We start from the raw sequence: 72,089 nt of genomic DNA, 5'->3' as shown, positions 1-72,089 counted from the left end.
ATTATACTAGACATTTTTCCATGCATTGTACAAAATAGTCGTACATTGTTTGATAATTACATATTGTATTAAACATTAAATTACTTTTACTCATTATTACTTTGAATATGAATACAAAATAAAACTTGATTGTAAATTTATTATATAAATCATAATTAGATTAAAAATAACTTTAACTAATTACAAAGGCAAAAAAGTTAGTTAAAAAGAAAAAAAAAGACTTAATTAATAATAATAATTATACTCAATTAACAACAACAACAACAACAACAATAATAATAATAATAATAATAATAATAATAATAATAATAATAATAATAATAACTAGAAGAAAAATGCCAGAAACTAATAATAATAATAATAATAATAATAATTAGAAGAAAAAATGCAAGGAACTAATAATAATAATAATAATAATAATAATAATAATAATAATAATAATAATAATAATAATAATAATAATAATAAGAAGAAGAAGAAGAAAATAGTAATAATAATCAAAATTAAATATTTACCATTATTAAATTATTAATGGTAAGTCTTAACTTCTTTTTTATCATCAAATCACTTGTAAATATTATATCATCACTTAAATCAGGATTCTAGTTTTAAATTAAAAAATATAAATATTTAAAATCAAATGAAGATTGGAGATTGAATAAAAATTATAATAAAAAAATTCACCACTCTTTCCTTTTTTCAATTTTCATGAAAGGCATTATAAAATAAATAGAAACACAAAAGTTTTGGACGAAACATCTTATTATTATTATTATTACATTACATAATTACATGTAGCTTGTGGTAGAAGATAGAAAAATTATATTAATTTTACATCACATAATCACATGTAAATTCCGCTTGTGAATGAAGATAACAACTTTCTAACCAAATATTTGAAAAGATATCAATTGTAAAAGAAAAAAAATTATAGATTAGAGGGGACATTCAATAACATAACTTTATGATATAATGAATTTTATTGATCACGGTTGAAGTTATAATTTTTCTTCCTTAAAGTAGTCATAATAAACAAAAGTTAAATCTAAAAGAAGATAGAGAATATGAGATCTAACATTAATAAACTAAGTAGATTGTGAATTTTTCATATAATGAAAAGAAAAGTTTAAAAAAGAGAGATATCAAAATGTAACCTTAAGCATAGTCTCAAACAAAATTTAAGATTCTAGTAGAAACAATCAAGAAAAAAAGAGAGATTATTTGACGCAAGCCATTGTTAAATATAATGGTAAACTACAAAAATTAAAAGATACATTTGAATAAATTAAAAGTACTAAAAATAAAATAGAAAATTGTTACCTTAGCAAACATTGATATGGAAATAGAATTATATGCAATGAATGAAAAAAAATGAACATACAACATTATAAGTGTATAACATAAATCAATGAAAAATAAATAAAGTTAAATGGAAAAATAGTGAAAGGTGAAAAAGATTTAAAAACTATAATAAGTGAAATTGAAAAGGATTATGAAAATATAATAAGTGAGATTGCAACAGTAAAAACTTGTGAGAATAGAGATAAGTTTATAGTATTTAGGAGGAAGTTAAATATCTGAGGATGAGGTGGATTTAAAATATTTGAGAAGATGTTAACTACTTGAGGATTAATTGAAGATATGGGTTATGGAAAAGTGGGAATTAATTGAGAAGCTGGATTTAACCATCTAACCATTAATAATAATAATAATAATAATAATAATAATAATAATAATAATAATAATAATAATAATAATAATAATAATAATTATTATTATTATTATTATTATTATTATTATTATTATTATTATTATTATTATTATTTATTTAATTAATTGAGAGGTGAGTGCTTTTATAATAATTAATTAATTCATTAATAGAGAGATGAGTGCGTTTATAATAATTAATTAATTATTACTACTTTTTATTTTTTATTTTTTTAGTAATGTTACGTGGTTAGTCATGGTAATAGGTGGTTATGAGAAGTTTCTATTTGGATAAGTTAATAATTATTTCTTATTAGTTAATAATAATTATTAATAATGAAAAATTGAGATAAGTTATTTTTTATTAGTTAATAATAATTATTAATGAAAAATGGAGATGTGTCTTATTTATAACATGTTAATCAAACCTTCAGCTATTTTTAATTAAATCTATTTTTAATCAATCATTTATAAATAAATAATTGATATTTTTATTTATTTAATTAATTAAGTTATGGAATGTGCATTAGTGGGAAATTTAATAAACAAATAATTGATTATTTTTATTTATTTAATTAATTAAACTATGGAATGTGAGTTAGTGGGAAATTTAATGAATATATCTTTAAAATGACTAGTTAGTCAAATAATTATGAAAGAAAAATATTTTATTAATTACGTAAATTAAATGTATATAATAATATTAAGTAAACAAATAAATAATAAATATTAAAACTATAAAATTATCCTTTATTTTGACGTCAAAAATTATTAAGTGACTTATATTAAAACAATTATATATATATATATATATATATATATATATATATATATATATATATATATATATATATATATATATATATATATATATATATATATATATATATATATATATATATATTGTGTATTGTATTAAATATTTATTTCATTTTAAAATATACAATTAAATGATAAAAAAGATTTTAATATGTGATGTTTTTATCTTATTTTTTTTATTCTATTCTTAGAACTAAAGAAAAATTAATGATTTATGAACTATGAACTGATATGTGAAAATAAAATATGTTGTATAATTATAAATAAAAAATAAGAAAATCATTAATATTTTAAAAATATTAAAAGTTATAAAAAAATTATATTATTTATTTATGTATAAATATTAAATTTTTAGCATAATAAATTTATAAATTTTGTCTCCATAATTTAAATATTTTGGCTCCGTCCATATATATATATATATATATATATATATATATATATATATATATATATATATATATATATATATATATATATATATATATATATATATATATATATATATATATATATATATAAAAGATGTGCTTATGTGTTTTCTAAGCTCTTCTTAAAAATACAATGGGATAGGAAGGAATATCATTGGGATTAAATCAGCTAGAAAGCCGCCCCATATTATGGGCCCGTTTGTTTTGGATTTTTTTAAAAATGATTTTTATAGTGTTATATATTTTAGTGTAAAAAAAATTTACAAAGAAATTTTTCATAAAAGCTTCAAATGAAAATTTTGTTTGAATAGTTATTCTTAAAATGTTATTTTAGGTATTTTATCATTTTATGGAAACTTTTTTTGGATATCAAAATTTCAAAAAATCACTTAATTTTGAAGCTATTTCAAATAGCTTTTTCTAAAAATCAATTTTGAGATACAATTTTTTAAAAAAATTATGATTTTGACTATGTTTTGATCTTCAATAATGTATATACATGTTATACAATGAACAATTCAATCTTTTAATATATAAAAAATAAATTTAGAAAAACTTGTAATATTTTGAAAAACATTTTTGTAAAATCCATTTTAAAAAATACAAAGAAAAAATCCATTTTTTTAAAGCTAAAACAAACTGGCCCTATATTTCATACTGTCTTTGATTATGACAATCTATTGTTGGGAGGGATAATGAACTGAACAATATTTTGTTAAGAGAAGAATTTTGGGGTTAAATGGACAAATATGAGATTGTTTCCAGCATTAACGCAAAAATGATTAGCAAAACTATGTTTCAACATTGTCTAAATATCAAAGCTACTTAGGTTTTTTTCTAGTTTTTTTAAGCAAAATTGATTAATACAGTACAGGTACTCTAACCCACGTACAAAATAGTCACCTTAATCTTAGAAAGTCTCTTGCACGTTTACACCAATCATAATAACTATTACATCCACACCCAAGCTACTAACTTAAATTGGTTACGGTTGTTATTCCTCTTACACCACAACCACTAGACACTTGCTAACCAAGTCACAATTTCTTTATGTTTGGCCACATTCCATTGCAATGCCTTTGAATGCTTATTAAATTGTTTACTATATTCATCTTCCTCAATCTCCTCAATGTCTATCCATTATAGAACCCTACACCAAATTTTGGCAACAATATGGCAATGGAAAAATAAGTGTAACAATGATTCTTCCTCTCTAAAACATATTGAGATTTCTATTTCTTCATTCGAAGGCTCTCATGAGATTTTTTAAGATAATTTCACTAAAATTGTTACTACTAGTGAAAATTTTATTGGTGTTAATGAAAGTCAATATATCATCTATCATATTGAGGTCAGAAACGAGGTTATTAAGAATCAAAATAAATCAGACAATTTGGAGGAGAGAATAAAGAATTTTACCGTGTGATAATCCCCTAGTGAGAACTTCTTTGAGACTAGTCTTAACTTGTCGATTAGGAATTGATGTTTCCACTACTGAAAAATGAATCTTATAACAATGTGCTTGATGAATATATCAATAAAAATATCAGTGAAGATGTCAATGAGGATGTGAGTAAAGATGTTAATGAGAATGTCAACGAATATGTTTATAAGAATGTCAACGAAGACGTTAATGAAATTTTTTTCCATATGTCTCCTATTTTTAGAAATTTCCCTAGAAAATGGAAGAAAGTGTCTCACAGAGATATTCATTTGTCTTCTTTACTTGATTCCAAGAAGAAGAAAAATTTACTGCTAAGAAGAAAAATATTGTGAAGAAAATGTTGAATAAGAAGTCTGGAAAAAAAATAAGATTGTGAAGTATGTGAAAAGAAATAAGTCTACTCCTAGCGTCACTAAGCATGATGTTGAGAAATATGTCATTGACATCTTGAGTGAAATTAAAGAAGAAAAGGATATTGATGAGCGTGTTGTAAAGCATGCTAAAGTTATGAAAATATCGATTGGTGGGAAGAATCTCTCTAAGAACATTCCATTTGTTCCTATTCATAATGTGTCTTTCCATTCTGAGGAAAGTGTTGTCAAATAGAAGTTTGTTTATCATCAATGATTTTCTCCCAAATAATAAATATTTGTTAAGGATCAGAAGTACAATAAGATCATGGATCTCCTTAGTGATGTTGGGTTGGTGAAGATTTTGATTGATATTGGACATTACTATCCTAAGTTTGTGAAAGAGTTTATTGTAAATCTTTCAAGTGGTTTCAAGAATGCTAAAAGCAGAGATTATCGGAAGATCTATGTTCAAGGTCATTACCTTTCTTTCCCTCTTACTATCATCAATGATTTCCTTGGTCATGAAATACTAGTGATTGTTGATCGTCTTACCTCTATGAAGATCATCATCACTCGTGCGTTCCACTACTATAAAATATATATTTCACAACGGTTGTAATAGACATTTAACCAGGGTGTGGTAGTAATTGAGATACTTACCACCATGGGCTATTGGTCATCGCAATAAATTATAAAGAGTGATACATATCACCACAGTTGAAATAAGCAACCGTAGTAAAAGTTGAAAGGGCATTGTTTCGATGCTCAACGCCATTTTTGACATTTAGTAAACTGGATAGTACGCTACATATCACCACAGTTGCAAGAACCAACCATAGTGAAATATTTTGTTTTTTTAAAATATCTATATTTTTATTTTACAAAATTCTCATTTTTTTAACTTGCGTCTTTTAGAATCAGAAACAATAACATAATACATTTGTGAATCAAAAACAAATTGGCAACTGTTCCGGACTGGGCCATGACCCTAGGCACGGCACGGCCCAATGCTCGCCAAGCCCACGTCCAAACGGCCATGTCCACACGACCGCGAGGACACGTCAGGTGGACGACAGTCCGCCCGACGAACGTCTCCCCGGCCCCTTAAACACGTGTCGGACAGCGAGCGGGTCCTCCCCATACGATCTCCATCCGCTCACCGTCAACCCACGTCGCGGGCACCTCAGTTGTGTCGGGCAGAGCCCTAACGGCATCCCACTTATCACGTCACCCAACTCCCCTATATTGTCGCCTTAGGGATAGGGGCAGTTGGACCAGGGGGCAGACTTTGGTCTAGGTCTTAACGCTTCTTACGCGTCCCCTGGCAGCTCCTCCTTGGGCCTAGCTAATCCAGCCCATTAGGAGCCTTGGCCCAGCGCTGGGGGCTCACTATAAATACCCCTTTCATGGCAAAGGGGCAGGTATTCTAACTCACACTCTGATAACCTCATTCTGTACCTTTTCTGACTTAAGCATTGGAGCACCTTACAGGTACACCCCCCTTCTCATTTCATTATCCGGCCCATTCACCAAGACCTTGGAAGGCCCTCCTGATCAGGTGAGATCAGTGGCGCCGTCTGTGGGAACTAGCTATCCCCATCTTCATCAAACGAGGATCAAAAGCTCATTTGTTTCTGTCCTTCCAACATGGCCGGAGAACAACATAGCGATCACAGCCGTCCCCTCGTCAACTACAATATGGACGACGGCCCGCCATCCCATGAAGCGGACGTTCGGGACGGTCATCCATCCACCCCGTCTCCAGAGCCCCAAAACAACGGAGATGCCTCTCACGCCCACAATTTAGGGGCAGAGACATTTCATCCCATTCCCGTTCCCGTTGAAGGAGACGCCGTAATGATTGCCATGGTGAATGCCCTCAATCAAGCCGGCTCTATGCTCCACCAGCAGCACGAACGAATCATGGCCCTCGAAGCCGAACGACAAGAAGCCCGGCCCCAGCCGGTGAATAGGATACAACAACGTTCGGAGCCAACGAAGAAGCGAGGACGTCGCTCTCCCGAACCCTACGCCAGCAGGGCACGCGCCCGTCGTGACGGTGGTCGAGCGAGAACATCACCAAGGCGCGGGCACAGCCCCGACAACAACGAACTGTCTCCCTTAAGGAGCGACGAGGAAGATTTGCATTGCCCCCTATCTCGGGCAATAATGGAGGCCCCGCTCCCCAAAGGCATGGAGAAACCGCCAAACCTAGCTGTGTACGACGGGACTACAGATCCCGACGATCACGTCGACAACGTCAACGCGATGCTCGACTACCGCAATGATATAACCGGGCACCTCAAATGCCGACTGTTCTCAACGACCCTCAGGAAAGGGGCCATGGCCTGGTTCAAAAGCTTGGCCCCTGAGTCCATTACGTCATGGAGAGTCATGAGGTCCATGTTCACCCGGCACTTTACAGCTTCCCGTCGTCACCCCAAGACTGAGGCGACCCTTGAAGCCATAGTGCAGAAGAAGAATGAAACACTGCGCTCATACATCGAGCGATTCAACCAGGAAGCTGTCGAGGTAGATACCACCGAGCACATGAAGAAGTATCTCCTCGAGAGAGGTCTCTTACCCGGCAGTGAACTTAGCAGAGCCGTAGGGATCGAGCCTCCCCGCACCTTAAACGAGCTCCTGCATAAAGCCCAGGCCTACATCAGATACGAGGAAAAGCAGGTGGCACACAATGCCCGCAGCGGACGTAACGCTGGGGAGACCGAGCACTCAAAACGCGAGGACACGAGCATTTCCCGTCGCAACGGAGACAAACGAAGAGAAGAAAGACCTCGCGAGCTCCGGGAAGGAAGAGGCCCCGCGGGCAGATATAGCGAGTACACCTTACTGACAGCTCCTCGAGAGCGTATCCTCGCAGAATGTATCAACTCTGAATTTAAGCAGGGCAGGGTCAGGTTCCCAAAACCGTCCGCACCAAAGCCCCACACCGACAAATCAAAGTACTGCCGGTTCCACAGAAGTCACGGGCACGTGACCGAAGACTGCGTCCACCTGAAAGATGCGATTGAAATTTTAATCCAAGAAGGGCACCTGAAGCAGTACACGAGGAAGAACGAAGCTCCCAGACACGACGAGCCAGAGAAGAAGAGACCCCGGGAAAACACACCCCCTGACAACTCTCCCTATCAAGTGGCCCTCTGCGTGTCACGACCGGAAGATTTCTTCCTCCCCGAACCATTGCCCGAGGGCAAGATCACTGCACTCAGCCCCTGGGAAGACTTCCCTACCACACTGGTGATATCAGGAGGAGGAACTAACGGGGAATCCGCGGCCCTCTCCGTCAAACGTAAGTTCGACGAACTCCTACTGACTGCCCCCGAGCAGAAAGCGACATTGACAAAATACCGGGGAAAATCCAACCCAATATCCTTCTTCCTGGAGGAACTCCCGGGCGGATCCCCGAACTCGGCCATCCCACTATTGATAAGAGCAAAGATGGCCCGATTCGACGTACGACGCATCCTGGTCGACGAAGGGAGCTCAGTGGATATCATGTACGTCCACCTCTTCAAGACTCTGAAGCTAGACAGGACCAACTTAGCCCCCTACGTCGGATCAGATCTCCAAGGATTCAACGGAGCAACAACCAGACCGTGGGGATATGTTGAGCTCCTCGTCACCTTCGGCGAACAAGAAACGGCCAGAGAAGTCAAAATCCAATTCCTGGTCGTAGACTGTCCGTCTCTCTACAATTGCATCTTTGGACGCCCGACACTGGCCGAACTCACTGCGGTCCCATCCACCGTCCACCTGAAGATGAAATACTACACCAAATTGGGACGTGTGGTCACCATCCATGGTGACATCGAAGCAGCCCGGCGATGCTACGACGCCGCAGTAAAAGGACAGGCCGTAGTCAGCACGAAGAGCAACTGCAATAACAAAAAACTCAAGACCGAGGATCCCGCCCGAGGAGTCAACGCCATCGACCTCGACTGTCGCATCGGGCTGGACGAGACCGAAGAGGGGAGGTTCCCCAAGGAACGCTCTCTCGAACACCCGGTCCGACCAATCCCCGACGGGGAGTTCGAACTCATTCCTCTTGGGGACGATCCGGAAAGGACGGTGAAGATAGGTAAGGGACTACCCGAGGAGACAAGAGAAGAGCTAGTAGCATGCCTCAAAGAGAACTCCGACCTCTTCGCGTGGAATGCCGCAGAAATGCCCGGGCTGGACCCCGAGATCGCGTGTCATAAGCTAGCTGTAGACCGGGCAGCCAAGCCCATAGCACAGCGTAGACGCAAGCAATCGCCCGAAAAGGCAGAGGCTGCCGAGCGAGCTGTAAAAGACCTCTTAGAGGCAAATTTTATTTCTGAAGCCCAGTACACAACCTGGCTCTCTAATGTAGTCCTCGTTAAGAAAAATAATGGAAAATGGCGTATGTGTGTTGATTATACTGATCTTAATAGGGCTTGCCCGAAAGATGCTTTCCCCCTCCCTAATATAGACTCGCTCGTTGACAACTCTGCAGGTTTTAAACTCTTGTCCTTCATGGACGCATATAGTGGATACAACCAGATCCCTATGTCGCCCGCAGACAAGAAACACACAGCGTTCATGACCCCAACGGGCAATTACTATTACAACGTGATGCCGTTCGGGCTCAAGAACGCTGGCGCTACATACCAACGCATGATGAACAAAGTCTTCAAGGACGAAATAGGGGACATGCTCGAAGTATACATGGACGACATGATCGTCAAATCACACGAAGAGATAACCCATGCTCGACACCTTACGAAGGTATTCGAGCAGGCGAGACAGTGTAAAATGAGGTTCAACCCCGAGAAATGCACGTTCGGAGTCCGGGCAGGCAAGTTCCTCGGTTTCTATCTCACCGAAAGAGGGATCGAGGCCAACCCCGACAAATGCCGGGCATTCTCGGAGTTTCCGACCCCGAAAACCAAAAAATCGATCCAGTCGCTCAATGGAGTGCTAGCCTCACTCTCCCGTTTCATCGCCAAGTCCGCCCAGCACGCATTGCCATTCTTCAGACTCCTTCGCAAAGAGGCTACCTTCGACTGGACCGATGAATGCGAGCAAGCGCTACTCCATCTAAAGAAAGTTCTGTCCCAACCCCCGGTCTTATCACGGCCATCAGAAAAGGAAACCCTATACTTATACCTATCCGTGGCGACCGAGGCCGTCAGCGCCGTTCTAATAAGAGAAACCGACGAAGGACAAAAGCCCATCTATTTTGCGAGTAAAGCACTCCAAGGTCCCGAGCTCCGATATCAGCAAATCGAAAAGGTCGCCCTGGCCCTCATCAACACAGCGAGGAGACTACGATATTATTTCCTCGCACACACGATAAAGGTGAGGACCGACCAGCCAATCAAACAGCTGCTCGGGCGCCCGGATATGGCCGGGAGGATGCTCAAGTGGTCACTAGAACTCTCCGAATTCGACATACAATACGAAAGTAGGAAAGCCTTGAAAGCTCAGGCGCTGGCCGACTTCGTCGCGGAGATGACCCACTGCCCGACTCCAGCAGAAAGCGCCCACAAATGGACGATCTTCGTCGATGGCGCCTCTAGCACATCGGGCAGCGGGGCCGGGATCATCCTCGAAAATGAAGAAGGGATCCTGATAGAGGTATCGTTAGCGCTAGCGTTCCCAACATCAAACAACCAAGCCGAATACGAAGCCTTCCTCGCAGGCCTGAGGTTAGCCGAGGACCTGGGAGCAAAAGAGGTAAAAATATCCACCGACTCCCAGCTCGTGGCCTCACAAGTGCGAGGAGAATACCAAACCAAGAACGACAACCTCCTCGGGTACTTGTCCCTCGTCAAAGAAAAACTTGATAGATTTGAAAAATGGGAAGTTCAACACATACCCCGCGAACACAACACACGGGCAGACGTTCTCTCGAAACTAGCCAGCACGAGGAAAAAGGGTGGGAATAAATCAGTAATCCAAGAAATTCTCCCGCGGCCCAGCATCGACAAACTACCGCCTCCACTCGAGGTCAACGCTATTGGAGATGCCCACTGTTGGATGACACCCATCTACAATTACCTCACACGAGACGAACTCCCGGCTGACCCGAAAGAGGCGACCACTGTCAAACGACGCGCATGCTCGTACGTACTCCTCGAAGGCAAACTCTACCGGAGAGGATTCTCCATCCCACTACTCAAATGCGTCGAGGAAGAGAAAGTCCCCGACATACTTGGAGAAATACACCGGGGAATTAACGCTCAACACCTCGGCGGGCGATCGCTCGCACGAAAAGCCCTTCGAGCTGGCTACTACTGGCCGACCATGCAAAACGATTCGAAAGAGCACGTCAAAAGATGTGACAAATGCCAACGACATGCCGACATGCATCTCGCGCCCCCGAACGACCTCAAATCGTTGTCCTCCCCATGGCCCTTCGCGTGGTGGGGCATGGACATCCTCGGTCCCTTCGTCACCGGATCATATCAGAATAAATACCTCATCGTCGGGGTGGATTACTTCACCAAATGGATCGAGGCGGAGGCACTGGCTAAAATAACCGCGCAGAACATTCTCCGGTTCTTCAAACGCAACATCCTCGCTCGGTTCGGTATACCCCTGGCACTTGTCACAGACAACGGGACACAATTCACGGACGGAGGATTCCAGGACTTCGTCGCCAGCCTGGGCACCACACAGCATTTCACGTCTGTCGAGCATCCGCAGACGAACGGGCAAGCAGAGGCGGCCAACAGGGTGATCTTACGTGGCCTAAAACGCAGACTCGGTGAGGCAAAGAGGGCATGGGTCGAGGAGCTACATAGCGTGCTATGGGCCTACCGCACGACACCACATTCTACCACCGGGAAACCCCGTTCCGACTAACTTACGGCACCGAAGCAGTCATCCCGGTGGAGATACGGGCGCCAACGAGGAGGACGGAGGAGCCCCTAGACGAGGAAATGAACGATGAAACCCTTAGAGCCGAGCTCGACCTAGTCGAGGAAATACGCTCCGAAGCAGCTCTCAGGGAAACGACCCTCAAACAAAAAATAGCACTACGCCATGACGCGAAAGTCATAAAAAGAGAGTTCCAGGTCGGCACCCTGGTCCTCAGAAGAAACCAGAAAAACCCGAGAGAGGGCAAACTGGCGGCCAACTGGGAAGGCCCTTACCGCGTCCGCGACAAAACGAGCAACGGGGCCTATTACCTAGAAAACCTACAAGGAGAACAACTCGCTCGACCATGGAACGCAGAAAAACTTAGACAGTATTACAGCTAAGTACGCCACGGGGAGACGTGGCAGGTACGGCCACGCTCTTCGTCCCCAAAACCCCAGGGAGGAACCACGAGACCCGGGAACGATCCGGGGTCACATAACAAACACAACCCTCCCCGACGGTTGGGATCTTGACCAAGACCCAACGTCGAAGTACCAAGACTGGCAGGGCACCCAGCTCGCGATGGGAGGACCCAAGCCTCGGGACCAGGGTTCGAACAACGGACTCGGGCTTCGATACCCACGGGCACAAAGCCCGACACTTCGTCGGTTCCCTAAACCGAGGAGATTAACAAAGTCGAGCAGAGTACGAATTCATGCAAACAAGTATCAAACACAAACGAGCACAATGAACGGTAACGAAAATATTCATACATTAGAAACGATAAAAGCGGCCGAAGCCAAGTACGCCCGAAGGCCATATTACAACGCCCGAAGGCCAAAATACATAAGGCACGCAGGCCATGATAAGAAAAACATATAAACTAAGACTCCGCTCGGAGCTCCTCTTCATCCTCCTCTTCTTCTTCTCCCCCCAGCTCCTCCTCCACTTCAAACGGGCAGATAATCTCACCATCCCGGACGCAGCAGTTATAGGCCGACCCTTCCGTCACCAACTCAGGGTTCAGAAGCCCGAGCTGCTCGACAGCATTGTCGAAACCCTCTTTGAAGCAGGCCACAAGATCTTGGTTGAGAGTCCGAATATGCCCTAGCAGCTCACCGCGCGAACCAAGGGCGCGTTCCTCCTCGGTCTCATCTGCCAGAGGACGGACCTTTCCCTCGAGAGACTCAACCTGAGCCCGTAGGTAGGCGTTGTCCTCGGTCAGCTTCTGATGGTCGACCACCTGCTCTTCCAGGCTCGCCTTAGCAGCCTTCAACTGGTCCCTCTCCTTCTCCACCTCCTCCAGCTTCTGGCTCAGCCCTTCCTGCAGCTGATGCTCTTCTTTGTAGTCCGACAGATCTTGAGATAGTCTTTCCTTCTCTGTCCGAACCTGCAAAAGGGCTTCCTCCAGCGAGGCGGTGGAGACCGAAGTGTCAGTCAGAACCATGGCCGTCTCCATCACCCGGATGACGGCAGCAATATCCCTGGCCAGATCTTTCCTCCGGGCAGCAACATCCTGGTCCAGAATAGCCTTGGCCTCAGGCGCAGGCACAGCAATCGACTCCTCGGCCTTGAAGAACGACCGTTCCACATAGCAGGGAGGCAGAAGATAGCTGCCCGGTCCATGCGAACTTCCTGGAGACGACCTGGTAAGGGCCCCAGCCGGACGCTTCCGTTTATGGAGGGGAGAAGCCGCTGGCGACGGACTGCTATCAGGAATGGTGATCGGGTTAGATCGAGGAGGAGAGGAAGGAATCACGCTCGCCGCCTGCGAGGGACCGACCCCGGCATCGCCAGCAGTCTCCGAGACACGGGCCACAGTTTTCTTCTTCTTCTTGGGCACCCGGTCAGGAGCGCCGACCTGATTCGCTAGCTTCAGCACCCGATCACGAGCATTGGGCATGGCACCTGCAAGTAAATTACACACAAACATTAGCGACCGAAGTCATAAACAGAAATAAAAAGCTAAACAAAGTCTGCCTACTCAATAACGCCAGAGCTTCCTCCTCGGTATCACACTCGAGCAGAGCCTTCGTATTGATATAACGCGTCTCGGTGATTAGCTCCCCGGCCTCATCCAGGTAGGGCACGCCCTGTCGATTCGCCCAGAACGCCAAGCTGAAGCTCTGCACGTAATCGACCAGCTTCTTGTACGCGAGCCTATCCTCCTCGCCGAGCATCGCGTACTTGACCCGGTAATGCGCCGTGGAGAGATCGAAATGATCACGCTGCCACCTCAGCGGTATCTTCGACATCAGCGTCTCCTCCCCGTTGGGTTCCCGTTGATAGTAGTATAGAGAGTGAAGGGCAGCCCGGGTAATCGGCATCACCACGTACCACCGGCTTTTGAAATGGCGAACAGAATCCTCGTACGTCTTGAACAGACGCACGGGCTGCTTGAAAGAAACCCAACTGTGGCGACCACGGGAACCGGACCTCTGGAGATGGAAGACGTGGAAGAAGAGAGCCCGGGTGCAACCAATGCCGAGGAACTGGCAAACTAACTCGAATGCCCGCATAAATGCGAGGGCATTAGGATGTAGTTGGGACGACGCCAGCCGGAGCCACTTGAAGACCGACATCTGGAAGGAGTTGAAGGGCAGTCTGATCCCCGCCTCACGAAAAGCAAATTCATACATGGTGAACTGCTTCCCCGGGAAATGATGACAAATGCGGTCTTCTTCCTTGGGGGCGCAGCAATACCAGTTTGGTGGATCCTCCCGGCTTATGGTCTCGACCATAGCGTGAGCAGTGATGGCCTCGTCACAGAAGTCTGATTCCTCCTCCAAGGGCTCGTCCGCAACCCAGGAGAAGTCGACCTGCCCGGAAGAGGAGGCGTGTTCGGTACCGTCTCGGACACTCCCATCCCCGACAGGGAGACGAGCGATTGTCGCGTCGTCGGTGGAGGACCCAGAATCTTCCTTCCTCGGTCGTAAGCGCCCGGTAGCACCTGAAACGCAGACAGAAAGAGTGAATTCGACGTCGTATCAAATCCACCCTTCCACCGCAGGTCAAGTGAAAGGGCGTAGCGGCGACGGACACTAACCGTGCTCAACTCGGTGGCGCGCGCATTCTATGGAGACCGGGCATAAACTTCATACAACCTATGCATGTGTTGCCCGGCATATGAAGTTTATGCCCGGTACAGTAGGATCCCAACCCTATTTTCTACCATCTAATATACACCTACAGTCCACTACACTGTCCCTAAGTTAAACCTAACCACATTTCTACGAAAATAGCATGCGTTTGACAGAAAACAACAAGGAAAAAGAATGGGTCACAGTGGAAAATCATACCTGACATAGTTAAGTTGAAAGGGTACGGTGGTGTCCGAGCAGAAGACGGTGGTTCAGATAGGAGGACGGGCGGAGACGGCGGTCCAGACGGTTGAGAGAGCAAACGAGAGAGAATGTGGGGAACTCCGATGAACGCGTGAGCAAAAAGAAAAAGTGGAAATGAAGTTACTCAACCCCTTTTTATAGGGCTTGGCACGTGGACCAACACGCTAGGTCATCATTGCCTAGCCTGCCTACGCCGTCTTTGCACGCGAAACGAAGCGACCCCACTAATTCTGAGACACGTCTGTCAAAGATGAGAAGCTGAAACGACCCGAGCACCTATCCGTCTCCTCGACTCACCAAGACGCCACCTCCCCGCGTCATACCCACGTTTACTACAAGGAAGGCGCAGATCAACCGATCACCTCCATCCCCGACATTCCCGAAGAAAGGGTCGGTCATGAGTAGGTCTGGTACGACCTCGCCTGTCTAACGATCAGGCTTCCCCATCGTCTCGGGGAACCCTTAGTTGAAACATAAGTCATCCCTCTGGCTCAGAGACTCGACTTGGGGGGCTCCTGTTCCGGACTGGGCCATGACCCTAGGCACGGCACGGCCCAATGCTCGCCAAGCCCACGTCCAAACGGCCATGTCCACACGACCGCGAGGACACGTCAGGTGGACGACAGTCCGCCCGACGAACGTCTCCCCGGCCCCTTAAACACGTGTCGGACAGCGAGCGGGTCCTCCCCATACGATCTCCATCCGCTCACCGTCAACCCACGTCGCGGGCACCTCAGTTGTGTCGGGCAGAGCCCTAACGGCATCCCACTTACCACGTCACCCAACTCCCCTATATTGTCGCCTTAGGGATAGGGGCAGTTGGACCAGGGGGCAGACTTTGGTCTAGGTCTTAACGCTTCTTACGCGTCCCCTGGCAGCTCCTCCTTGGGCCTAGCTAATCCAGCCCATTAGGAGCCTTGGCCCAGCGCTGGGGGCTCACTATAAATACCCCTTTCATGGCAAAGGGGCAGGTATTCTAACTCACACTCTGATAACCTCATTCTGTACCTTTTCTGACTTAAGCATTGGAGCACCTTGCAGGTACACCCCCCTTCTCATTTCATTATCCGGCCCATTCACCAAGACCTTGGAAGGCCCTCCTGATCAGGTGAGATCAGCAACTATTAAGAACAAAAAATTATATTACATCAAAACCAAAATGGCACCAAAACAACATGAAATTTACACATCATTAAATTGAATAAGAAACCAATCAACATACACACATATTGTGCAATACATTCATTATTTTGAAGGAATCAAGATGCAGAACGTGACTGGGGGCGTCTTTTAGTGTCTTGTCTCTCAACGCCTATAATTTCAAATAATAATACTTGTTAGTATATAACACTTAGAAATTATAGCATACAATAATTATGAAATAAATAATAAAAAATATTTACTTGTTAATTTCCCATATGCCTTCTTCATGATCATAACGAATAACATGTACATCATCTGTATCAACTTTTTCATATGAAGTAGGCACATGTGTTGCGTAAAAAGAAGTTGTGGGAATATCAAAATTTAAATCATGATTTTCATCACTATGAGGAATGTGTTTTTCTTGGAGAACAATTGACAATCTTTTGTCAAAAGGGTCAGTGACATATGACACTTGTTTTTCTTTGGATGCCATTATAAATGGTTCGATCATATAAGTTGTCTTGCCAAGGTTAACCCGTGTGAATCATAACTCATAGTTTGTACACCAATGTTATTATCAACCCACTTGGATTTAAATAAAGGCACTTTGAATAAAACATAATCAATTAATTTTTCAAATCTCCCTAATGACCCCAAAGTACGTTCTAGATGCCATTATAGAATTCCTATCTTTCTAACTAGAGAAGTACATGGATTAGACCTTAACCATAACTCCATTATTTTGTATTACGATCATCTTTTGATTTTCTATAAAAGGAAAACTTACTAATGTTGTGTGCAGTCCAAGTTACTATATTAAATTTAGGCACATATAACATCTAGTTAATTGTCTAGAATGCACTACCATCAATAGAAATTCTTTGATTAAACTAACTTATGAACTTCTTGTTATGCTCTTTCAAAAACCAATTGTCACTCATTCGGGAATATTTTTCCTTGGTAAGTATTTTGCGAGTAGATAAGTAAGGATGAACTTCATCAACACTATTTAATGTATACAAATATGCTTGAAGAACTATATCCCGATGCATAGACTTAACATTTAAATCTTGAGTATCTCTACCTTCGTATCTGTCATGATGACGAGACTTTGGAATTCCTATAGACTTTACTTCTGACAAATAGTTTGAACACGATTCAACAGCTTTTTCTATAATGTACTTTTCAACGATCAAAGCTTTTGGTTGATTTCTTCATATATCCATTAAATATCTTCATGTATCGCTCTATTGGATACATCCACCTTAAATAAACTGGAAGACAAAATCTGATTTCTCTGACTAGATGAATAATTAAGTGAACCATAATGTAAAAAACGATGGAAGGAAATACATCTCTAATTGACACATGATTATTGCAACATCATCTTCTAATTTATCTATTTTTTTGAAATCAAGTACATTATTACATATAGCATTAAAGAATAAGCACAATCTGGTTATAGTTACCCTTATATTTTTTGGTAAGATGTCACCAATAGCCACTGGTAGAAGTTGTTGCATCAAGACATGAAAATCATGAGATTTTAAGCCAATTAAATTGAGATCTTTCATTGATAGCAATTTCTTGATGTTTTTTGTGTAGAATTTGTTGCATAAAGACATGGAATTCTTACTATTTTTAGTCTTGTCGTGAATATTTAGAAGTGTTTCAATTAAACTATCACACACATTTTTCTCTACATGCATCACATCAAGACAATGTCTTACATTAAGGCTAGAACAATATGGAAGATCAAAGAATACAAACATTTTTTTCCAAATATTTTTCTCAACGGGACCTTTTTTATTCTTTCCAAAGACAAAACTAATGAGTTCTTATCGTTTATAAACTCTGTCCCCAGTTAAAGGCTTATGAGTTGTACCAAACTCACGTTCTCCGTTAAAAGCCTTTCACAATCTATAATATATGGATGATTAGATTTTAGAAAATTTTGATATCCAAGGTAAACGTTTTTTTTACAAACTAAAGTTGGTGGAAATACGTATTAGATCACATATAGGACACATTTTATGTCTCTTGCCATTTTATCCATCCAAGTTACATATGCAAGAAAGTTGTTGATTGTGCAAAATAACATGACACACATCTTAAAATTTTCACCTGAATATGCATAATCAACATCAACTCCTTCCTCCCACAAAACTCTTAAATCTTTAATTAATGGACTTAGATAAACATCTATGTCATTTCCAGTTTGTTTCGGATCCGAAATCATCATAAATAACAATATATATTTGCGCTTCATGCACAACCAATGAGATAGATTGTAAATCATAAGAAGAACAATCCATGAAGTATGATTAGTACTCATATTATCAAAGGGGTTCATTCCATCCATGTCAAGTCCAAGCCTTAGGTTTCTTAGATCATGACCAAAATCCCGAAACAATGAATGAATTTTCTTTCATTTCCAAGAATCATCTACATGGAATTTTTCATCACATTTTCTTTCATATGCATGCCATATAATATTATTTGTGGCATTCACATTAGCAAACAGTCTCTTGAAATTATTGGCAAATACCATAACACTTTGGCAGGATAACGTTTCTTGCTATCAATGTCATTGTCATCATCATTGTTGTCCTTCACCTTGTAGCCCGACTCACCATATTTTAGGAATTGATTAAATTTTTCATATTATTTCATGTATAATATGCAATTATTATGACATACATTTATTTTGATATACTCTAAACACATTGGACACAATATCTTATTGGTCTCACAGCTACAATCCGACAAATTGTTATCTTCTGGTAACATTTGCTTCAGCAACTCAAGAAATTTTGTGAAAATTTGATCCGCCCATCCACTTTTTGTCATCATATTAAACAATTTTAACACCATAGACAATCTGGAAAACTTGTGCACCCCTTATATAATGACACATCCTTGTTACTACATAAAGTATCATAAATATGGACTTTCCTTAGAGAATATTCTCGAATATCGTAGATCATATCTTCTAGTCGATCATTCATATCAACATCAACTTCATGTCTTTGTGACATTGCAATTATTTTATCTATTTCACCATGCCTCGTCCATACTGTATAATTTTGACAAATTACATCGCAACATAGGTGATGGAATATTTCTTTCTATGATTTTTTTAATATTCCTGCATATAACACAAGGATAATAAAAGATTACATTCTTGTCAGGAAGATTTTTTTCTACGTATTCAAGGAATTCAAGAACTCCTTTCTCATACACCGAACCAAATCTAGCACCTTTCATCCAACTACGATCCATAATACATTCTGAAATTTATATCAAAAGCTTATAAAATCATTTAATAATACAACAATACAAAAATGCAACAATACAACAATACAACAACGACATTATCAATACAACAACTTACTAAATCAATTTTCAAAAATACGGAAAAACAATATATACCATAATACAACAATACAATAACCACATTGTCAACAACACCTTAATAATATCAATACAATATTGCAATAAGAATGAAACAACTACAACAATAATATATAACATTCTTAACAATATAAAAACGATCTCAATCTCACTCAATCATAATAACATATAACATTTGTTCCATTATGGAACTAGAAATAGAGGAGATTGAAGAAACCACGGTGGAATGAAGCTTCTTAAGCAATTCAATGATACAACACCTTGGACTGAAGGTTGTGATCTTGATGCTTCTTGAATCAGGTGAAGGAGAAGTGTGATCCAAAACGCAGCGGAAACTAAAATTTTCTCCTTTAGTGATCCTTACGAATGGGCATGATCAGTGATAGAAAGGTTACCTCTTGTGACGATTGAAACCTTTGATGCAAATATCTTCCGACGATTGAAACCTTTGATGCAGATCTACGGAGCGATCACAAACGTTGAACGATGACAACGTCTCTACTCAGTCCACACAAACAGATTCCTTCAATCTCAATGCTAGCTGCTATGAATGAAGGCTTTGAGTGAGTGAGAGAGAGAGAGAGAGGGAGAGAGAGAGAAAACGAAAATAATGCAACCGTAATGAATGTTTCTGCACAAGGGTTCTATTTATAGAACCACTTGTGTGAGCTTCAAGCTAAAAAGCCCACTTAAGTGTAAGTGACCCATATTTTATAATATGCCAAAATCACTTAAGCGTGTGGTACCTTACCATATTTCATATTCTACTTAAGTACACCGTACCTTACGATGTTCTACAATTCACTTAAGTGCACCGTACCTTAAGGTGTTCCTTAGTTACTCTATCTCTCATCAATCTGTCCTTTGTGTGTGACCCTGTAGGTTTTCGCGGCATTGACAATTATATTAAATCATGCATTTAACATAATAAACAGTGAGCGGTATCTAGCAACACATCACTGCTACCCAAGACACGAAAATGTCATGTGATCTGACAAATCCTTCTGTGATAATACTTATGCGTAGAATTACCTTTTTGCCCTTATGTCTATATTGAACACAAGGCATAGACCGTGTCATCCTTGTCCAATTCAATATTGGGCCCATAGACATTTATCCTGTTATGCAGGATGGACAAATTCCATCTAGGTCACTCATGTCCCTCAACATGCTTCGTGGAGTACCCATCAACTGTCTTTATGGTTATCCAGTTACGGACAATGTTTGATCAGCAATAAAGCACTCGACTCTACATCTAGGGTCCATAGTGGTTTCAGGTCGAAGGGTGGTATACACCATTATCACCATGAGAATAACTTATGACACTTTGCATAACATTCTGTATAGTATTCTCATAGCGGATCAATCCAATATAAATATTACTCTTAATATTCATACCTATGTTTAAGACTTGATAACTCCTTATCCATGATCCATGAGATGTGATCATCAGTCTATATACATAATAGTCTTTATGCTTTAATGTTATCCCACTTCACAATAAAGCTCGACTACAGATACTTTAAGAATAGTGTCCTTATGTTTAATGTGATCTCATGATTAAGTCATACTTAATACATTAAACGGACTAGCTATTCTAGGGACTTTATTAAACAAACGTAATAAAGAAAAAGACTTTTATTATTAATAAATAATTCGATACAAGTACCAAAATTATTGGCCTCTAGGGCTTACACCAACAATCTCCCACTAGCACTAGAGCCAATCAGGCTTACCCATAATGCCCATAGATCTAGTATGGCCATCATGCTTCTGCTGCGCAAGAGGCTTTGTCAGTGGGTCTGCAATATTGTCAAGTGTAGGTACTCTGCATATTTTCACATCTCCTCTATCTATTATCTCTCGAATGAGATGATAACGCCTAAGTATGTGTTTGGATCGTCGGTGAGATCTAGGCTCCTTAGCTTGTGCGATAGCACCATTGTTATCACAATAGAGACCAATGGGATGCACAATGCTAGGAACTATGCCAAGTTCACTAATGAACTTTTTGATCCAAACAGCTTCCTTTGCTGCACCTGAGGCAGCAATATACTCGGCCTCGGTTATAGAATCAACAATTGTATCTTGCTTTGAACTTTTCAAGCTCACAGCGCCACTTTTTAAGCAAAACACATAACCAGATTGCGATCTAAAGTCATCCTTATCTGTCTGGAAGCTAGCATCGGTGTATCCAATTACAGCCAGCTCTTCCTGACCTCCATATATCAAGAATGAGTCCTTAGTCCTTCTCAAATACTTAAGGATATTCTGATTCCTCATATATAGGCTGCTTCACCTAGGTCCTTCATAGAAAAACATTTCCCCAACCAAGACTTTACTTGTTGTAGGGTAGGGATATCGTTTCCAATGAGTAATATGTCATCTACATATAATACCAGGAAAATGATCATGCTCCCACTAACCTTCTTGTAGACACAAGGCTCATCTTCGTTCTTGATGAATCCATATTGTTTTACTGTTTCATCAAAACGAAGATTCCAGCTTCTGGAAGCTTGCTTCAATCCATAGATTGATCTTTGTAACTTACATATCTTTTGGACTTCTTCTGGTATGTCAAATCCTTCAGGCTATGTCATGTACACATCCTCAAGAAGATTCCCATTAAGGAAAGTAGTTTTGACATCCATCTGCCATATTTCATAATCATGATATGCAGCGATAGCAAGTAAAATCCGAACAAATTTAAGCATTGCAACTGGTGAAAAGGTTTCATCATAGTCAACCCCATGAATTTGTTTATATCCTTTTGCAACCAGTCTTGCCTTACAGGTATGTACCTTACTATCCATGTCAGTCTTCCTTTTGAAGACCCACTTGCATCCTATAGGGTTAACTCCTACAGGAGGCTCTACCAAGGTCCAAACCTGGTTTGTGTACATGGAATCCATTTCAGATTTCATGGCTTCTAGCCACTTCTCATACTCGGGACCAATTATGGCCTCTTTGTAGGTCACAGACTCATCTTGATCCATGAGTAATACATCATCTTGATCAGTTATGAGATATCCATATCTCTCAGGTAGGTGATGTATCCTGCCTGACCTACGATGGTCTTGTTCTACTTGAGCAGGCTGCTCTTCCACAACTACTTGTGTTTCTTGCTCTAATTCCTCCATAGGTGTATCAATGCTTTGTGATTCTTGAATTTCTTCAAGCTCTACTTTCCTCCCACCGGTTCCTTTGGAAATAAAATCCTTTTCTAGGAAAACTCCAGTTCGAGCGACAAACACTTTGCCCTCAGAAGGATTGTAGAAGTAATACCCTCTTGTTTCTTTAGGATACCTCACAAATAAGCATTTGTAAGATTTTGGGCTCAAGCTTAGTTGAAATTTATCGTTTCACATAAACTTCGAAACCCCAAATCATCATGTAAGACATATGTGGTTTCTTACCACTCCATATTTCATATGGTGTCTTCTCAACCTTTTTGGATGGAACACGGTTAAGTGTGTGAGCTGTTGTCAATAGTGCATGTCCCCAAAAGGAGTTTGGAAGATCGGCGTGACTCATCATGGATCGGACCATGTCTAACAGGGTTCGATTTCTTCTCTCAGATACACCATTCCTTTGGGGTGTTCCAGGAGGAGTAAGTTAGGATAGGATCCCATACTCTTTCAGATGGTCATCAAACTCTAGGCTTAAATACTCACCACCTCGATCTGATCGAAGAGTTTTAATATTCTTACCTAGTTGGTTTTGTACTTCATTCTTGAATTCCTTGAACTTTTCAAAGGACTCTGATTTGTGTTTCATTAAATACACATAACCATATTGTCATACCCCAAAATTTGCCCGTTGATATTACAAAGCATTTTTCAAGACCCTCCGACTTGTTTTGCAAGGCACTGACTCTAAAGGAACAAAAGCCCAGCTCACGAGTGGCCCAATCCAGAAAACGGCCCAAACTGGCCTGCTCGCTAGGCGAGCAATTCCTTCGCCTAGCGAACCCCTCGTTATGACACTCGCCCCAGCGAAGCATCAGATCCAGTAAAAGCCCAAACTAGCCTGCTCGCTAGGCGAGCAAATTCTTCGCCTAGCGAACGTTCGCTACACGCTCGCCTAGCGAAGCTGACAGATAACAGAAAATTCTGGGCTTCACTCTGAGCCCATTAGGTCATGAAAAAAGGCATTATAAATACCACAACTCCAGTCAGAAAAGGGGGAGAACGAAAAAGGGGAAAGGAGGACCCTAGCAAGCAAAACCTAGCGCTCACAGACAGGAAACCCTGAAGGAAAAGCCGGCGGCAGCAAGGTCACTTCCGTTCAATTCGATCCGCTCGGCCAATTCAAGGGTACAATTCGATTACAAACAGGTTGGCATTGCTATTACTACCTTATGTTCTTAAGTGGCATATGGTATCATGATTGAATTTATGAAACTATCTTCAGTTTTACATATGAATTTAAGTATGCATGAACATCTGAATGTCTAACCACATAATCTCTGTAATGAATGCTATAAGGTGTGAAGCTTGCTGACATTATGCTGTTATCAAAACCAGAATCCGCAGCCGCTCGCTAGCACATCGCTAAGCGAGCATGCAGCGAGTATTCGCTAAGCCTTCGCTAGGCGAGGCAGCGGCGACCGGGACAGTCGCTGGTTTTTCCGTTCTGTCCTTTGCTAACCTGTCATGTTTTTATCATAGCCATGCATTGTTTATCTGACCCTACTGCTGTTCTGGTTTCTTTTGCGGTGCAATCCTTGATTGCATCCTGACTTGGTACTCTAATCCGTTTGCTGAATTTTGTAAAGGTTCACCTTTCCCAGGAAAAGATTGCTGTCTAGGTCTTCCACTTTATTTGTGGGATACCCTTGTGGAGTTTCACCCTAAATTACCTAATTAATTTTAATGTATTAGTTTTAATGTATTAATTTTAATGTATTAATTTTAATGTGGAGATTCATCCTAATTACCTAATCGATTGTAAAATACGGCCTCTAAATATGTGATCTTGGACCTCTCTTTTGCCTTACGATATTACGGTACCACGGTCATGTCCCGCGAATGTGGGGATACACTTAGCAATGGCCCTTCGATTAAATCATCATAAAATAAATCATAGTCCCTCGGATGTTGCCTTCGAATATATGATTTCGTCCCTCGATGACCCTTCGGTGTAGCCTACGGTTAAATGATGATCGTCCCTTCGAATGCTAAGGTATCCTTACAACTGTTGCCTTCAATGACCTACCGATGACCCTACGATGACCCTTAAACATCCAAAAGGGTAAAATTACTTACTTCTCAATAGTAAGGACAGTTTTACCCTCATAAGGATAGGAAACGTTCATAACGACCTTAGGAAGGTATAACTCTCAATTGCTGGATCATAACCTAAAACATTTCCCACCCCTCACACTTTGCAAATCCTAGAAAATCACCACTTGGTATACATTCATACTAGAATCATTACCAAGTTACATTTTTCTAAACCGTTTTCAAAATCAAACGAGATAAATACTTTGTATACATTCATACGAGAATCATTACAAAGTTAAACTCTCTTTTCGAAACATTTTTAAAACAATTCACGAACACTTTTCAGACAAAAATATAAGTGATCCAGCAATTAAGAGCCCATGGATAACCATGGATACAAAGGGTGCTAACACCTTCCCTTTGTATAATGTACCTCCCGAACCCAAAATCTATCGAGGTCTTTCCTGTTCTTTTCCACCTTTCCTTATTGGATAAAAGAAAAGTCGGTGGCGACTCTTGCTATCCGCGACATTGCGATAAAAAGCAAAACACCCCAAGTCAGTTCACCGTATGACAGAACTGGCGACTCTGCTGGGGAATAATTTAAAAAGAGAGGTTACCTTAAAAACAAGATCACTTATTTAAAATTGTCTGATTTACTTTTAAGGGATTGCTTGGGTATTCTTGAGTGAAAGATCCTACACCCGGATCTAGTGTACCTTAGGTAAGTAGCAATAGATCATCGCGACTATCCGGCGTATACTGGAATGGTTAAAATGATGGCTACGGTTAATGTGACACTTTGGATGTCCTGATGTTCCTCATGTTTACTTGAGGAAAAATTTGGCATTCGCGTGGTGTCATCAAAGCATTGACCAGACCTTTAGAACCCTAATTGACTCATCCTAGCCATTAGAAAGTAGTGAGATAACTGGCTTCGGTTCCGACTGAGGTTGGTTGAGACTCGATACTACACTCTTTGAGATTGGACTTTAGGGAAGCTTCGGTCAACCACTTGGTGTTGCACTGAAGTGGACTTAAAGGAAGGTCGGTGATTTGAGATCCTTCTAGAACCCGGTTACTATTCTAGGACAGGTTGAACCAACTAAACTTCAGTGGGGAGGGTACTTACCTATGGAACTCATGCAAGCCTTAAAACCTAGGAATGATGGTTGTGTGACTTGCTTGTGCTTGTTATTTATTTAACCTCATAACATCATAACATCATGATATCATAACATTGTACTAACTATTTCAAGGACTTAGGGATTTAACTTTGCTCTGTTTTGTATAAAACAAAAAAACAAAAAAAAAAAAAAAAAAAAAACAAAAAAGAACAAAAAAAAAAAAAAAAAAAAAGTTTCCTTTTTTGGTAGTCTATACAAAGTTAAATTCCAAAAGGCCTTGAAAACATTTCATACATTGCATAGCATGACATAACATTGCATAACAGGTACTCTAAAGGGATCAATGTTCTCACGGTTTTCCTCCAAACAGAAAAATGGACCTCGAACAAATTGTCAAAGATCTCCAGGCTCAGAATGCTCAACTCCAGGAGATGATCTTGAAATTATCCAAGGGGCAGGAGGAACTGAAAGCTCTCTTGCTCGAGCAAAAGGAAGACAAGAAACCGGTGAGTTACATTAACCCGGGAAGAAGGCTCAAACGACAGGCCACAAGAGTCGAGATTCGAATTCCGAAGGATCAAGAAGAGGAAACAGAGACAGATTCAGAAGATGAGAATGCTGATCCTTTCAACCCTGAGGATGACGATGAAGATTACGAGAATGAACAGTACTCTCCAAAAGATGACAAGTACAAGTTGTTGGAAGAACGCATGCTAGCTATGGAGGGTCAGAAGGCGCCCGGTCTGGATTTCGAAAGTTTGGGTCTAGTCTCCGATGTGATCATTCCTCGCAAATTCAAGGTCCCCGCTTTCACTCAGTATGATGGGGCATCTTGTCCTCAGATGCATCTGAGAGCTTACGTGAGAAAGATTCAGCCGCACACCACTGATAGGAAGCTATGGATCCATTTCTTCCAAGAGAGTTTGTCTGGCACACAGTTGGAGTGGTATTATCAGCTCGAGAGCTCTAACATCCACACATGGACTGATTTAGCGACAGCTTTCTACAAGCACTACCGGTATAATTCTGAACTAGCGCCTACTCGGCTACAGTTGCAGAATATGACTATGGGATCTAAAGAAAGTTTCAAAGAATATGCTCAAAAATGGAGAGATTTGGCTGGCAGAGTCAAACCCCCTATGACCGATCGAGAATTGGTGGACATGTTCATGAGCACACTGACTGGCCCATTCTACAGCCATCTATTGAGGAGTTCCTCATTGGGTTTCACTGAACTTATATTAACAGGTGAACATGTTGAAAGTGGCATTCGAAGTGGGAAGATACAGGCGACTACCTTTGATCCTCCGGAGACTCCTAATGGCATCACTGCCCCTCTGCCTAATCATGACGAGACTGTCAATGCTGTGGAAGATACTGATAACGATTATGACTTGGATAGCTGGATTCTCCCAATAATTGATGACGGACTCAATAATTGGAAGGCTGAAGACACTATCCCGATTTCCTTTAGTCAGGAGTAATTGTTATCGCTATTTTAGTATTTCAAAGCATTGTGTCTATACCCGGGGCACAATAGCTATTTCTTTTCAAGGGTTTTTGTCATTTTCATAAGCATATTCATATTCAATAAATCAATGGACTTTTTGCATTCAAATATTGCGCTCTTTATCTTTCCTGTCATTTTTCAAAACAAGCTATGTTTTCTTGCACACACGCACGTAACAATTTTTCGATCCATATCCACTCTGGATCCTGTTGATAATAGTTCTACTACTGTTCATTATGACTTTGAAAATCCGATCCACCAAGCCGAGGATGGAAGCGAGGAAGACTGTGAAGTCCCTGGTGAACTTGTCGGACTGGTACTACCAGAAGAAAAGACCATACAGCCGCAGGAGGAATCAATTGAAATTGCAATGGGTACTGAAATAGACAAGAAAGAAGTCAGAGGTTTCTTGGGGGGCACTCGAATTACATTGCCCGATTCATCCCGCACTTGACTGCAACTTGCAAACCCATCTTCAAATTACTAAAAAAGAAAAATCAAGAGATGGTATGGAATGATGAATGACAAAATCAAGAAGTATCTCCAAGAACCTCCAATTCTGATGCTGCCAGTTGAAGGAAGACCTCTAATCATGTATTTGGCCGTGTTAGAAAATTCAATAAGGTGTGCTGGGGCAACATGACGAGTCTGGTCGAAAAGAGCATGTCATACACTGCCTTAGCAAAAGGTACCGACTGTGAAACAAGATACTCACAGCTCGAGAAAGCTTGCTACGCTTTGGCCTAGGCTGCTCGCCGACTAAGACAGTACATGTTGAATCATACCACTTTATTGACTTCTAAGAGGGATTCTATCAAATATACATCTGAGAAACCTGCTGTCTCCTGAGAGAGTTATCACTGATAATGGTACTAAACTGAACTCTACACGCAGTTCAAAATAAAGCACCATAACTCTTCCCCGTACCGGCCAAAGATGAATGGCGCCGTAGAGGCTGCTAATAAGAATATCAAGAAGATCATACAAAAGATGACAATAACGTACAAAGACTGGCATGAGATGTTACCGTTTGCTCTCCATGGTTATCGCACTTCAGTGCGCACTTCGACAGGGGCAACTCCATTCTCTTTAGTCTACGGAATGGAAGCCGTCTTACCAGTGGAAGTTCAGATTCCCTCTCTAAGGATCATGAAAGAGGTGGGTTTAGACGAGGATGAATGGATTCAAACTCGGCTCGATCAGATAAATTTGATTGATGAGAAGAGACTTGCGGCTGTTTGTCATGGGCAGATATATCAGAAGCGCATGACCCAGGCATTTAACAAAAGAGTCAAGAGACAGGTGTATCAAACTGGCGACTTGGTGATCAAGCGTATCATTCTACCACAAGGAGACCCCCGAGGCAAGTGGACTCCCACATACGAAGGGCCATTTGTGGTTAAGAAAGTATTCTCCGGTGGAGCCATGGTACTTGCTACAATGGATGGCGAAGACTTCCCGCATCCCGTGAATGCAGACATAGTTAAAAAATACTACGCATAAAAAAGACCCGCTAGGTCGACGTACCTAGGCAAAAGTAAGGGCATCCCGACGAACCAAAAGGGTTCGGGCAAAAATTAGGGATAAATATATAAAGACGTACACCCGGCAAGTCGAGAACCTGAAAAGGCGGCTTGGGCAAAAAAGGGTATCCTGGTGGACTGAAAACCTGAAAAGGCGGTCCCGGCAAAAATTAGGGATTAAAGCGTATGACTATGTCCCGTTTTCTGTCAGCCTCAACCAAGTTCAAGGGACTGAACAAGCCAATCACCTCTATCCGACAACAGGAGATGAGATGCTTGAAGACATAATGACAGTAGTGAAATTAGAATCGATAGGATTTTTCTCTGCATAGCTTTCTCTCTGTTTTCCTGACAATTTCCTCTTACTAGGATGTCTGTCTCCCTGTACACAAATTGCCTGTTTATAGGCCCTCTTTCAAAATCAATACAATTTTATCTCCAAAAAAAAAGATGCTTTTGTTTTCGCTTTTTCTGTTTTGTTTGCATAAACGTCCATTGATTTAATTTGAATTGATTTATGCATTTGAACATGATCAATGTTTACAAAAATACATGCCTAAAATAGAAATAGCAATTACTACAAGACTTCAGGACCAAGGAGAAGGTCTAACCACGCTTTCCAATGAGTCCGTCGCTATTTCCCAGAAGAGGTTGGCATCACTGGACGAATTGGTCATCTCTTCTATCCTCAGCCAGGCTCTGTTGAGTGTTTTCACCATCAGACAGAAATCAAGTATCCCTCAGCTAAGAAAGGGTCATCAATATAAATATCTCCAACCAGAAGAATGAGATTTATTTTCCCAGTAGAGTCCCCTGGAAGAACGTTTCAGACGCATAGTGCATTCATTACATCATTTCACATCACATACCTACATACAATTTTCATTCCGCATCATATACATTACATCATTTCATAACATATACATGCATACAATGCTCGCATTTATTCCAGACGCATAATTCACTCATCACATCATTTCACAGCACACGCATGCATACAACATTTGCATCTCATGCATCATGACATGGCATGAAGCTAACTTTATTTTTCAGGTTAATTATCCTCTTGATACAATCAACACAAAGGTCCATTCAGACGGACATCTGTATCAATTACATTCAGGATTCAACTACACCTTTCAGATATACTCCATGTCAACATTCATTCTGACATCCTCCCAACGATGGCATCTATAAGCCCATCTCAGACATTTACTGCAAATACAACAAATATTATCAGGTACAGCCTAACGTACGGTTCATTCTGATTCAGCCCGACATATGACTCCTTCAGCTCAGATACGATCTAACGTACGATCCATTCTGACTTTCAGCAACTCCAATACGGTCTAACGTACGACCCATTTGGACCTTCAACGCAGATACGATCTAACGTACGATCCATTCTGACTTTCAGCAACTCCAATACGGTCTAACGTACGATCCATTTGGACCTTCAAATCCTCAGATGCTGCCTAGCGTACGGTACATTCCGGGGTGTAGTCTAGCGTACGACTACTTTCTCCTTCAGATACAGCCTAACGTACGGCTCATTCTGCAACTCCAATACGGTCTAACGTACGACCCATTTGGACCTTCAACTCAGATACGATCTAGCGTACGATCCATTCTGACCTTCAACAACTCAGATACGATCTAGCGTATGATCCATTCTGACCTTCAACAACTCAGATACGATCTAGCGTACGATCCATTCTGACCTTCAACAACTCAGATACGATCTAGCGTATGATCCATTCTGACCTTCAACAACTCAGATACGATCTAGCGTACGATCCATTCTGACCTTCAAACAACTCAAGTACGGTCTAATGTACGACCCAGTTAGACCTTCATCTACTCAGATGCTACCTAGTGATAGGTACATTTCTGAACTGTAGTCTAGCGTACGACTACTCCCCTTCATAAGCAGATTCAGCCTAATGGACGGCTCATGCTGCTGCTCAGATGCTACCTAGTGACAGGTACATTTCTGAATTGTAGTCTAGCGTACGACTACCTCCCTTCGTAAGCAGATGCAGCCTAATGGACGACTCATTCTGCTCAGATACGGTCTAATGTACGATCCAGTTAGACCTTCATCTCTTCAGATGCTACCTAGTGACAGGTACATTTCTGAATTGTAGTCTAGCGTACGACTACCCCCCCCCCCCCTTTCATCATCAGACACAGCCTAACGGACGGCTCATCCTGCAACTCCAATACAGTCTAGCATAAGACCCATTTGGATACTCAAATCCTCAGATGCTGCCTAGCGTACGGTACATTCCGAGGTGTAGTCTAGCGTACGACTACTTTCTTCGTCAGATACAGCCTAACATACGGCTCGTTCTGCAACTCCAATACGGTCTAACGTACGACCCATTTGGACTTTCAACTCAGATGCGATCTAGCGTACGATCCATCCTGATTCCACCTTCGTCAGATACAGCCTAGTGTACGGCTCATTCTGCAACTCAGATACGATCTAGCGTACGATCCATTCTGATCTTTCATCCCCAGCAAAGTCATCCGCCTAATGAACAACTCACTCTGGTAATCAGATACGGTCCAGCATATGATCCATTCTGATCCCTTATCCCCAGCAGCGTATAGTACACCCTGACTCCCCAGTGAAGTCAACAGCCTAATGGATAACTCACCGTATAGTCTAGCGTATGACCCGGTATGACATCCATGTCCTCAGATATCGTCTAACGTACGACACAATCTGAAGCTCCCATCATCAAACTTCCTGGATGGCATCTTTAAGCCCATCTCCATCAAGACTAATTGACAAGCGCAAATTTTTGGGGCATTCTAGTGTTCAATAATCTTCCACCTCCAGACCACGAATGGCATACATACCATTCTAACTCTCTCGGTTCAAGAATATTGAACAGGGGCAGCTGTCATACCCCAAAATTTGCCCGTTGATATTACAAAGCATTTTTCAAGACCCTCCGACTTGTTTTGCAAGGCACTGACTCTAAAGGAACAAAAGCCCAGCTCACGAGTGGCCCAATCCAGAAAACGGTCCAAACTGGCCTGCTCGCTAGGCGAGCAATTCCTTCGCCTAGCGAACCCCTCGTTATGACACTCGCCCCAGCGAAGCATCAGATCCAGTAAAAGCCCAAACTAGCCTGCTCGCTAGGCGAGCAAATCCTTCGCCTAGCGAACGTTCGCTACACGCTCGCCTAGCGAAGCTGACAGATAACAGAAAATTCTGGGCTTCACTCTGAGCCCATTAGGTCATGAAAAAAGGCATTATAAATACCACAACTCCAGTCAGAAAAGGGGGAGAACGAAAAAGGGGAAAGGAGGACCCTAGCAAGCAAAACCTAGCGCTCACAGACAGGAAACCCTAAAGGAAAAGCCGGCGGCAGCAAGGTCACTTCCGTTCAATTCGATCCGCTCGGCCAATTCAAGGGTACAATTCGATTACAAACAGGTTGGCATTGCTATTACTACCTTATGTTCTTAAGTTGCATATGGTATCATGATTGAATTTATGAAACTATCTTCAGTTTTACATATGAATTTAAGTATGCATGAACATCTGAATGTCTAACCACATAATCTCTGTAATGAATGCTATAAGGTGTGAAGCTTGCTGACATTATGCTGTTATCAAAACCAGAATCCGCAGCCGCTCGCTAGCACATCGCTAAGCGAGCATGCAGCGAGTATTCGCTAAGCCTTCGCTAGGCGAGGCAGCGGCGACCGGGACAGTCGCTGGTTTTTCCGTTCTGTCCTTTGCTAACCTGTCATGTTTTTATCATAGCCATGCATTGTTTATCTGACCCTACTGCTGTTCTGGTTTCTTTTGCGGTGCAATCCTTGATTGCATCCTGACTTGGTACTCTAATCCGTTTGCTGAATTTTGTAAAGGTTCACCTTTCCCAGGAAAAGATTGCTGTCTAGGTCTTCCACTTTATTTGTGGGATACCCTTGTGGAGTTTCACCCTAAATTACCTAATTAATTTTAATGTATTAGTTTTAATGTATTAATTTTAATGTATTAATTTTAATGTGGAGATTCATCCTAATTACCTAATCGATTGTAAAATACGGCCTCTAAATATGTGATCTTGGACCTCTCTTTTGCCTTACGATATTACGGTACCACGGTCATGTCCCGCGAATGTGGGGATACACTTAGCAATGGCCCTTCGATTAAATCATCATAAAATAAATCATAGTCCCTCGGATGTTGCCTTCGAATATATGATTTCGTCCCTCGATGACCCTTCGGTGTAGCCTACGGTTAAATGATGATCGTCCCTTCGAATGCTAAGGTATCCTTACAACTGTTGCCTTCAATGACCTACCGATGACCCTACGATGACCCTTAAACATCCAAAAGGGTAAAATTACTTACTTCTCAATAGTAAGGACAGTTTTACCCTCATAAGGATAGGAAACGTTCATAACGACCTTAGGAAGGTATAACTCTCAATTGCTGGATCATAACCTAAAACATTTCCCACCCCTCACACTTTGCAAATCCTAGAAAATCACCACTTGGTATACATTCATACTAGAATCATTACCAAGTTACATTTTTCTAAACCGTTTTCAAAATCAAACGAGATAAATACTTTGTATACATTCATACGAGAATCATTACAAAGTTAAACTCTCTTTTCGAAACATTTTTAAAACAATTCACGAACACTTTTCAGACAAAAATATAAGTGATCCAGCAATTAAGAGCCCATGGATAACCATGGATACAAAGGGTGCTAACACCTTCCCTTTGTATAATGTACCTCCCGAACCCAAAATCTATCGAGGTCTTTCCTGTTCTTTTCCACCTTTCCTTATTGGATAAAAGAAAAGTCGGTGGCGACTCTTGCTATCCGCGACATTGCGATAAAAAGCAAAACACCCCAAGTCAGTTCACCGTATGACACATATCTACTGAAATCATCAGTGAATGTGATGAAGTACTGAAAACTTCCTCTGGCTGGTATGTTCAGTGGTCCACATACATCAGTATGTATGAGGGCCAAAAGATCATCAGCTCTTTCACCTTTTCTTGTGAATGGATATTTTGTCATCTTTCCAATTAAACAAGATCTTTATGAAGTCTCTACTCCATTCTTCATATCTTCCAGGTACTTTGGGCAGTTTCTCTTCCAGTGTTCGGTCTTACCACAATGGAAGCAAGTGCCTGTCTTTGCTATGCCTCCACTAGGCTTCAAAGCAGCAACAGTGGGTTTGGGTTTGGCAACTTTCTTGCCTTTCCCTTTATCACCCTGCTTGGTGGGCCATTTATTCTGTCTCTTTCCATTCCGATCATCAGAATGGACTTCCCTTTTGACTTCAGATTCTGCTCAGTAGTTCTTAACATGGCTAGCAATTCAGAAAGAGATTTGTCCATATCATTCATATTGAAATTTAGGACAAATTGACTGAATCTATCTGGCAACGATTGCAAGATCAAATCAGTCGCAAGTTCCTTTCCGAGGGGAAAAACCCAACCTTTCAAGGTTTTCCATGTACCCAATCATCTTGAGCACATGGGGACCTACAGGAACTCCCTCAACTAACTTGCCTTGAAAAAGGGATTTTGAAACTTCAAACCTTTCATGCCTTGCTTGCTCTTGATAGAGCATCTTCAGGTGTTCGATCATATCGAACGCTGCCATGTCCTCATGTTGCTTTTGCAATTCTGAGTTCATGGTAGCTAGCATGAGACAAGCAGTTTCATTGGCATCATCGACATGCTTCTTAGAAGCATCTCTTTCTGCCTTAGGTGCAGAACTAGGAGGTTCCTCTTCAGGAACAAGTTTCTCCAAGACATACAACTTTCTATCATGTTTGAGGATAATCCTCAGGTTTCGGTGCCAATCCAGAAAATTTGTCCCAGACAATTTTTCCTTGTCAAGGATTGATCGCAAAATGTTGTTAGAGGTGTTGGTTGTCATGGTAATCTACATGAAATTAGTGAAAATATAAGTATCATTAACATATTTAATTACGCCTTTAATTAAATATGCTCCCAATATTTTACTCAAAACAAATGACCCTCATCATTTGATTCGGAAAATCCCGTTGGAAGATTTTCTAGTGGGTCGAGATCCATATTTCACTTTGTTCTAAGTCCGCGTAGGCGGATTACACAAAACTAGGTTATTTAGGTAGGAACTCCTTCCAATTGTATCTAATACAACTCTCGAAAATTTCAGTTGGGTGAATAACTCCTTATTCCAATCCATCATATGGATCATTTCCAACTCTTGCTTCTAAACATATATAATCTTATTATAATTTGTTTAGTTAAGTTTGACCCATTGTTTTAGCAGTTGGATATTACAATTATCCCATCACACCTTACTAATATAGAACATGCACCTCGCGTAGGCGAAACCTACATTCTCTGATACTAGTCTTGATGAGTGCTAAAACTTGGAAAGCATAAATTTAATATTTAATTTTGAGGGAATTGCAATTGTTTTGATATCACCGGCTTATTTATCATATAAATCGTCTCTCACATGCATCAACATACATTCACATGCATCAACATACATTCACATGCATCAACATACATCCACATGCATCAACATACATAATGAAACAGTTATGGCCCCTAGCGCAATTGTTCTCCCAAGCCAATGAGAGAACCTAAGCTAACCTAATAACGATCTAAGCTTCTCCAAGCAAGATCTTCAAGGTTGTCCTCCTTTGATATTGAATTCTTCTCTTTCTTCATAACATTGTCCTCCTTTGATATTGAATTCTTCTCTTTCTTCATAACATTACATTACATAAGAAACTCGTTTTACATATGAGGGATTGAGATGAGAAAAGAAGTTACATTAAGAGATTAAAAAGAGAGGCACGACACGCAGGTCGTATTTAAAAATGCAAAACAAAATAAAGGAAAACTAAGGCCATAACTGATCACCACAAGGCAATAATAATAAACACATTATTATTAATTTTAATTCTTTTAATTAATTAAAACCAAATTAAATTTCGGCGACCGATCACACTACGCAGAGTTAGCCGGGGGTCCGCTACCCGAAACAGAAACCCCGAGAATTCTGATTCTATGAATGTGATGACGGTCACAAGCTTGTTACGACCGTCACATCCAACTTGTTACGACCGTCACAGGCCCATGACGAACGTCACGCGGCCAAAATAACAGAAACGCCTAGAATTCTGGATCTGTGAATGTGACGACCGTCACAAAGCATGTTACGACCGTCACGTCCAGCTTGTTACGATCGTCACAGGTCCATGACGATCGTCACACGGCCAAAAAACCAGCGCTTTGAAACAGTCAACAGACGTGTTCCAACAAGCCCTCAATTCACAACTCCTTGACGGCACAACCCTTGTGCCGTCACTAACCCTAATGCACCAATTTCAAACCGTCAAACACACCTCGATTGTTGATTCAGTATGATTGATCAACAAGTCACTGTTTCACCATACTAATGTCGAATTCCGAAGCAAATGACAATTGATCACTCAAAGGAAAATAACCATTTAGTGTTTGAATGAACGAAACAGAAACAATATATCATATATACTGTACTTTGCATTAGGATTACTTATATCATATATAAGTTGATCGGTCTCAATTGGGTAACCTATGGACGATCGATGTATCGCTGCTTCACCATACTAATGTCGGTTCCGAAGCATAGTCAACATCAATCATCCAAATCGTACACACATGATGCCAAATTTAATTACTCGTTTATTCTGTGATTCATTCTGTCTTTTAATCATATTAATACAGAAAATAAACAGCTATCCGATTCATGGTTTTGTAACCAGGCTCTGATACCACTGAAGGAGAAGTGCGATCCAAAATGCAGCGGAAATTAAAATTTTCTCCTTTAGTGATCCTTACGAATGGGCATGATCAGTGATAGAAAGGTTACCTCTTGTGACGATTGAAACCTTTGATGCAAATCTCTTCCGACGATTGAAACCTTTGATGCAAATCTCTTCCGACGATTGAAACCTTTGATGCAGATCTACAGAGCGATCACGAACGTTGAATGATGACAACGTCTCTACTCAGTCCACACAAACAGATTCCTTCAATCTCAGTGCTAGCTGCTATGAATGAAGGCTTTGAGTGTGTGTGTATGTGTGTGTTAGAGAGAGAGAGAGAGAGAAAACGAAAATAATGCAACCGTAATGAATGCTTCTGCACAAGGGTTCTATTTATAGAACCACTTGTGTGGGCTTCAAGCTAAAAAGCCCACTTAAGTGTAAGTGGCCCATATTTTATAATATGCCAAAATCACTTAAGCGTGTGGTACCTTACCATATTTCGTATTCTACTTAAGTACATCGTACCTTACGATGTTCTACAATTGACTTAAGTGCACCGTACCTTACGGTGTTCCTTAGTTACTCTATCTCTCATCAATTCGTCTTTTGGGTGTGACCCCTGTAGGTTTTCGCGGCATTGGCAATTATATTAAATCATGCATTTAACATAATAAACAGTGAGCGGTATCTAGTAACACATCACTGCTACCCAAGACACGAAAATGTCATGTGATCTGACAAATCCTTCTATGATAATACTTATGCGTAGAATTACCCTTTTGCCCTTATGTCTATATTGAACACAAGGCATAGACCGTGTCATCCTTGTCCAGTTCAATATTGGGCCCATAGACATTTATCCTGTTATGCAGGATGGACAAATTCCATCTAGGTCACTCATGTCCCTCAACATGCTTCGTGGAGTACCCATCAACTGTCTTTATGGTTATCCAGTTACGGACAATGTTTGATCAGCAATAAAGCACTCGACTCTACATCTAGGGTCCATAGTGGTTTCATGTCGAAGGGTGGTATACACTAGGGGTGTTCGCGGTTTGGTTTGGATCGGTTTTGAGACAAAAAATCATCCGATCCAAAGATACAAAGAGCATACAGTTTGGTTCGGTTATTGGATGACAATAAAAAAAATCCAATCCGATCCGATCCAATTTATACGGTTTACTTCGGTTCGGTTTTATTCGGTTTTTAAACAAACACTACTTCTAAATCTAAAATAATTTTAATTTTAATTTTTTTTAAATTCTGACAAAAACATTTTCTATATATATATATATATATATATATATATATATATATATATATATATATATATATATATATATATATATATATATATATATATATATATATATATATATATATATATATATATATATATATATATATATATATATATATATATATATATATATATATATATATATATATATATATATATATATATATATATATATATATATATATATATATATATATATATATATATATATATATATATATATATATATATATATATATATATATATATATATATATATAAGAAACCAATTTAATTTTTACATGCCCGTGGAATCCGTGGATGGTGAATTTTCCAATATGACACTTCAAATATTAAATTGAATTTTCCTGCAACAATTTAATATTTTTTACATGCCTTGGTGAATTTTTTTTACTTAATAGTGAATGAGGGTTCCGAATAGGAAAATAGATTGAGATGAAATGAGAGAGAGAATTGTGAATAATAAAAATTATAATGGTTTGTGGGAGATGAATTGAAATAGGAGAGAGCTTAAATTGGAACTTGAGGAATTGTCTAAAGCTAAACGTGCTTTTCCAAGAAATAATTATATTTATTGTTTTTAATTTTGGGGATGATTGAGATTGGGTAGATATTATTGAAAATCTGAGATTGAGATTGAGGAGAGATTATGGACGATTGAGTTCTGAGTTTTATGGACTAAAAAGACAATGTTTGGCGGCGGAATCCCACAAAATATTTAATATAATACTATTTTTTAGGGGTAGGAAATCATCACCGAAACGTTTGGCTTTTCATTGTCATATAATATTTAATTAGTATGCATTCTAGTAAATTTAATAGTATTTATTTGCAGAAAATCATATTTTTTAAAGCATGACCGAAACGTTTTTTAGGGGTAGGAAATTATATTTAACTATAACTATTAACTATTATGCATTCTAGTAATAGTATGTGTTTAAACAATTGTATTTATTAGTATTTAATTGTATTTAAATTGTAATATTTAAATAATATTATTAGTTAGTGCATGATGTGCTGTAAAGGTGCATTGTATTTAATTTGTAACGGTGCATTGTATTTAATTAATTAGAGTTAATGAGAATACTATATGAATAAATATCGGTTCGGTTTGGATTGGTTCGGTTTTCATGCAGCCAACCGAAAACCGAACCGAACCGGTCGGTTATTCTACAAGGTGGTCCAAACATATCCAAAAAAATTCGGTTTTTTTGGTTTTCGGTTTTTTCGGTTCGGTTTTCGGTTTTTTTGTTGGATTGGATTGGATTTGAACACCCCTAGTATACACCATTATCACCATGAGAATAACTTATGACACTTTGCATAACATTCTATATAGTATTCTCATAGCGGGTCAATCCAATATAAATATTACTCTTAATATTCATACCTATGTTTAAGACTTGATAACTCCTTATCCATGATCCATGAGATGTGATCATAGGTCTATATACATAATAGTCTTTATGCTTTAATGTTATCCCACTTCACAATAAAGCTCGACTACAGATACTTTAAGAATAGTGTCCTTATGTTTAATGTGATCTCATGATTAAGTCATACTTGATACATTAAACGGACTAGCTATTCTAGGGACTTTATTAAACAAACGTAATAAAGAAAAAGCCTTTTATTATTAATAAATAATTCGATACAAGTACCAAAAGTATTGGCCTCTAGGGCTTACACCAACATCAGGAACGTTGATCTTGAACTGGTGTTGCTAATCTCTAGTATGGAGGACCAAGGAGAGGGGTTCCTGCATGGTTAGCACTCCAACATCCAAGTCATGTCAAGGTTCAAGATAATCACAGTGAAAGTGGAAATTAGAGAGATTTTGTACCTAGAAACCCCTTGTGAACTTATTTATACCTTGGGCTCAATGGAGCGGACATGATAAATGAGGCTTGCCTTATTAGGCCTTTGGACGACACATAATAGTTGCCCTTAAAAATTGACAGGCATTCTGGATGTCGGGGGAGTCTTTTAGCAGTCATGGTCGGCCTTTAGGAATCCCTGTCCAAGAGTTATCTAGCATGCATTCCTTTTGTTTTGCTAAAGCATAATGGGAAATGTGAGCATTAAGTGTAGTTCCATCGTTGAAACTTTTCACCGTGTTTCTCTTGAGTTGTGACCTGAAGAGAGAGAGAGAGAGAGAGAGAGAGAGAGAGAGAGAGAGAGAGAGAGAGAGAGAGAGAGAGAGAGAGAGAGAGAGAGAGAGAGAGAGAGAGAGAATGTGGTGTAGTGCTGCTTGCTGTGCACTTAAGTGTACTTGATTTTGGTTGTGTTTCCAAGGTGGAATCTGGTCGTTGATCTGCACTTGCTTTTTTACTTTCAATCTGATCTGCACAATTATATTTACTTATATAAGGATATATGAAATTTGGAGAAATATTTTTTAACCTTTTAAACTGAATTTCCCTTATGTCTTTCCCTTTTCTCTGAGAGCATTTTTCAGGAGTAACCATCATCATGCACTCAAAGCTTCAAAGCTTTGACTTTTAGCCTTATCATACTTGTCTTTGACCTCCCACTTTAAGGTACTCTCCTCCAACTCAAGCTTTTTTCTTCAAACAATTTTTTTCTTTGTTAAGATAAGCGATAACCTTATTATCATAAATAATGATTCATAAAGTAGCATTTCTTCTTCTTTAAAAAGAGGAATGTAGTCTGAATCGTATTCGTTTCCCCTGTTAATGGGGATTTTAAAGTGGAGATAATCTCTCTGGTTGATGATTCGGAAATGAAGGGAGTTTCTGGATATTCTCTTTCAGACTGAGCTCCTTCTAGGGAACCTCCAAACTCTCTGTTCAGAAAAATCCAATGGGGTGAGATATCTGTTGAGAAACTACTCCTCCCTCTGTCTTGACAGAGGTGAAAATAGAAGTTTCCCATCAAAGGAAGGAATGTGTTGGTATCTTTGTACGATTGTATAGGCGAATGAATGTTTGTGAGCCCAACGTGTCGATGGCAATCTAACATTGTATCTTGGATCAATTCTAGTGATCACTTTAAGTTTATTGAACTGGCCCAAGGGGGCTTCAATTAATTGATCCAGATAACTCCAATAAATACCATTGGGTTTTCGCTGAAGTGGTTGAGACTCCTTCCACTCTAAATAATGTCGAGGTTATAACCAATGTTGAAATTATGGTTGGCAACTCCTCATATTTTTTGGTTCTTCCCTTTGGCCCGACAGAGAGGATATGCTGCTCTTTCGAGGGTTGCTCTGTTCCTTTGTATGAATTCATTTTTACCAGGTTGAGGGTACGTCTGCCTTTTTCTGATTTTGAGGTAGCTGTGATAAACCGTCTTAGGGTTGCCCCCTTACAACTCCACCCAGGAGCTCAAGCTTATATGGAAGTGTTCCAACTCTATGCTGAGCGTAAATCTTGGGAGCCTAAATTAGATCTATTTTACATGGCCTACACCTCTCAAGATGATGCATGAGGTTAAGGATTGGCCTTCCTTCGTCCCCAAGTTCCTTGGTTCGATTCTTTTACCACCGACTGGGGTAATTTTCTATAGTGTTTCATGATGGTGAAACCTATTACTCCTGAGGCTCACTTTGTTCTCTTCTCTTCTTTGGCTCTGATGGGATGTGATTGTTCATATAAGAGTAGTTTCTTAAAGTACTAGTCTCAAGCTCACTTCTGTCAGCCTCTTTTTTATTGCTACACCGGGTTGAGTCCTATATCATATGAGGAGGTGGAAATGATGGAGGATCTATGTGCTTGGTATCAGGGGCTCGATTGTGAATAAGGATTTAGTCCTAGTTATGTAGCCTTTTCTCATCAAAAGAAGAATCAAATTGATACTTACGAGATTCTCACTGTGCCCGGTCATGTAGAGAGGAAAAAAATATTTGGTGAAGATGGGGCCATGGGGAATTTTTTTTAACATACCATTCGTATCATGCAGATAACGTGGATAGGTTGGAGAATTTTCTCGTGCTTTATAAGGACCAGGTTCTTACGACCGACTCATCAGTCCAAGTGATGGCGACTTCTGTTGCTCTAGTGGTATGGTCACCGGCTACAGTTACTTCCTCATTAGTAATTGCGACTATCATATCGAGTACAACTATGAATGTGGAACAACTGACCCATGTGGCGGCTGAACTCTCTGCTAATGAGTGTTCACCATCTTCTTCTCCTATCAAGAGGAATTTGTGCGATTTCCTGTCTACTCCTACTGAATACGGTATTTCTAAACATGCTCTTTTTTAGGAGGATGTTGAGTCGGAGGTTCTTACTCATTTCCTATGGTTTCCTGCAATTCTTCCATCTCGGGCACGTAACACCCCTAAGGAGTTTGCTACTACTATGGCCACTGAGGACCTAACTTTTGTCTTGAACCTATATGTGGTTGATAGGTGAGGTCTTTTTGTGGATGCTTCTCGTACCTGTTCCGTGCCAAATCTCTGGTTTCTATGGTAGCTTCCATCCAGGATGATGTGTTAGGTTATGGTGACCTTGTTAGGGAGCAGGATTAATTGAAGGAGAAGTGCAAGACTCTTGAGTGGGAGAATTCCACAACTGAGAAGGGATTGATTGAGTTGCATATAAAGCCCAAGCTTGTTAATTCTCTCTAGGAAAAGGTGGATCGATACGACTCTCTATTAACTTTGGTTTCTCAAATAGCAGAGCCGAAGGCTTCTCTTGCTAAGGGAGAGGAATGTTGGAAAAATGTTTCCAGAGCTATGACTAAGGTGTGTCATAAGTTCGAAGTATATTGGATATATCTTCAATAGGAGAAGGGTTATCGGACCAAAGTTCTGAAAGGCCTTGAGAAGGATTTGGCTACTGCATGATATAAATCTCGGGAGTCCTTTCAGCGGGCTATAGAGTCCGTGTACCCGGTCCAAGATTAGACGTTGGAGAAGGCGCGAGGATTCTACCCATCATTTCTGTCACTACCGACCAGCTGGATCTTTTTCGAGTTGTTCCCAGAGAGGACGCCAGGGCTGATCCGAGCATATTGGATTTGGAAACTGACGTTTGAGGATCTTTTTGCCCTCTTTCTCTTATGTTTCTATTTTTTGTTCCTGTAAGATTTTTTCGGGCTTTCATGCCTTGGCTTGCAAACAATATTTATTTGTATTATTACCTTTCACATTCTTGTGCTTTTAGTTTCCTTTTGTTCTTCTTTTGATCACAATTTTCATCCATATGAGAGCTGAAGAGCGTCATGGTTCGAGTTTGAGCCATGCAGTTGGTAGAGTTTGTTTGCTACAAAGAGAAGTAAAAAATATTTGCTTAAAGTGTAAATAACCTCAAGTTCTCCGTGAATCCATGCTTGGATCTTTTATTAACAAGCATGTCGGGTTAAAATGTACTTGTTTTGTTAATAAGATGATGGTTCGATTAGGTGTGCCCATTCGTTTGATTCACAATAGTTAAGGCATGAGACCAGCTAGATGCGGTCATGCTTTGAACCTATTTTTCAATAAAAGTGGCATGAAACTTGATAGATACATTCATGATTTAAAGTGGCTCCGTATTACAGAGGATCATTCCCCATCCAAGGGTATATGATCCTCATTCCTATCCCTGAGGTAAAGCTCGAATGAAGGTGGACGTCTCCAAATGCCACCACGCATGCCCCTTGGATTGGCTAGACCCGAAGGGAGGTGCGCCACATATGTAGTAATGCGTGTAGTTCTTTAACGAGAGGGTATTTTATTGTTGTAGTTGGATGTACAAAGTGTATCTAACAACACCTTTGGGGGAATTGGTTGTTGTAGTCGTACGTGCAAAGCGTCTCCAATAACTCCATTTGACTCTTTAGGCATGCTAGACGTTATGGGGGAATTAATTGCTATAGTCGGACGTGAAAAGTGTCTCTGACATCGCCCCTGAAATATTTAGGTGCGCTCAATGTTGTGGGGAATTGGTTGTTGTAGTCAAACGTGCAAAGTGTCTTCGACGACACCCCTGAAATCTTTAGGCACGCTCGGAGTTGTGTGGAACTGATTATTGAAGTTTGATGTGCAAAGCGTCTCTGACAACATCTCTAAAATCTTCACATCATGCATCAACTATGTTAGTTGTACCCTGGTTCATTGTTACGTGCATTCACACTGCCACAAAGAGGGAACAAGATAGAAAGAAGAGCAGTAAGAATATAATAGATATTTACATGATTTTCATTTACTACTATATCAATAATTGCAACAAGGCAATAAATTAATAGATACACTAATTAAATATTGCGGTTGGCCATAGGTTTATACTGATCACCCGTATTGTGTTGTCTGGGTGGCTTGATTGTCGGCTAATCTAGGGAGACAGAGCACTCGGCTTTGGAGATGGTCAGCCTCTGATGGACATGCCTGATTCTACCCCTTGGGGTTGAGGTGGTCATACACCTCTGGACTTTGAGATCTCTCTCTCTCTCTCTCTCTCTCTCTCTCTCTCTCTCTCTCTCTAGGAAGCTCGAGCCTCCTAGTAGTTTCAACTAGAGACCAAAGGGATCCGACTGTAGTGTATGTGTTGGCCGATAGATCTTTGATGCTTTTCTGGCTTCGTATCATGTAGAATCTCTAGAGTAGTTATGTCAGGGATGCTCATTATATGCAAACCGTCTTTTCTCTTGATTTACACCATGGCTATCTTTATAGTCTTTCCTTTGGAATATGCCCATGGTGTTGGGGACTTCTCCCGTGGATTGAGAGCCATGTGGCTTGTCTTTTACTCTATTTAATTTGATCCTCGGTTGACAATTTGATCTCCAACGTTACCCCACACTCTAAGATATCAATCACCCATTAATTATGTTATCATTTTGTAGTCTCAGACACCTTATGATTATTCAGGGACATGCATTGGTTGTTACGATGGCGAGACACACATCGTGAGGTTTTGACGATGATGAAACACCTGACATGGGTCGGTCATGGCGGCATCCGTGCAACGACATTTCTCGGAAGCAATTTTTTTGTTTTTGCATGGGTCAGTGAAAAATCGTAACTCAAATTTGAGGAGATTTATCTGAGGACTTCATCAGTAGAGACGAACCTCGAATGTTGCATGACTAGTGATGAAATGGAACTTAATCGATCATATCTCTATGAATTTGAAACTGGATTTAAGGGGATCTATTAAGCAACCTTGGTAAAAGTTAGAGATCACGATATCCGACCGATTTAACCCAAAACTAAGTCCAACTGGTAGGAACACCATATATTTGATTTCAGATTTGAGGATATCTATTAGAATCTTCCAACGATGATTCAAGATCGGGACAAACGATTGATCAAAGTTGAATTAAAATTCAATAAATTAAAATGTCGTAGATCTGAGATCTTGACTCAGTGGAACCTCAATTTATTAACCTAAGATGCTATTAGATTTCGGATCTGCGAAACAAACTTGACCTCATGGAAATCGTAGGAATCATAAGTCATTTCCCAAGAAGGGTTTTATTGTTGTGTTACAGAACCAGAAATGAAGGAGATTTCAGAAACTACGATTGAGTGAAGCTTCCTAAGATATTAAGTGATTCGACACTTTGGATCGAAGGTTGCGATCCTGGTGCTTCTTGAATAGGGAATGTTGATCTTGAATAGGTGTTGCTAGTCTCCAGTACGAAGTGCCAAAGTCAGTTCAAGGTTCAAGATAATCATAATGAAAATGGAGCCGACAAGATAATTGGGTCATGCCTTTATCCAGCATAGAAAAACATTAAACAACAACAAAAACCTATAACTGTAGGTGTTTAATTGGCTGCATTATATGGTAAAACACTAGCTGGATTCTAATGTCTTGACTGATGTCATGACATGGTGTGTATGTGTGACTGCATTGTAGGTTAGAATATCTAACTGTACTCTGATGTCTTGACTGATGTAGTTACTGCAGGATTAGCTAATACAGGATTTATTGAATGTCAAACTGGATACTGTGACATTCATCCCTGTCAGCAGATACTGAGGAATAGAACAGTTGGTGTTCTGTTAGAGCTCAGTATTCATTTGCAGTCTGGTTATCAAGGAAGAACCAGACCTGGCATAAGGCCTACTGTATGAATGTCAAACTGGATGTTATGACATTCATCATGGACAGTATATACTGAATAATAGACGTGTTCTGCTACACTTCAGTATGTTTCTTAGTTTGTTCTCCAAGAGGATAACAGAACTAACTTAAGGCCAAATGTGTAAATGTCAAATTGGATACTTTGACATTTATTAATGTAAGCTGTTACTGTAGTATGGTCATTTTGGTCATGTACAGGTCAGCAAGATTGTACAGTCTGTTTTCTGGAAAAACAGACTCAGCATATGATCCTTGATGTCAAGCTGAATGTCGTGACATTTATTCCTGACAGCATATGCTATATTGTAGGTTGTTCAGTTTTCTGTTTCAGCTTTTTCTCAGGCTATTCTTCAGGGATTCAACAGCTGAGAGAAAATCCAGGAAATCAACAACCAAGTTACAGTTAATGAACCTAACAAATAGCCTATTTGTTAGTAACCTAGATATTGAATTTATGGGAACTCGTGTGACCTTAAATTCAGGAGAATACAAGTGCAAAAGCCCACTGCAATATAAAAGGAAGTCGTTCCTTCATTCAGTTTTGGGGATTTTGAGGCGTGAAGATTAATTGTGTCCATCATACTTCACTGCTGTATTTTTGTGAGTCTTGTATTAGACATATCTTGTAAGCCAAGCCATTATCACGCTGATGATTGTTTTGGTATAGGGTGTTCATTGAGTTGTAAGTGTTGTGTCGCTCAAAGCTTTTAAGCGTGAGTGCTGTGTATCTTGATTAAAGCTGTTAAGCACAATCAAGAGTTGTTTGAAGTGTGACTTCAAAGTTGTCTTTAATATTGATTAAAGGTAGTAATCACTGAGGTGATTGAGGGGGAGTGAGTAGGAACTCTGATCTTAGAGTAAGATTGAAATTGCATTGGGTAGGGATTAAGTGACAAGTTGTAAACGGGTGAGTTTAGCTTTGAATTAATACTACTGATAGTGGATTTCCTCCCTGGCTTGGTAGCCCCCAGATGTAGGTCATGTTGGACTGAACTGGGTAAACAATTACTTGTGTTATTTACTGCACTTACTGTTAAGTTCTGCATAATTCTTGTCTGTGCAGAATTGGATGTCATAACAACCCGTGTGACATCTAAAGTCTGATAACTAGAATTTCAATAACTATATCAACAAATAGCAAAAACCTAAAACTCAACATGAATGATGATAAAATAGATAATGTACCATAACTGTGGAGAAGAGGAAGAAATTGAGGAATGATTTTCGTGTACGCTTCTTGAATTTTCGTCTTTCCACTCCTTGATTTGAATAATGAAATTATGGAGTTTTATTGGTCTCTTCTATCGCTATCTTTTGTTCTTTCATTAGGGAACTTATGTCATGAAATAAATAAACTAAAACGTGTTATGTTTAATTTTTTAGAAACACTTTTCACCACAGTTTAAAACAATAACCGTAGTGATATATTATATATATTACCACGGTTTCTCTGCACAATTGTGGTGAAATTATTTTGGAATTTATTTATAAAATCGAACAAACGTGTCATTCACCTTTTTATTATACACAACTCATTCCTCTTTAAACCTGCATATTCCGTTCTTCATAAATTAATACAATATATTGAAATACTTGGTTTACGGATAATGTTAAAATTCACTTTAACAAGTAAACGATATGTTTGAATCTTAACAATGATCTTTAATGGCAAAATTTTCAAGGTATACGAAAAATAAATAAAAATATTGCACACAAATCATATATGAGATTGTAAAAAAAATGTCTGTAGAAACTAAACTTTATTATTGTGAAAACTAAACTCTCGGTGAGTTTGTGAAAACCAAACTCGTCGGTATTAAAAAAATGAACGTCACATTTTACTATGGTTGGTAGAAATTATTGTGGAGAAAAGTGTTTTAATTTTAATAAAAATGTACAACGAAAAAAATGAAAAATTACTAGTAATGGGATTCGAATAGTGTAGTCCTTAATCTATCATCACGGTTGATAGAATGGAATGTGGTGAAAAGTGTTTTATTAAATAAATGAAAAATTAAGGTGTCTAAATAAGAGTTATTATTTTGGTTAATTTAAAGGTTGGCGTAATAAGATGTTACGAAATGTATATTTTGTAACAGTGATCACAAGAAATGCTCATGAATATTAACCACGAAAGGGTCTTTTGTTGTTCTCCAACCTTGGAGTGAAACATTCTACCCTATACAAAATTGGAGTGGCTAACTGGGCTTCTTCCTCCCATGAATCAAGTATCACTTCTAGTCTTTACAGTTTGTTGTATCATGTAGAAACTTTGTGTTGATTTTGATTTTAGGGACTATGTTTTTGAATAATTTGTGAAGCATATTTAATATTATGATGTGATGCCACCTATTTATTTTCCCTTTTTGATATGTGGAATTTTTACTAATCTAAAGAAGGAAATATTGGCGAGTGATGATGAGGTTAGTGTTGTTCCTAGCATTCTCAAGTTTAGTTACAAGTTGTATGTTGGGAAACATGTTGCTGACATTGTGCTTCCTACTTTTGTTGATGATGCTAATTTGAGTATTTATGAAGAGATGGTAAATGTTGATCCTCTCTTAGGACATGTGAGAAGTCACATTCTCAAATCTTTGATTCACATGGAAAATGACTTACTAGAGATCATTGCTACATCCTCTACTAGGAAGACTGCGTGTGAAGGGATTATCAAGATGCTTATTCCTCACAGTAGAGTTTCTACTTCCCAGTCTCCTATTCCTTGTAATGACAATGTTGCAACTCTTTCAAATCAATCTCGTGAAGTGTCCAAATCTGGATATTATGACACGTTTAACTCTAGAAATGAAGAAGAAGCTGATTTTGTTATTGAAGAGGTCTCTGATAGTGAATCTCATACTCCATCATTCGGATTTAGTTTTTTTTTTTTAGCTTTTTAGATTGTTGATTTTATGTTGGATTGTTTGAATATTTTATTGGTTTTTTTTGTTGTTTTTGTACCCTCCTTTGGTTTTGATTGTTGGTTACTTGTTTAACATTTGACCTTTTTTAATAGGGAAAAGGCACTTATGTTAGTTGATATTTTGTTTGATTATGTTAATTGAATGACTGGATTGCGTTTTGGTCAATTTATCTTGTTGTTAGTCATATCTGATGATTGTTGTGCTAGAAATGCTCAAAATTTTATTTTGCCTAAAAATAAACAAATGGGAGTTTGTTATCACATATGGATTGTCTTATTTTTATTGACAAAATGTTAAGTAAGATGTCATGTAAGTTGTTGAGACATCTTGGCTCCTTTATCCACTTGTGCATTATTTTTGAAAATATTTTATTTGATTATAGATTTTGCATGATCGTTTGGGAACGAATCATATCTAGATCATGTGTTATTTTGTTCCAGATTCTACGTGGTTATTTTAGAAAATTTTATTTTGTTCTAGAATCTGTTTGTTTTATTTTTGAGAGATTTCTTTTTGAAATATTTATGTCGTTCAATGTTGAATATGCTACGAATTTGTTTGTGAAAACCTAATAGACTATAGACATGTTGGCCGACTTTACTCTATATAAATAGAGATAACATACATTCATCATATGAACTTGTAGTAGATGTTTTGTCGATAAAAAAACACATTATGTCTTGGTTGTGTTTAATTAGACCTAACTTATTTTCTATTATTCTTTGAGAGACATGGTTGTGCTTTTCTTTCATGAAGTTATCACATTCTTATTGTTAAAGACTTGCAAATATTTAAGAGAGTATTTGAGTGGAAGTGTTGGGATCTCAGATTCGGGAGATCAGAGTTGAAATTTATAGATAATATTAAGAAAAACGTTTTAAACTAAAGATAATTGTGTATTATTGATTACTTTTTATTAGTCAATTTCTTTTCTAATGGACTATTGTCTTTTAAACGTAAGTGATAGTTGCACTGAACTCGAATAATAAATTTTAATATCTTTTATATTACTTTATTTAATAATTTATCTATTATTTCAAACCACTATATCTCATATATTGATTGATCATTGTCTAAGACATCATGTCTCATCAAAATTAAATAGTTAATAAAGGCCAATTATTTATTTAAGGATCGAACTAGTCGATAGCATACATCAAGCAAAATATGTTTTACAACTTATTGATTCTTTAATCTATACCTTTCCAAGAAGAACAGGAATACTCTGCTCATTCCTGAAAAAATTACCAGGATCAACTGCTGTCTTAGTCTTAACCAGCCTATCAAAATTCTTATTAAAATACTTAGCACCATAAACTTTACCTTCTTCATAACTATTCTTACCAAAACTATTGATCCCAATATCAAGGTCTCTATAGTTTATATAAGCAGTTCTTGGATTCTTTGACACATAAGGTTCCATGAAACTATAAAGACTCTTAGCTTGATTCAAATAATTCAATGTAAGAGTAGGTGATGGATCATTCCAGTTCACTGAATACTGAATTTTGAACAGATTCCCGCGGTGGGGAAAAGGCGTTGCGTCGGCCGGAATCTCAGCCACTTTTCCACCATAAGGATTAAAAACAAATCCAACTTTTCCCAACTCAATCATCTTTTTCCATATCAATTCCAATGCATCTCTTGAAATAGCTTTCTGAACATAATCAGATTTTCTCTTCCCGTAATGAGCCGAATTAACATTCCTATCCAAAAGACTCTCCGGTTTCGCACCATTCTTAAAATTCAATTGATTGTTGTACCAAATAGCAGAATTGATCCAGCTCAACTCAAAACAATCCTCTTTCTTCAAACCCAAATGTGGAAATTCCTTCCTCAAAATTGCTACCAACTCCTTCGCACCGCCCAGAAACAAACCAACAACAGACGCTCTTACAGTTTTTTTTCTTTTGACAGTTTTAGAAGTTATAGGCTGCAAAAGAAGCCTCATGAAAAGCCTATTATCAGTAGTTGGAGCAACTTGCTGCCATTGAACAACAAGATCAGTAGCATTCTGTTCCAAAGTTTTCTCAATTCTGAAAACAGTTACAGTTTCAGGAACCGCTACTAATTTAACAGTATAAGATAAAATAACACCAAAACTAGCACCACCACCACCTCTTATAGCCCAAAATAGATCTTCCCCCATTGATTTTCTATTCAAAAGCCTTCCCTTCACATCAACAATTTCAGCATCAATAATATTATCAGTAGAAAGACCATATTTTCTCAACATTGTACCATACCCTCCACCACTGATGTGACCACCAACACCAACAGTTGGGCACACACCAGCAGGAAAGCCATGAAGTTTGCTCTTTTCGTAAATTCTATAATAAACTTCACCAAGTGTAGCACCTGCTTGAACATAAGCAACTTCGTTTTTTACATCAACATTGATTGTTCTTAGATTGAACATATCAAGGATGATAAAGGGTGATTGATTTATGTAAGAAATACCCTCATAATCATGTCCACCACTTCTGATTTTGACTTGAATGTTGACTCTTTTGCCGCAGATAACAGTGGATTGAACATGTGAGGGTTGTTTTGGAGTTACAATGATTAAAGGTTTGGAAGTTGAAGATGTGTTGAAACGTGCATTACGGATGTAGTTTTGAAGGACAGTGGAAAAGGAAGGGTTTGATTGAGGGAAAACAATGTTGGAGATAGATGGATCTGTGTTGTTTTGTGTGAGACAGTGAAGGAAAGTTGAGTACAAAGATTCTGATTTTGGTGGTGCTGCCAAGGATGAAGAGAAAAAAACACAGAGAAGGAAAAATGGTGTGGAAAGAAAATAGGATAGAGAAATTGGTTTTGATTTTGCCATGTTTGTGATGAAAAAATGATAGAGGATTTGTGCAGTTTTATAGATATGGATTAAGTGTACTATTGTGTACTAATAGTTTGGGAAGTGTTGGTACACATGTTTGTAATTTTTGAAAACGTGAGAATTGTCTTAATATATTTATTAATGTTGTCTTGTTTTTGAGATAAGAAAAATTAAATAAAAAAACATCAAGAAATAGAGATAAAGAGATTGTGCCGAGATTTATTTAGGTTTGATCTAATTATTTGACCTACTTTTGTCCTCAAAAATTTATTTTTGAGAATTTCATTAATAAAATATCTTAAAATTATAAGGATATGCCCACGAACCTTCTTACAATAGATGATTAATTTTATACATACTGATCTCCCAAATCAAATAAGACTTTTAAAAGTCTGAGCTCCAAAATCATGTAGAGATTTTAATCGGCTAATCTCAAGAATCAAACTAAGATTTTACTAATATTATTTAAATAATTAAATAGAGATTTTATCAGGATAATATCAAGAATCAAACAAATAAATCAAACAAGAGAGTTACATTCTTGATAAAGAATATTAAAGCACAAACACTGGTACAATCAATCTTTCACAAATATTTTTCACTTAAACGACACTAAGACAACTTTCTCAAGTCCGACATTTCAAACTTCTCACTTAAATCATGTTTGAAATCTTCGATCTCTTTCTTGCAATTTTCTATTATCAAAATGTCATCGACATGGAGACATAGAATAAGCAATTCACTATTGCTTCTTCTTACATATACTCCTTGCTCAGTTGTGCATTTCACAAATTTTGTCTCCTTAGGAAACTGTCTATCTTACCTTGCTTTCTTCGCCATGTTTCACAAACCCAACTGGTCGTGCAACATAAACCTCTTCATCTAAGGGCACATTCAGAAATTCACATTTCACATCCATTTGACATGTGTGTCAGCTGTTCATGTTTGTTAGGCCAACAACCAACCTGATTGTTTTAATACTTGAAACATGTGCAAAAACTTCGTCGTAGTCGATTCCTTCTTTCTAAATAAGTTCTTTCGCCACAAGCTTTGCCTTACGTCGAGTTACTTCTCCTTTAAGATTCAACTTCACCTTATATATCCACCTCACATTGATTGCCTTTCTGCCTTGAGACAATTCGACAAGTGATCAAGTGTTGTTGACTTCAATGAACTTCAGTTCCTTATTCATTGCTTTCACCCACTTCGAATCCTTCAATGCCTCAGTTGCATTGACATGTTCGACATTTGCATAGAAAGCATAATGCACCAACTCACCTTCATCACCGACCACATCATCTGATGCAATCACACATTCTTGCAACCTTGCAGGGATCTGTCTGGTTCTTTGAGGTGTGCTTGTGCTTGCTTGGCCTTTGACTTCTTCTTGTCGAACTTCTCTTTCGACTTCAATTGTTGGTTCTTCACATAAGATTCTTATTGAATCCTTCTTTACATTTTCAGTCCAATCTCATTCCTTAAGCTCATCTATGATCACGTCTATACTGATCACTACTTGCTTGTTCATTGGGTCAAACAACTTGTAACCTCCAATCAAATGATATCCTATTAGGATCATCTGACTCGACTTATCATCAAGTTTTCTTCTCAACTGATATAGCACATGTCTATGTGCTATAGATCCAAATACCTTCAGATTACTCAAGTTAGGCTTGACACCGGACCAACATTCTTCTTGCGTGATATCTTCTAGCTTCTTCGTCGGACATCTGTTTAGGATGTATGTAGCAGTCGGCACAACTTCTCCCCATAATTCTTTGGGTAGATGCTTGTCTTTCAACATTTTTCTCATCATATTCATGATGATTATGTTCTTCTTTTCTGTTGTTTCATTCTGTTGTGGAGTGTAGGGTGACATCACCTCCACTACGCCAAAAAGGTTTTTTAACAGCGCATCTTAGACAGCGCTTTTAAAAGAAAGCGCTGTCTAAGGTTAAAATAAAAATAAAACACGGAAAATGTTCTAAAAAAATAATGAAAGCGCTGTCTAAGGGGGGGTCTTAGACAACGCTTTTAGAAAGCGCTGTCTAAGACCCCCCCCTTAGACAGCGCTTTTAGAAAACGCTTTTAAATATAGACCTTAGTCAGCGCTTTTGAGAAAGCGCTGTTTAAAGTCTTTCAATTAAAAAAAAAATTAAAACCAAAAGCGTTGTCTAAGGTGGGGGTTTAGAAAGCGCTTTTGGAAAGCGCTGTCTAAGGCATATCTTAGAAAGCGCTTTCCACAAAAGCGCTGTCTAAGGTCTAATTAAAATTAAATTTCAGACTTCTATTTTCGTTCTCAGTTCTTTTTGTTTTCCCTCCTGCGATTAAACCCCTCCAGCGAACCCTAACAGCGAACGAGAATACATTGTAATCATTCGGTTTCAATACCAGAAAGTGTTTGAAGAATCGGTTTCAGAACGTCATTTCTACTGCGGTATGTTCTTCATTTCTGCATTTTTTCATTTCTGATTCAGTTCGTCATTTCTACTGCGTTTTGTTCGTCATTTCTTAACATTTTCATTCATTTGGTTTCAGGCATTGCAAGTGTTTGAAGAATATTTCATTTCTGAAAGTGTTTGAAGAATCCTTCATTTCGGTATGTTCTTCATTTAGGGAAATATCAGTATTTGTAAATAACTTCATCAGTATTTTTCATGCTCTATTATTTTGTTTGGTTCAATGCTTGCTCTTTTTGTTTGTAAAATACACTGTTGATGCTCAATTGCCAACCCTAACTGAATGAGAAATAAAAATTCTTGTTCTTGTCTTTATGTAAGTGCAAGCATCTTTCTTTATCATCTAATATGCAAATATGAATACCTAACAATATCACATTAATTATGAGTACTATTTTTGTTGCATTATTCTACATGTACATCAAGTATTTTGTCCAAATATTTGAATATAAAGTTTAGGCGAGTAATGGGGTCCATTTATAGACTTTTAGATTGAACACATAAGATTTTGGACATGAAACATGGTTTTCCCACATAAAAAGGTAGGTAGGTAGTATTAAATTTCATACATTGTTTTGTTACAGTGTCTGTGTCTACTTGACTTTAAACTCTAAATATCATTTTGGATTTAGATGTTCAATATTGTTCAAACTTTATGTTCAATATGAAGTTCAAACTTCAATATTGTTCAATTATGTTTTTTCAATTACCGATACTAACTATCAATCTGTATGTTTTTCTTAGCGATGTTTCAACATCGAAGAAGAAAGAAGAGGTTTTTGTATGAAATTGGCCGGAAAGCTTCTAAGAGGGTTTCGGACATTTTTATCATCCAAGTTCCTTAAGGATGCGGATGGTAATTTTGTGGATGTGGAGCTTCCTAAAAAATATGAAAGTTTGATATCGGCTGAAGAATGGGAAGCTTTCAAATCCAAAAGACAAGACCCGGTTTTTCAAAGAATAAGTGCTACAAATCGGGAAAGAGCATCAAGTCCCGCATATCCGTACCGAAAAGGACGTGTCGGATATGGACGCTTAGAATAATCCATGGTAAGTATTTATAAATTGCGATAACAAATTTGTTCATCATATATTAGTTTTATCTGATCAAATTGTATGACTTAATGTGTAGCTGCAGAAGGAGGAAAGTTCAGAAACATCTCTTCCTGCACATGTTTTGTGGAAGGAAGCCCGTGTGGGCAAATCTGGAGTTCCTCAAGAAGAAGTTTTACACGTATACCAGAAATGTGTAAGTATAACATTTTTTCATTAATTGAATAACATTTTTATACACAAATATTTGACAAGTATACGGTATTCATCTGATTTTTCAGGAGGAGCTATCTCAGTCTTTATCTCCCGATGATACTAAGGGCATACTTAGTCGGGCATTAGATGTCCCTAAGTATTCTGGTCGGGTGAGGGGTAAGGGATTTGGAGTCACTCCGACCTCCCTGAGTATTAAAAAAGGAAAGGCTCCTAGTAATCGGGAGCTTCATGCAAGATTGGAAGCCATGCAAGCTGAGCTTGATGCATTGAGGAGAGAAAGAGAGGCTAGCGCCTCAACAGTATACAGAGATGCTTCGGACAAAGACAGTATCAACTGTACCTTTCAGCCGAACATTCCAGAGGTAATTACATATAATTGTCTTAAATTGAACTATTTGCTTAAATTATGTATTTGACATATATACACATTAACGATTTCTTGTTATTATTGGTTTTAGGGCATTTCCCATTGTCAGCTGTATTTGTCGTCACCATACTATCGGATGGTTGGCAAGGGAAAAGTGCATAACGTTAGCGGAGTATTACTCCACACTAGAGAGCTCCCTGCTGGATGTTTGAAGGTATCAGTTGATATTGCAGTTGAGCCGAATGCAGCATTACCATATCCTAGCGATGATTCGGATGCAACAACGGTGCACGAAGCAGTAGGTTCGTTTGTTGCATGGCCGACAAACCTCATATGCGTAGGATATGAGGTATGCTTAAAACTTATGTTAACTTTAATGTGTATATTCAAAGTTTAAAATTTATGCTTAAAATTTTACTTACATATTTCCTTGGTTATGTTAAATAGACTCCCACAAAATCCAAATCAAAAGATAATGCGATTCCACGGCATACCGAGTCCACGGTTTCAAGAAAAGAGGTAATATACAATTATATGACATATATTCATGGAAGTTGTTACATTCTTAATTTGATCTAACTATTTATATGACATGTAGCTTCAAGAAAATGAGGTTAGCAATGCCTCCGCACAACAAAAAAAGGAGGTTAGCAACGCCTCCGCACGGGTAAAAAGTTCTGGTGCTAAGAAGACCGTAGCTAGGAAAAAACCTACCACCAAGTATAGGTCGTGCCTCAGGACATTTCTAGAGATGACCGATATACCGACCGGAGGTGTTCGGACTGTACATATGGAGGTAGGGATTTTCGGCTTTGATTACGACCAAATGATTGGTAATGAAGACTTCATGCAAGTTTTTAGTCATGAAGAAATCGGCGTCACCGTTGTCAATACATATATTAGGTAAATCCGGTCTACTTTGTTTTATTAATTAAACAACTTATGTTAATGATGTTTACTTTATGTTAATCCGGTTTACTTTATGTTTCAAAAGAGGTGTTAATGATGTTTTTATATTAGATTTTTGTATGACAAATTGATGCGCCCCAATGGTTTGGACGTGTCATTCGGATTCTTAGCACCCGCGACCGTCAACTTAGGTTTAATCTTAAGTAGACCGGATACCGTGACGGAGTACGTTCTTCGGATCCTCATGGACAATAAAGATGCAGAGAAGTTGTTTTTTATACCGTTTAATACCGGGTTAGCATTTCATTCTAAATTCATCTATTATAATTATTTTCCAAGTTACCATCTAACATTTGCCTAATCATTACAGTGGACATTGGTTGTTGCTCGCAATCAATCCTATCCGAGAAATTGTGTATTATCTTGACTCGTTAGGAAATGATTGGACAACATACCCGGATATGAAGGTCCTAATTGACACGTAAGTGAGAATGTTCAAAATTTTTCTTAGTTTATGTGAATTGTTCTAATTGCTTCATTTTTATTTTATTAGCGTCCTACAAGCTTTTCGGGCCCAACGAGATATCCAAACCTCAAGGAGGGGCGCCAACTCCATTACATGGATTAAAGTGGCGGTATATTTTTAATTACCACATTTTTTATTATATTAGTGATGACACTTGATAAAACTTAGGATTTATAATCCATATTTTTTTTTCATATGTAGTGTCCTCAACAACGTAATCAAATAGATTGCGGGTATTTCATGTTGAGGTTTATGCGAGATACTCTTGCTTTGGGCCGATTAAAGATTCCCACCGATGTATGTATTTCTAACTTATGAGTTATTTTTATATTTACACATATCTCATATAATTAAATAGTTGGAATTAATTCAAAATATGTTATATTATTATGTAGTACTTTGATGAATTCAAGTGTGCATTTTATACAAAGGATCAAGTGCACGAAATCAAAGAGGAGTGGTGTCAATTCATGATAAAGCTCAATGTTTGTTCATAAATTTGTGTAATTAATGTGTACATTTGTAGTATATGTTATGACTTGTAAATGTGTACATAAATTTGTATATATTTTGATACATTTAAGGCAAAATTGGTTTGAATTGGTATATATATATATATTTGTTAGCCAAAAATTGGTAGAAAAAAGGCCAAAATGGCATATATAAAATGTGATAATTGTCTGTCAAAATCTGGTTGAAAACAGGTAGAAATTCTGGTTTATAAACCTGGAAAAAATGTGGTTTAAAACAAAAGCTTCAAAAATTTTCATATACCTTAGACAGCGCTTTTGTAAAAAGCGCTGTCTAAGGGGGGGATTAGAAAACGCTTTAGGCAAAAGCGCTGTCTAAGGGGGGGGGGGGGGGGGGGGGGGGGGGGGGCTTAGACAGCGCTTTTTGAAATGCGTTGTCTAAGGTATACCTAAAAAAATTAAAATAGGAGGGTCTTAGAAAGCGCTTTTGGCCAAAGCGCTGTCTAAGGGGGTGGGGCTTAGACAGCGCTTTTCAAAAGCGCTGTCTAAGGTATACCTAAAAAATTTAAAATAAGAGGGTCTTATAAAGCGCTTTTGGCCAAAGCGCTGTCTAAGGGGGGGGGGGCATATACAACGCTTTTAAGATTTAAAAAAACGCTGTCTAAGGTATACCTAAAAAATTTAAAATAAGAGGGTCTTATAAAGCGCTTTTGGCCAAAGCGCTGTCTAAGGGGGGGGGGGGGGGGGGGGGCATATACAGCGCTTTTAAGATTTAAAAAAGCGCTGTCTAAACCTTTAGCAGCGGAGGTTTAGACAGCGCTTTAAAGCGCTGTCTAAGGCTAAAAAAAGCGCTGTCTAAGGTCTTGTTTGTTGTAGTGCTCATGCACAATCCTTTCTTTCTCACATAACTTGTCGAAGTCTTTCGACACATACTCTTAACCACCATCAGTCCTCAGAATCTTGAGCTTTTGACCACTTTGTCTTTCTACCATAGATTTAAACTTGACAAATACCTCGATCACTCCACTTTTTTTATTGATCAGGTAAGTCCATAATTTTCGACTGAAATCATCTATGAATATGACAAATTATATGTTACCTCCAATCGAACCCACTTGGATAGGTCCACACACATCAAAGTATATGACTTCAAGAATTACCTTCATGGCTGCAAATACAACATGCACTCGTCTATTAATTAGACGAATCTCTTTTTAAAAAGAAACCTCATAACTTTTTTTTTATAAAATAAAACAGTTTAAAATTTTAATTTCAAAAATAAGGTAGCACAAATCTCAATATTTAAAATTGGAGTTGAAAAAAACTTATGATTTGTGTCATGTGTACTTGAAAAATAGGTCAACACACATTTCTTAAAGTTAAATAAATACTACTAGTACTCCTAGTAAGAAGTAAGAATAATATGTAGTACTAGGCAAAAAGAATTATCTCTGGTATGGTTGAAATATGTGTAGTATGCATGTGATAAGTGGGGTCGTGGAAGTTTGTGTGGCTTACATGTTGGCAAAATCTTATGGCTATTATTTTATCCATGTTTTTTGTCTTTAAATTTTGTCATGATGTTTACCCTTTAATAATTGTTGTACTGCAATGGCCTTTTTTTCTTCTGACAATAGTGCTCCACTTGTTGTTGTCGTGAGTTTTATTTTTGAATTTTAAAAATCAATTGATTAGTTAAAACAATATGGAGTAGTAATTAGAAGTTACATTTATTTCACTAACAACAAAGTTTACTTGCCTCAAAATATATGTAACGCAAATAAGACTAATATCAAAAAATTTAAGATTACATATTGCTTTGATGGACTACGAAAAGGTATGATGACAATAAAATTTACTCGCCTTTTAATAAAATTAATTTTATAGTTTTAATTCTTACATAATTATTATTATGGAAATTTAAAATTGAGTCATACTTAGAAAGTTTTTCTTTAAAATCATCGATCACTAATTTACAATGAAAATTCTTATCTACCCATAAAAAATTAGGTAGAGTTACTCATTATTTCTGTCATGAATTTTTTTCAAATTTAAACATGGCAAAATTATTATAGGGGTTGATTAGGATATTTAATTATAATATATTGATCTTTTATCGGTCCTTTAAGTTGCATAACGTCTATAATGTTAGTCTTTTTTAATTATTCCATTTCAAAAATAAACAATTGTCATTGACGGTGTTTATGTGGTTGTTACATTGTTGAGATGACATATATTTGAATATTATTTAAATAATAAAAATATCTTTCTTCTTCATCTAATCACTATAATATGTTACGTATCAGTACCCAACGAGTTCTTCTCTTACTTTCTCCAACAATGGCTTCATAATCTACAAATTTGTCAAATTCACGTAGTCCTAAATGTAATTCCTTGATTTCGAATGCAATTCATGGTGAAATCGAACCAAGGTGTGCTTGTGGAGCAAAGGTCGCGATATGAACAATGAGGAAGAAAGGGAGAAATTTTGGGAAGCTTTTTTGGGGCTGCAGAAAATTTGTGTTAAGTTAATTGCTATTGTCTACTATGACTTATTTGATAATGCTAATTGTTAGATGTTAACAGACTGAAGGTTTAAACTACAGCTGTAACTTTTTTGAGTGGGTTGAAAAAGAGTTCAATGGTGAAGGGAAAACAGAAATCAACACTCAAAAGAGATGTTCAAAATGCAATGAAAATAACGCATAAATCAACGTGTTGAAGAAAAAGATGAAGATCCATGGAGATGACTACTACACAAAAGAGATGATGAAGAACATGTTGAAGATGCTAGTTTTTGTCATAATACTTTTAGTTGTGATTATTGTAATGTTGATGTGTATGTTGATCCATAAGTGGTGATTATGGTTTATGTTGATCTTAGTAATGTTGATGTTAGCCCTAACTGTAATATTGAACATGTGTTGTTGTAATGGAAATATTTAATATGATGCTTATTTTGCACCTAATTTGTTTGTCAAATTTTATGTTGCCCATATTTGTTGCAGTAACGACATGATTTGTGCCCATATTTGTTGCACTAGAGCAGAGTTAAAGGACATATTTGTTACACTAAGGAATAGTTAAATGACATTTTTGTTACACTAAAGAATAGTTAAAGTACATATCATTACACTTTAAGAGACTAAATTAACATGTGTTTGACAACTTAGTATACTGTCACATTTTATGTTGCAGTAAGGACATAGTTTGTGTCCATATTTGCCACACTTTAAGAGACATTGTAGACATCATTGACTAAACATAAAAGGCCTATTAACCAAAATAGTGATAATGTAATATCTTTCATTAAGTAATGTATACTCTTTTAGGCTTGCTAGACTTCTTTATTTGATCATTTTCTTTATTCTTCTTAAGTAATGGACAATCTGACTTATAATGACCGACTTTCCACAATTAAAACATGAAGACTTTTCTTTCTTATTTTCATCCTGCTTTAAATAATTTGCTTGTCTTATATAGTTGATGAGATTCTTGTCGGAGTGTTTCACTTCATTTCTCTTCATGTATTTATGGTACTGTTTAACAAACAACCCAATTTCTTCATCATCCAAATTCTCATTATCACTAGTTCCACTATCATCTTGCTCTTTTATAGAGGACATAGAACTAGAAGCCATTAGAGCAATTGACTTCTTGTCCACCTCCTTTTCCTTGTCCTTTTCTTTCTTAACTTTCTTCTCATGCTTTTCCAAGAAAATAAGATATTTATCATGTTCTTAGTAGTGTCTAATGTCAATAGTTATTAGCTTCCTTGATGGCGGTGACCTTAGGTTGCTATTCCCTATTAAGACATCTCAAAATTTTGTTAGTAGCAATCTCATTGGAAACCGACTTACCAAGTGCATTCAAACAATTTATAAGATGAGTGAACCTCTTTTGCATATCGGCAATGGTTTCACCATGCTTCATATGAAAGAGTTCAAACTCTCTGTTCAAAGTATTGATTCTAGCTTGTTTGACTTCATTTGTATCCTCATGGGCAACTAGTAATGAGTCTCACATAGCTTTAGCAGTTTCACAATGAGAAACACGATAATATTCATAAACTCCTAAAGCGGAGATCATAATTCATTACTTTCCAATCACAAGACCACATTTTCTCATCATCCGCATTCCATTGTGCTTCCGGTTTAGGTACAACAACACCATCCACATTGGTCATAGTAATTTCAAATGGACCATTTTGGATGGCGTTACATACATTTCTATCAATAGAGTTGATATGGATACACATACAATCCTTCAAATAACCATAGTTTTCTCCATTAGAAACAAGCGCTTTATTATACGCCCATTTATGTTCGAAATCCATAATCTAATAAGCGATTTTGAAGCAAAATATAAATCAGTGCTCATGATACCACTTGTTAGACGAGGGCAACGATTTAGACCGGGGGGGGGGGGTGAATAGATCACAAATAAAATTTTCTTCAATTAAAATTATATTTAAAAAAATATTTATTATGGAAAGCAAAAGTAATTCCGGATCGACACTCATCTATCTCGGACCGTTATCGGAAGAATCAGATATGCGTATAAATTGTAACAAGATGTATAACAATGATGAGAAAGTAAATCAATATGTTTTACAAAATAATTGTTTGAACAATTTCACACTTTGTAATCAATTTTCGATGAAATAGGATACAAAATTTAACAAACAAAATTTATCAAACACTTGGTGTGCAATAAACACTAAGCTGATTTTCCTTTGTGTTGAAGATATGAAAAACCAATTTACAATTGTTTAGATTGCAATTATCTTTACAAAATTGTTTGAATTACTTCAGCATAAACAGAAAATTTAATTTATTAAATTGCACATTAAGTGTATTATCAAATTGTAATATGTGTGTGTGTGTGTGTGTGTGTGTGCGCGCGCATGCGTGAGTGCGTGCGCGTACGTGTGTGTGTGTGTGTGTGTGTGTGTGTGTGTGTGTGTGTGTGTGTGTGTGTGTGTGTATGTGTGTGTGTGTGTGTGTGTGTGTGTGTGTGAGAGAGAGAGAGAGAAAGAAAAATAACTAACAAAAAATATTTTTAGCAAAAAAAATTACAAGTTTTGTAAAATAGAACATAATGTGATAACTCCAAACCAGTATGAGTCAATACATAAGTCTGAGAGTCAATACATAGACTCTAGGAGTCAACACAATTAAGGCAGAACCATTGGCTTGCCAAAACCTTCAGCTGGAGTCGACTCCAATCACAAATGATTCAACTCATGCACATTATGTATCGACCCACACACTCCTATATATCGATACATTGAAGGCATAATTTTAATTTTAAAAATCCTTCAGTATATATCGACTCATAGATGTGATGTATCGACCTATATACCTATTTTTCATGAAATATCATAATTTTGACTTGTAATGACCTACCTAACCTGATTGTAAGTGTCCTAATATGATAATGCACATCTAGATATAGACAATAATATCTAATGTACACAAATATTAAGTGTCCTAGTTTTGAAATCATTCAAAATATTTCTTATGAGGATAGTGCACTCAGTGTTAAATCGTTCAGTTTTACAAGAGGTGTTATCAAATGATTTTCAATCACACACAAGATTCGACTATAAAAGTCTTCAGACTTAATCCACACTGAGACAAGTTTGAATTACTAATTCTAACAAAACCTAAAATTTATGCAACAAATCGCTACCAAAAGAAAATCCTATCAACATGCAATTCTATAAAGCAATAGAAACAATCTAATCATGCGATCAAATAATAAATTAAATGAGAGAGAGAGAGAGAGAGAGAAGAAAGTAAACCTTAATTTATAGTGGTTTAGTACGTTCATACTTGTTTTATGTTTAATCCACTCTCAAATTGTTTCCCATTTAAAATTTGTTGGTCTTCGAATATGATTTGTAACAATATTACAAGAGCTTGTACAATCACCCTGTCCAAAAATAAATGCTAAAAGTTAAATTTATTTTTTATGGATATTGACTTGTACATAGCTCCACCAACTGAACTTTATGCGAAATATTTACTCGATATCGCTTCTTGAATCTTCCCACCATAACAATTTGTTCCTAAGTCTCTGTCAGTGACAATTTTCACACAATTATGTTGGTATCTTGAGCGTTGGTCTGTCCAAATAATTAGAAGAACTCCTAACCTGTAAGTAGATTTCCACACAGTACTACCATGTCAACCTAGAGAGATGTCTTCAAAGATAATATTTGAATCCATGCAAAAATAGAAAAATAATGGTATATAAGATGAAAGAAATTGTTTGCAAGTGTTCAAGAAAGATTCAAAACTTTTTTGAAAATGAAAGAACAAGTGGTTTTTGAGTTTTGAAATCATCAACGGAAGTGTATGTTATCTAACATCGTGAAAGGTTTTAGAGAGAAAAATGATTTATAGGTGCTAAAGATGAGGGAAAAAAGAGTGAAAAATCATGTTTGTTTCGAGTCAAGAACACTTGGTGATTTGAGTCAAGTGCTAAAGTAATGTGGAACAAAATATGCACTTAAAGAGAAACCCATTTTATTGTGATTCGAGTCAAGCACAAGGCATGATTCGACTTACAAAAGTTGTGATTCAAGTCTTGTTTAAGTCATGATTCGGCTTAAACTTGGCAGAGCCTGAGGGAAATTTCATGATTCAACTCATGTTGAAGTTGTGATTCGACTCACGGGATGCATGATTCGAATCAAATGTAAGTTGTGATTCGAATTATGTGTAAGTTATGATTCAACTCAAAAGCCCACACATATTATGGTTTCTCTCTATTCAGTTTGATTTGACTCAAGGGATAATGTGATTCGAAGCACACATATAAAATCTCAAATTTTCAAGATCTTAAGGATGCTTGAGATTTTACTTTATACATGACTTGAACCAATCTCAATTATGGTTCTTATTCTAAAAACTTGACTAATTGACTTAAAGCATACTGATCAAACTCAAACACAAACAGTTTGAATTATGCATGCTAAAATAAGGATCCAAAACTCGATCCTTAAAGATGCGCAATTGAATAGGAGACTCAAATATAAAAGTAAATTTAAAGTAAAGCTTAAGAGACAAACAATGAAACTACATAGAGGTCTTCCCCTAAATGTATCATAGACATGCAACTTCAAATATCTTTATATCACTATTGAAAAATTTAATGCGGTTGTATTTAGTGCGAGCAGGGACAGAGGTACATATGTTGATATGGGGGCAAATGCCCCCACTATGTTTTTCAAAAAACAAAACTTTAATACCACTACACATTTATATATAATTAATCAAAACAATACATTTAACTAAAATTATATATTTTAAATTAATTAAAATAATATTATATATTATTAAAAATTAGGTGAAAATCATAAAATATATTAATATTTGTTTAGGGTACTATTCGAAATGAACATGAGTTTTTTATTTTGAAAGTCAATAATTAAATCAAAATATGAGACTAAAATATAGTTAAATTAATTTTTTTATTTTAAAATAATTTTTCCCTACACCTTTAAAAAAATTGATTTATAGGATGTTATTTTAATACTATGATCTCATAAAAAAATGTATACAATTAATCATATCATTATTATTTACTTATAGTAGACTAAGATGCACCACATAATGGATGTTGTTAGTCGATGGAACATCAAATGTTAAAGGGGGTAGCGTCGGGATAGTATTAAAAGGCCCATGCAACATACTAATTGAACAAGCATTGAAATTTGAGTTCATAACAAGTACGAAGCTATCATTGCCAACATGGTCCTCTCCCAGGAAATGGGTGCCTCCAGGTTAATGGCAAAAAGTGATTCCTAGCTTGTCGCCAATCAAGTCACCGAGGAGTACCAGGAAAAAGAACCATAACTCATAAGATATCTCCACAAGGTACGGAATTTACCAATACGCTTTAAATCTTTTGAAATAAAGTATGTGCCTAGTGAACAAAAATTCATATCATACCTTCTATATAAACTCGCCACCACGAAGATGATAGGGTACAATCAAACAATGATACAAGAGCTCTCATCGCCCCCAGTATTGAGGCAGACGAAAGTTATACCTTAGATGTCACTGTAACACCTCAAAATTTTCCCTCCTCTTCTTGGGACTAGCTTAACATATTGCATTTCATTTTTAGGGTATTAGTCATTGCATATTGCATATCATGTGAAATAAACAAGTCATCCTCCTAAGTCTTTCTCAGAAGATAGAGAGGTTAAGAGATTCAAGCTTGAGGGTCTCATAAATTGATCACCGACCATCTGAGGGTTTGTGCTTCAATTAGGGTTTTTTTTGGTCCCTCAAGGAGTTTGACCATTATCTTGATTGCAAGGGTACATCATCATCATCATGGTCTTATCATCTTCGAAAGGTTCATTGTGCCTGATCATGTTCCTTGGGATTAGGGTTTTGACCTCTGGTCAACCCTAATCAGTTGCATTCTACTAGTCAGGGATTTTCAAGGAGATGAGGTCTTTCTTGAGAAGGAGATCATCATATGATTTTATTGAGCTTGTATAAGCTAGGGTTTCATTTTGGAGCCATTTCATCAAGTGGTTGAGGCTCAAAGTCATCTGAGCATGTTCAAGTCATCTAGGGCCCCAGAAAGTCAACTGTGCAAGAACTGAGGGCTAGGAGGTGGAGAAATGAGTTTCAACATCTCATTCATCTTCAAAAGAGGCTTATTAATCACGTCAAATGCATATCTTGAAGAATTTGAGGTCAGATCAAAAGTTTCCCAAAATGGAAAGTGACCTATAATTGAAAGTTTCCCAAAATGGAAAGTTTTTGATTCAAATTCAACTTGATCTTGCATCATCAAAGAAGCTTCAAATGAATTTTTGCCCAACATTAAAGTTGAAGATCTCTCTCTCCCATTTCCAAAAAGTCCAAGATCATGAATTTATGATGAATGGTTGAGGAGATATGATCAAATCATTGCCAAGGATGCATGGAACTTCAAAAGGGCATAACTTTTGATTCATAACTCCAAATTTGGTGGTTCTTTTTGCACTTTGCTTCTCATGACATGTAGTTTCCAAAACATCCATCACATTGCATGAAATTTGAATATATGATCACTTGCTTATTCATGAAGATTTTGGAGGGAAAATCATAAATTTAAAAATGGTGCATCATGGGAACTTTTTGGCATTGCCAATGTGTTTAAAAAATGATTTTGAGTGACTTTGATCAAGCACATGGCACTGTTCACGTCCATTTACTACATGCACCATGCAAATTTTCAATTTTTGCCATGCACCCTTATTTTGCTAATTCCTAATTAACTTTGCTTAATTTTATTTAAAATAGGATTAGCACATGGTATATATACATAATTATAACAGAATTTGGAGAGGTTAATCACAATTCACATTTCTAGATCCAAAATTCTCTCTCCCTCCAAAACTTTCTTCAAACCAAAATTCAAATTTCTTGAACATAGCACTTGTTTTTTGTTGGAGATTCATGATCAGTGAGTTGATTATAGTGTGAATCAAGTGTTGGTTCGTGGAATTCGTGCAAGAATCAAGTGGTTGAAGCCCATGAAGTTGAAAATGGAAATTCAAGTTTAAGCTAGATCTACAAGTGTCCAAGCTTCCAATTCATCATCAAACATCATATCAAGTATTCTGGAATGGATTAGAAGCATCTGGAGCTTTGAATTGCGCAAAACAAGGAACTGTTCTTCAAGAGGTCACATTTTTTATCCTCTTAATTCTCTGTTTTATGTACATAATCTTGTAGATCTTGTTGTGGTGAGAATTCTGATATAAATTTTGTGGAATTTGGATGAAAATTGAGTGAGATATGATGATTTCAAGTTTAGATCTAGAAACTTCTTTGCTTCGATTCGGAAAATCCATGGAGATTTAGGCTTAGATAATATGATATTTGAATTCTACATTGAAAGAGCTTTCCAACAATATATAATTTGTAAAATTCTGAGAAAATCTGGAAATTCTGGAAAAAGCTTGCATGAACGTTCATGGTGTTCATCTTCATCTTCATGAAGAAGATGAAGATCTTCATCTCTGGTTCGCTAGGGTTCTAGCATGAAGAACACGCACCCAGGCCTGTTTAATCCATGGTCCTCACTTCGATTCCTGCTTCAGGCGTTTTTTGGAATTTATTTTTCACTTTTGCCATGCTATGCCATTTTTATTTCACATTTTTTCATCAACTTGTAAAAATCATAACAAATTGAAAAATGAATCAAATCACTCCCAATTTTTTGCATAATGATCCTTAGAATGTCTAGTGTTTTATGATCATAAGTTTGAAAGTTGTGCATGGCTGGATTTTCTCTGGTGTTATAATCTTTGACCATAGGTGCATTTGTGACCTTGCCTTACTCTTTCCTTTGTGAAATGCTTGATTTTAATCCAATGGACTTGAAATTTTACATGCTGATTCTAGACACATTGATGGATGTTTTAGGCTTAGTTTGGTATTTTTCCCATTTACCATTTATGTTTTATGCTTGTGTTAACATGGTGTGACAATTTGTGTCACACATTTGGTTGTTCAACTTGTACCATTTAATTTCTATGCCAAATGATCTTGGATGCTTCTGATTTTTTGTATGTTGATCATGTTGAATGTGTTGAATGTTCATGAATTTTTCCAGAATTATTTGAATCATTTCTGTTTTGATTTGAAATTTTCATTCATGATGTCCATATATGAGCCTTGAAATTGCCTTTGACTTCTTTTGATCATGAAATGCATTTGATGATTGATTTTGATGTGAGCCTTTTTAGGACATGTTAATATATGTTTGAAGTTACATTGTGTTGAATTTCAGCTCCTGTTTTGAATTTTTTTCTTCACCTTTGACCCTAGGCTTTGACCTAGTGGTTTGTTGCTTACATGTGAGCTTTGAATTTCAGGTTTAAGCATCCAAGTTCCATGATTGATGATGCTTCATCATTTGGATGTTGATATTTGCTTTTGATTGCTAACACTTGCTGTTTTGTAGGTTGATGATAACTCATTTGAGTTTGCCTTATGGATTATGTTTTGTACATTGGGATTGTCTGTTGGTTATTAACTGTTGTCTGTTTGTCTGAATTGTGTACTGACTGGTTTAGCTGTTTCCACAGGTACTTAAGTTGCTTTAAGTTCATTTGAACTTTTCTTTGCTTGCTTGTGGTTGCCATACCACTGAGGTATAATTCCTTGATCTTCATGTAGTCTGGAAGACCTGTCATGTTACTTTGGCAGGCACCTTGTCATACGGTGAACTGACTTTGTGTGTTTTGCTTTGGAAAGCAAATGTCGCGGATAGCAAGAGTCGCCACCGACTTTTCTTTTATCCAATAAGGAAAGGCGGAAAAGAACAGGAAAGACCTTAATTAGATTTTGGGTTCGGGAGGTACATTATACAAAGGGAAGGTGTTAGCACCCTTTGTATCCATGGTTATCCATGGGCTCTTAATTGCTGGATCACTTATGTTTTTCTTGTCTGAAAAAAGTGTTTGTGAATTGCTTAGAAAATGTTTTGAAAAGAGAGTTTAACTTTGTAATGATTCTTGTACGAATGTATACAAAGCATTCATCTCGTTTAATTTTGAAAGCTGTTTAGGAAAATATAACTTGGCAATGATTCTAGTATGAATGTATACCAAGTGGTGATTTTCTAGTAGATGTTTTGCAAAGTGTGATATATGAAAAGTATTTTAAGTTGTGATTCAGCATTTAAGAGTTATACCTACCCAGGGCCTTTATGGGCATTTCCTATCCTTATGAGAGTAAAACTGTCCTTACTATTGAGAATTAAGTAGTTTTATCCTTTGGATGTGAGGGACATCGTAGGGTCATCGATCGGTCATTGAAGGCAACATTTGTAAGGATACCTTAGCATTCGAAGGGACGATCATCATTTAACCGTAGGCTACAACGACGGGTCATCGAGGGACAAAATCATATATTCACAGGCAACATCCGAGGGACTATGATTTATTTTATAGGGACATGATGATTTAATCGAAGGGTCTTTGCTAAGTGTATCCCCACATTCGCGGGACATGACCGTAATACCGTAATACCGTAAGGCAACAAAGAGAGGGCCAAGATCACATATTCAAAGGCAATATTTTATAATCAATTAGGCAATTAGGATGAATCTCCATATTATAATCAATTAGGTAATTAGGATGAATCTCCAAAAACATTTGTAATCAGTTAGGTAATTAGGATGAATCTCCAAAAACATTTGTAATCAGTTAGGTAATTAGGATGAATCTCCACAAGGGTATCCCACAAATAAAGTGGAATACCTAGCAAGCTACCTTTTCCGGGAGTATGTGAGTCCTTTCAAAATTCAGCAAATAGGTCAGAATACCAAACGGTGTGCAATCAAGAGTTGCACCAAACAAAGGAATCACAACAGTAATAATGTCAGGTAAACAAGGCATGGTTATAATAAAACATGCCAGAGGAGCAAAGCCCAAACCCTATGGCATTCCTTACGGCAATTACATGGTTAAACATTCAAGATATTATTTTTGCACATTCAGATATACTTAAACCCACATGCAAAGCCTAAGATACGTTTAGAAATCATGTCACATGTAAATTGGGAACATAAAACGGTGGTGGTAATGCAAACCTGTTTGCAATTGAATTGCAATGTTGAATTGGCAGATCACTTTTAGAGTTGGTGTCGGATTGAGTTGGGCAGAGGTAACCTTTGTGCAGATGAGTTGCCCTCAGGGTTTCCTTTAGGGTTGCTCTGAATTCTCTTGGTTAGCCTCCAGGGTTTGCTCGGTTGCTTCTGTTAGGGTTTCCTTGCTAGGGTTGCTGTCCGTCTCTTCTCTGTCCTTTTTTTCTGAATGAGGTCTTGGTATTTATAATAGTTTTTTTGTGACCTAATGGGCTCAGAATGAAGCCCAAAATTAACGGGCAAATTTTGGGGTATGACAGCTGCCCCTGTTCAATATTCTTAAACCGAGAGAGTTAGAATGGTATGTACGCCATTCGTGGTCTGGAGGTGGAAGATTATTGAACACTTAGAATACCCCAAAAATTTGCACTTGCTAATTAAAAGTTAGTCTTGATGGAGATGGGCTTAGAGATGCCATCCGGGAAGTTTGATGATGAAAGATCAGAATGGATCGTACGCTGCTGGGGATAAAGGATCAGAATGGACCATACGCTAGATCGTATCTGAATCGCGGAATGAACCGTCCGTCAGGCTGCATTTGGAGAGGTAAAGATCAGAATGGATCGTACGCTAGATCGTATCTGAGTAGCAGAATGAGTTGTCCATTAGGCGGGTAACTTCGCTGGGGATGAAAGATCAGAATGGATCATACGCTAGATCGTATCTGAGTTGCAGAATGAGCCGTCCATTAGGCTGTATCTGACGAAGTAAGAATCAGAATGGATCGTACGCTAGATCGTATCTGAGTTGCAGAATGAGCCGTACGTTAGGCTGTATCTGACAAAAAGTAGTCGTACGCTAGACTACACCTCGGAATGTACCGTACGCTAGGTAGTATCTGAGGAAGTAAGAATCAAAATGGATCGTACGCTAGATCGTATCTGAGTTGCAGAATGAGCCATACGTTAGGCTGTATCTGACGAAAAGTAGTCGTACGCTAGACTACACCTCGGAATGTACCGTACGCTAGGTAGTATCTGAGGAAAGAACATCCAAATGGGTCGTACGCTAGACCGTATTGGACTAGTTGAAGGAATCATATGTTGTATATGTTGTATTTGCAATAAATGCATGGGATGGGCTTAAAGATACCACCATTAGGAGGATATCAGAGTGCTTATCAGAATGAATATATTTGAATCCTGAATGTAATTGATAAAGACGTCCTTCTGAATGGGTCTTTATTTTGACTGCATCAGGAGGATAATTAACCTGAAAAATAAAGTTAGCTTCATGCCATGTCATGATGCATGAGATGTTTTATGCTTTTTGAAATTCTAGTTATCAGACTTTGGATGTCACACGGGTTATTATGACATCCAATTCTGCACAGACAGGGATTATGCAGAACTTAAACGTAAGTGCAGTAAATAACACAAGTAATTGTTTACCCAGTTCAGTCCAACATGACCTACATCTGGGGGCTACCAAGCCAGGGAGGAAATCCACTATTAGTAGTATCATTTCAAAGCTAAACTCACCCATTTACAACTTATCACTTAATCCCTACCCAATGCAATTTCAATCTTACACTAAGATCAGAGTTCCTACTCACTCCCCCTCAATCACCTCAGTGATTACTACCTTTAATCAATATTAAAGACAAGTTGAAGTCACACTTCAAACAAC

The 72,089-nt window shown here is 38.1% G+C and overlaps 2 protein-coding genes across 2 annotated transcripts; one reads left to right on the top strand and one right to left on the bottom strand.

Moving 5' to 3' along the window:
- Positions 1-6,401: 6,401 nt before the first annotated feature.
- LOC127110986 (uncharacterized) lies at positions 6,402-11,509 on the top strand. The gene is made up of 2 exons (XM_051046171.1): positions 6,402-10,861; positions 11,353-11,509. Exons 1-2 carry the CDS (start codon positions 6,402-6,404, stop codon positions 11,507-11,509), a joined length of 4,617 nt encoding a protein of 1,538 aa, XP_050902128.1.
- A 38,551-nt stretch (positions 11,510-50,060) lies between these two features.
- Positions 50,061-51,831, bottom strand: LOC127074975 (berberine bridge enzyme-like 21). Its single transcript, XM_051016402.1, has one exon. It carries the CDS (start codon positions 51,786-51,788, stop codon positions 50,154-50,156), a length of 1,635 nt encoding a protein of 544 aa, XP_050872359.1. The 5' UTR covers positions 51,789-51,831; the 3' UTR covers positions 50,061-50,153.
- Between the last annotated feature and the right edge of the window lie 20,258 nt (positions 51,832-72,089).

This window comes from Lathyrus oleraceus, chromosome 1, assembly GCF_024323335.1.
Source record: "Lathyrus oleraceus cultivar Zhongwan6 chromosome 1, CAAS_Psat_ZW6_1.0, whole genome shotgun sequence".
NCBI lineage: Eukaryota > Viridiplantae > Streptophyta > Magnoliopsida > Fabales > Fabaceae > Lathyrus > Lathyrus oleraceus.
This window is presented reverse-complemented; position numbering and strand designations above follow the sequence as displayed.

Bases quoted from the DNA above. Each gene is read 5' to 3' on its own strand.
- LOC127110986 (XM_051046171.1), top strand. From the start codon at position 6,402: ATGGCCGGAGAACAACATAGCGATCACAGCCGTCCCCTCGTCAACTAC. The intron at 10,862-11,352 runs GTACGTACTCCT...CACTTGTCACAG, and splicing joins GTCAAACGACGCGCATGCTC to ACAACGGGACACAATTCACG.
- LOC127074975 (XM_051016402.1), bottom strand. From the start codon at position 51,788: ATGGCAAAATCAAAACCAATTTCTCTATCCTATTTTCTTTCCACACCA.